The following is a 72,089-nucleotide window of genomic DNA, read 5'->3' on the forward strand; positions in this document are numbered from 1 at the left end:
AATAGATAACTGGTGGGTAAATTTTTAATCATACGATTAGAAATAGAGTCCATACCAGGGGCTTTTTTGGGTTTGAGCTTGGTAATGTATTCACTTACCTCGCTCATGGATGTGTATTGTATTTCTCTCGCAAAAGGCGAGGAGAAGAAACGTTCAACATCTTGTGGGAAAGAATTTGCGTTGTTCGCAAAAATTCCTTCATTATGTGGTGTAAATTGAGTTTGAAGAGAATCTGCAAATAATTCGGATTTCTCAGCGTCTGTGTGAGCCACCGCTGCGTCCGTAGCTAAGGACGGAATGTGAGATTTGTGTTTGCGTATGCGGGCTGATGCGCGCCAAAGACTGTTATCATTGGTCGTTAGGGACTGAATGTAATTCGTGTATTGTGATTGGAAGAACTGGTCACATGATACCTTGATCTCATTTTGGAGAGTACGGAGTTGAATTTTTAAGCCAGGATTTCTATTTCTTTGCCAAAGTCTCCGTACTTTATTCTTTTCTTTAATTTTGAGTTTAATTTCTTGAGGTATTTTACGAAAATTGGGTCTGAGGGTGGGTTTTGATACTTCCTTATAAGTATCAGTTAGGGTGTTCGTTAATTGATCTACTGCCTTGTCTATATCATGGCTGGATTTAATTTCGAGGGAGGGTAAGCTTTTAGAATTTAGTTTAAAACGAAAATTGTCCCAATTTGTTGAGACGAGTGCCGGAAAATTTTGAGTAAAAATAGTACAGCTAAGGTCGATGATCACGGGGTTGTGATCTGATGATAAACAATTTTCAACAGTCACTTGGTATCCAAAAGGGATGTTTCTAAAAAATGCCAAGTCAATAAAAGAGGGGGCACCCCGTGAACCATATCTAGTGGGGGAATACGGCGCAATAATTTTAATTTGGGCGCACTGAGCCCATTTTAGGAGGCCACGACCAGCAGGGTTTGATCTATGACAACGCCAATGCTGATGGTGACAATTTAAATCACCAGCTATGATAAGATTATTTGAAAAATTGAGCAGTTTATTAAAATCTACCACAGGAAAATTTCCACCTGGTGGGAGATAGGCAGAGATCATAACTAGGGATGGCGAATTTTGAATAAAAATTTCGATAATTGTTGCTTCAAGTTTGCTCATATTTGGTGTGTCAATTCTGCGATGTGGGATTGAATTTTTTATGTAAATACAAGTGCCACCATGATAAACATCACGTGTATTTGAAGCTTGTCTGTCATTTTTATATAGTGCATAATTTACAAGCTTGGGAGCTCTCCCTGGCTGGAGTTTGGTCTCTTGGACAAAAATGATATCAAAATCCTTCTCTTCTACATAGTCTCGAAACTCATGAAACTTGGAAAGAATGCCAATTGCATTCCAGGTGCATAGTTTAAGATTTTTCAACCCTTTCAAAGTATTGAATTTTAATGAATGTGGGAATCAGAGAATTGGAGAGTAATATAACTCTCAAAGATGTAGTAAGCCGCGTTAGCACCAGATGGAGCCACTCTGAGCTGCGGTAAGGCGTTTTTGAATGCCAAAAGTAATTTGCTTTGGTCAATACCAGGCTGATTAGAAATTTGGATTATAGCCAAAAGAATTTCGGTACAATTTAGTGTCGAATTAGCTCCTAAGGGGACCGATAAATTTGGAATAATTTGTGGTGCTGCCTGTTGCATACCCGTAAGGGCAGCAGAGTATGAAACTCCAGGGCGAGTATTATTTGCACTGGGAGTGTGTGCAGCCGGCAGTGTTGGGGATGTATTTTGTTGTAAATTAAATTTGTTTCTGTTGTCAACGGTCTGACTGGGCTTGGTACTTAGTTTAGGTGGCTGACGATTCTTCGATCCTGGAAATCTCGGGCAGGATCTCCAGTTGGCTGCATGGCTCCCGGAACAGTTGGCACATTTATTTGGTTCTTCGAAGGGCTTGGTGCAGTCTTTCGCCTGATGCGGACCAGCGCATCTTACACATCGTTGGGGTAGAGTACAAACTTCGGAAGAATGGAAGAATCCCTGGCAACGCCAGCATTGAGAGGGACCTTTCTGGCCTTTGAAATGTTCCATTGCCACTTCTGTTCCTAGGAGTTCAGTAACTAAGTAGATATCTGAAGCTTTTAGACTGTTGTGAATTTGCAGATAGAATAGAGCCATAGGCATCTTGGTCTTGAATTTTTTAAGTTGAGAGATCTTGTGGATTTTATAACCAAGTACTTCAATCGCAGTCTGCACAACGTTGATGGGTGTGTTGGAGGGTAATCCCCTAATGACCACTTTGAGTGGTCTGTCCGATTTTAGTGTATGTGATTTAAATTGTATGTTGTTTTCAGTGAGAAATCTAACGACTGTCCTATAATCTGATTCGTTAGTGGTGGTGAGGCGTAGAAATTCAATGTATTGTTTGGATTCATTCGGAGCGGGGATTAGGTGGATGAAGGTTCACCGTCGGAGATTGTTCCTGCCTCTTAGATCCGGTTAGCAAGTACTCCCGTCTCGTGTGGTTTCACTGTGAGACCGCGTGCTAGTACGAATCTGATTGCATCAGCATTTTTCAATGCTATTTTGCGGTTTGTATTTTTTGTGAATGCTTATATGCTTTCACGATTTTATTTGAGTATTTTATTTTAGAATTATTTCGCAAAATTTTGATTTTCACCACCACGTGTCTTGCCAAAATTGCCTGATTGCTGGTTTCACATGCCATATTGCTTATCGTTAAGACTATTTGCGCGTTTTATATTTAATCGGATTATTTAATTTTGCGCGTTTGATTTTGGATTTTTGGATCGGATAACACACGTAGTTACCCCCAAGCTCTCGCTTCAGGTGATTGTCAGGGGCCTCGTGTGTTCTTCGCCTGCACATCCGTCTGTGGAGAAGGCTATCGGGCCAGGCTCAATCCCGGGGTGCAGGACTCCATTATATGGGCGCTGGATTTTGGATTTTTGCGTTTATTTCTGCGTAGCGGACCATGGAGAGGCTCGTGGAAATTTACACAAACCAGATTAAGGAGTTGGACAAAATCAGAGACAAAAATGATGGAAAATTATCAGATATTGAAAACACATTTTACAATTTTCTGCTTAGCTCACTTGAGATTGTAAATGCATTGAAAGAACAAAATAACAGTGTCAATGATAAAACACCTACACCTAGCGTCGCTAAAAACTTAGATGAAAATAGCAGGGCCAGAAGTCCTATAACACTTCATGATGATTCAATCAACAGTACTGAGGAAAAAGCACTTGATCAAGACACAAGTTCAGATGAGGAACCAATTAAACGCCGCAGAGGCGACCAGACCGTAAGAACAAAAATTCACAAACCCATTGCTAAAAAAGTGAAACTCAGCACACACACACAAATAATCTCTCCGATCATTACAGCTAATCAAGTTAGTAATAGCATAAATGATCATGCGCCGATTAATAGTATGCAAACACCTGTTGAATAAAATCAAGATAACGAAACTGATAATAATATGGATACTAATGTTAACGAAACAGAAAATCAGGATGACATAAATAATCAGACGATAACTAATAATGACCGCACTGAAAGTAATACACAAAATTCAGAGACTAATACGCAAAGAAAACTCCCACCACTTATTCTTAAGGAAAATGTCATGACTTGGGGAAATATCAAGAAAATATTTCACACCAAAAAATTCTCATTTATCGGACAAAATCTGAGGAATGATGGCATAAAGGTCATTGCTGGAGATGCTGAAAGTTATAGGGGCATGGTTAAAGTGCTCAAAGAGCTCAAAGTTGAGCATCACTCCTACATACTGCCTCAAGATAAAAATTTAAAAGTGGTCATAAATGGACTTACTACTACTTCTGATATTGAGAAAATTAAAACTGAATTAGAGGAACTGAACTACAAAATTATCGAAATTAAACAAATGTCACGACGACGAGGGGGGGAAGTCATCTCACTCCCATTATTTCTTCTTACCTTACCAAAAACTGATGATTCGAAACGAATCTATAATGAATACAAACTCTGCGATATGAAAATCAAAGTAGTGGAGTATAGAGGCAGACAGGGGCCCATACAGTGTTTTCGCTGTCAGGGCTTCAATCATACCCAAGCCGGATGCAACTATGCACCGAAATGTGTCCGATGCGGCGGAGGCCATTCAATTAAAGAATGCCCTGACAGAAAAAACCCTGATAAGCCCCTAGTCTGTGCGAACTGCGGGGGACCTCACACATCCAGTTTTAAGGGTTGTGAAAAGTATGATGAAATTACGAATGTTGCAATTAAAAATATGCCACTTAATACTGTCACACGATATGTCAGCATTCTCAATGCCTGCCTGGAAAATAACTACTTTCCCGAAAAATGGAAAAAGGCCAAAGTCATTCTTCTACCAAAGCCGGGAAAAGATGCCACCAAACCGGAAGGATACCGTCCGATAAGTCTACTCCCAGGACTTGGTAAGATTTTCGAACGGGTCATTTATAAAAGAATTGAACCGCATATGGATAAGCTCCCAATGGAACAATTTGGCTTCCGTAAAAATCTCTCAACGACAAAACAACTTGTTCGTCTGTGTGAATTTATTGGATCCGCTTTATTTAGACATCAAAGTGTCGCCTTACTCATGCTAGACGTGGCGAAAGCTTTCGACCGCGTCTGGCATGAGGGGCTCATTTTCAAGCTCATCACACTTGATTTCAGTAGAGACCTCATCTTACTGATTAACTCTTTCATACGAAACCGCAAATTCTTTGTAAACTTTGGATATGAACACTCTGAGACCAAATATCTGAAAGCCGGGGTAGCTCAAGGATCTATTCTTGGCCCAATTTTGTATCTCTTTTATGTTTATGATTTACCCAATAGTTCTGATCTCAATACGTAGCTCGGATGTTATGCAGATGACACCGCCCTTGCCGTGAAGTCACATGATCAAGATCATGCACTGATAAAACTTCAAGAAAAAATTCCAGCCATAGAAGAATGGTGCACTAAATGGAGAATTGCGATTAACGGACAAAAATCCCAATTGATTATCATCGGTAAGAAACATTCCAGAATCCCTTTGGACAAAAAAATTAATATCTTTAATGAGGAAGTGCCACTTGTTAAAAAGGCTACTTATCTTGGTATAGTTTTGAATCACAGATTTACCTGGAAAGACCATATTCACAGTATTAAATGGAAGACCTCCTATACTATCAATAATCTCCTCCCTCTAATAGGGAAAAACTCTAGACTTGATCTCAAAAGGAAACGACACATCTATACTGCAATTATCAGACCAATTTTCTGTTACGCATCATCTGCCTGGACGACCTACACTCAAAGTGACATGAAAAAACTCCAAATTACGCAAAACAAACTTCTCAGAATAATTACTAATGCGCACTTTTACGTTTCAAATGAGACCTTACATAGAGACCGACATATTGACAGAGTTGAAGAGTTTCTTCATAAAATTAATAGAAAATTCTTTGAAAAAGCAAAAAATTGTCCTCATATGAAACACTTCAAAGTATTTGATTATCAGATTTTTGCAGAAGACGCACGTATTCGACCGCTTGCGGCCTTCACCGCTCGAGATTCGAACTTTCCTACATGACTTTATCACGAGTGCAACGTCGCTGTATATATGTATATAGACTTTTGCCGTATTTTATTTTACTCTTTTCTTTTATTTGTATGTATTTTTCATTATAATAAATTGTATATGCTTCAGCTTATTTGTATTACCTTATTATGACATGTACCTATCATGAACAACAGAACAAGTCTGATTTTCACCCTGTTTTGCCTCTCCTGGTTCTGAGCTTCGTCTGTGTGTCTAATTAGACTTGTGATGTCATGCTGTCACCCCCTCTTCGCACTACTGATGCCTCCTTTCAATTGTCATTGCTTCCTACTGTCATGCGCCCTTTGGGCCTAAGTATCATGAGCCGGAAACATTGCGTAAAAGCAGCAATATGCCGGCAATATCGATAATGATGATGATGATGATGTTGTTTGGATTGGACAGTCGGTGCGTGTCTGCGTAACTGATTTAGTAAAAAGAACCAATCAGCACGCGGTTTAATGAAGATGGGTGGTGGTGTTTGAATTTTAGGTGTTGTATTTTCAGCCGGCTGCTGCGTTAGATTTTCTGTGTTTTCTGAAACGTTTTGTATGTTTGTGTAAGAATTTGTGATTGGAATGTTGTTAGTATTATCGTTAGTGCTGGGTAGTTTCTTTGCAATCAAGTGTTGGGGGGGGGACTGCAAAGCCGTCACTGTCGACAAGTCTGGTTCTCTTTTTGGTGTCAGGCTTAGAATTTTCTTTGTGTGGGTCTGAGGATGAGGGTGAGTTAGATTTAGGCTTTTTGGTTTCAGGGTCAGATGCTATTGTGGTTTTTTGAAATTCTCTAATGAATTCTTCCTCTGTTGCAGGTAGGGCGAAAAGATTAATATTGAGTCTGGTGCAAAGTGTGTGTAAAGAAAATAAAATTTTCTCACCCTCATCCTGTAGTTGCTTCATCATCAATTCTTTGTTGGGAGTTTCTGATCATTGTAATCGTTGTATGTCAAACAGTAGATCCGTGTGTCTGGTCTTCAGAGCGTAAATCTGTAGAGCGCTTTTCGAGAGTTCGAGAGCAGAAGGAGAGGCTGGAGGAGTTGAGTGCGTGTCCATGTCCGTTTGAACTTGAAGTGGTTGAGAAGTCGAGAGATTGCCAGCTGGCGGCGCCGTATTCGAGGTTTCCGTTTTTGCATTGCGGAGCTCAGAGCTCGCACGTCTGTCGCTCTTGGCGTCCATGACGCGAATATCATGTCAGCGCCAAATCTTGACCTCGCGGAAAAATTTACGGGAAAAAAATAACGCCAAATGCTCGCCAATCTTTGTTGCCAACGGAGATATCAAAGGTACATATCCGGTGATGACGTAGAACACACTTCCGGGTTCCGATTTGCGGAATTCTGTAAAACTCTTCAAAACATCGGGGGTCAACATCGGGTAAGCCCATGGAGGTAAGGAAGTAAGATGGAGTCGCCCTAAACAAGTTTCTCCCGTACCCTGCTCTGAAGCACCGGCGATCCCTACGTGGTGAACAAAACATTGGGTCATTTACCATTGAGTTCTATGGGATTTGACGCGTTCGGATGTAAATATTTTGTAATTACGTCGTAAATATACATATAAATGTATATATTTTCTTTTTCTACAAGACTTCAGAGTCCTAAGTATGTGAAAACAACATATTTTTAAACAACATTTCATTCTGAACGGAATTAAATGCTATACTTTTCACAGGACAGTTTTCTCAGAATGGTTTAATTTGAATGAAATATTTTCACAAGCTTTCGTTAATTACATTAGAAAAAAAAAATTAAGGTAATTCGATTTTATTCGGTTAAGGTACAAAAATTAAGATCAAAGTTTATTGTATTATTAATATTAAAATTATGCATTATTTCTTTTCTATTTATAGAGCTTCTTCCTAAAATACTTTCTTAAATATGACATGATTTTTTGGCTTCTTTTAAATCGAAAAATGTAAGTCAATTTATAATTAATGCTCTATTCAGTTCATTTTAAATTAGAGAATTATTAGGAATTAAATAGCACTTGACTTTCTCTGAACATTTCTGAAAGGGAATAAAATAAGTTTTTTTTTTTTTTTTAAGTATTATTTAAAACTTGTGACTGAGTTATTATAAAATGTAAGGAGAATAATTCTTTTAATTATACTTATTAGATTTTTTTTTTACCCTTCATTTCAACAATACATATTCCAAAACTCTTTATTACGTTCTTAAGTGCGCATCTCATAGCATTTGCTTTACAATACCTTTTAACAGATTGCTTTCCAATACGAACAATTCTTGCTTAAATAGTTTTACAACGTATTTGTCAACAGGATTTCAATTTATGTTTACAATTCAATATTTAGGTTATTATATATTAAATAACATTTATAATCATTATAAATTAGATACATTTAATCATTAGATTTCTTCACAGTACTTTCACAGTTGTTTATAAGTGAATAAATTCTTCATTTCAAATACATTTATAAATAATTTAATGAATATTTAAGTATTTTGTCAAAGGCAGATACATGATTTTTGCAAGCACATGCATAAATACTCATACATATTTCCTATTATTCATTTCTGGCATGTGCAAATCTTTAATTTCTGTACATTCACTATATTTTTCGTGTAAAGTAATTTACACTAATTTAGCATACACCCGAAAGTTTTACATGAAAATATATATGAATATAATTTGAATGAAAATTATAAGTATTATTTTTAATACCCACTCAAAGGTCAGTTTTTCTTCAGAATTCCTCCACGATGGCATCTCTCTCTTTAGGCAGATAGCCCTTGGATGCGTTACTCTATTTAATAAAAACTTAATCTGACCTATGTGAATAATTACAAATATTTTAACATACATAATTTTATATTTATAAAACGTGTAAGCCCAAAGTGATTATTTTTCAGATATATAAAATTAAAACGATAAGTTTAAAATGAGCAGCAGTAAAGCCTCTCCTCTAAAAATTTTTAAAAGGTACATGTTACAATAATATATGGATGTGAAAAAAATTTGTTTTATTTAAAACATTTTGACGTTTGGAAAATAAAATAAAAGTATCGAATACTCTGTCAAGGGTATCGAAAGACGTATACAATTTTAAATGTACCGTAAGGTATTTTTCATTCTTTAAGCATAACATTTTTCTTAAAATCTATATTTTTGTAGTGCAACAGCTTATAATTTTATAAAACAAATTCATAATCAAAATCGCTGTTGTTAGTTATCGAAAAATAACCAAGATGTGATTTTTGCGTAAATGTCACTAAACTATACAAATTTCTATTATCCATCACACTATGAATGTTTCTTTCATGCGAAAGTGTCCCTTTTTCGATTTCTATGGAACTGTCGTGTGTCGAAATTAAGGCTCCTCTAAACCAGGCTGAATCACCAACTTTTCTCTCTTGGCGAGGGAGTGAACGCGCTGCCAATTTTGGCGCGTTTATCGCACACGCTGGCTGAATGTCTGCTGTTTTTTTAAAGATTTATTTTATAGACGCGCGGCATTCAGCGCATATAAACTTTTCGGATAATTTATTAATTCTCGAATAGTATATAGACGTTTTCACTTAAATAAAAATTTCGTGTATATTTTGTAAACATATTCAAAATAACTTATTCTTTAGATGTTTCAGTTTCGTTAGCAGACTAAAATTGAATAAAAACTTTCAATAGTGTCAAATGGGGAAATAGTTAAAGCGTAGAGTGTGCAAATAAATTTATCTAAATGACATTTTAACAAAAATTTCCTTAAAAACACTGTAAATTCATACTAAAAAAATAACTTAAGAATATGTTGTCATTTAAGTCTGAGGTATATGGAAATAATTGTGCAAGATTCTGAAGAAACACTTTCTTTTAAATGTGTGAAATATTTCATAACATATATGGAAGAAGAAAGTACAGCATTCTGTGTTTTGGATGCTTTTCATCAAATGTAATATAAATACGAACTAGAAACCGTAATAAAAAGTCCTTCCTCTTCAATCAGATCACCTTTGTGTTGCATTGTATTTGTAATACTTCTAAAAATCCAATTTTTACCTAAATTAAAAAACAGTTATTCCATAAAAGATAATAACTTTGAACATATATAGAATGAATTTTGTAATTTGAGTTATGTTACAAAATAATTCATAGTTTATATATTTTATACTAATAATTTAGATAAAACCTGTCCAATTTAAGAATGTGTGTTAACCACATTCTTAAATTGTAAAAAGACGACTTAACCACATGTAATTCATTTCAAAGCATAAAAGAAAGCTTATTTTTTATTTTACACAGCAACAGCATTTTCATGCAGTCAAGTTTTTTTAACTGCTAGTTATTATACATAATACTTAATTTTAAACCCATTCTTATTAGAAAGCATAACTAAGAAACTTTTTTTTAAAGCACCACAGTGATTGCAAAGAATGTCGTTAAATTTACAAAAGTATTGAAGATATATTGAACAGCATTATAACAAGAAAGTACTGTACAAAATATGTAAATTGCATAACTTCTTTTTTAGTATTTGCATAGTTTCCTCCAAATGAACCTTAATGGGAAGTTATCTTGCGAAAATTTAAAAGTATTAAAATGGCTTCTATTTAAGATGTAACTGCATTTATAATTATTTTGTAATTGCGAATAGATTATATTATTGCAATTAGATTATGCACTTACAACATAATTGCATAAAGTAATGAAATTAAGAGTTCACAGATACAATGTAATATAATTACAATGCAATTACCTAAATTGTAATTATAATCACTTATTTAATACCACAATATTATTACAATCACAATGTAATTTAAATTGGGTACTATATTTGCATACCCTCCACTCAAAAAGAGGTACTGATAAGCCTGGAAGTTATTATCAACAAAAAGCCTGTTCAGGACAGTTTGATGACAATTTCCACCGGGCGAAAAGTACATTCTTAAGCCCAGGCAAATCATGACAATAAAAATCATTTAGTCTTATAATTCACTATATTTTAAACCCTAAATTTGAATTCTGCACCAAATTATTTACCTATATTTTAACATACTTTATGAATTATTAGAAGCGATATATCCATTAATTGATTCAGATACACACTTTTATTATTTAAGTATATCAAAATAACAGTTTCATGTTCCTGAAATACAAAAATTATGGAAAAAGTTAAAGTAATATTCTTAGAAGCATATGATATTAGTCACCAGATGCAAAATTATAGTTAATTTTTTTCCCTAAATACAATTTTATTACACAGTAGTCAAATGTGTAACTTAATAACATGTTACATAAAAAATTAATGATAATAAGTTTATCAGAAATGAATTAATTCTGCAAATAAACTTTCTGCACTTGAAAATTTTCTACACCTGAGGGGAGGGAGAGATCTAGTAAAATTAGATTTATTATAACTTCAGTTGGACCAAACACCTTCTCTCTCTATATATGCATCACTAAAGAAATAAATAAAATTATCATGCTTAAAAAACAGATATACCATACCAGTTTTTTTTTCCCCTTGTTACCTTTTACATTGAGAAATAACAAACACTGAAAAACACTATCCTTGAAATTTTGTTTAAATGAAGAAACACACACCATCTTTTTATTTAAGCATTACACTTCAAAAACAGATACACATACCAATTTATTTTCACTAGCCTTTATACTGATAACATGCCATATAAAAATGAAAAGAATTATCCTTGAAATTTAGATAAAATGAAGTAACACAATGGGAAAATTTATGCACACGGACATCTTTTTTCTATTGCATGTTGTCTGACATGATCCACAAGTGCCTAAAAATGTACCCAAAGAAACGCATTTCAATATTAACAAAAAATTGTTTACAGATTAAAATTCATTCATTTCATACCAGTATTATAAAGATCATGCATGAAACAAATCTGCTTTCCCATACTTTTAAGTAAAACTTTTATACTGGAAAATAGACTATATTTCTATAATTAGAAACAAGAAAATACTAATTTGAATGTTCTGCATTCATTCTAAATCTTTACTCCACTGCCAAATTGTATAATACTGTGATTATAAATAAACTTGCACAATCCTTGCAATTATTGAAGTCAGATTATATATATTTTGTCTCACACTATTCAATTTATTCTCCTATTGACTTTAGATGTCAATGTCAAAATTCTGGAAGTTATTTTAACCAAGAAACAGTAGTGGGCACCGTGCATAAACAACTCATCTAACTTTTTAACAATATTGATTATAAAATAAAAAAATTATATATCATTCCAACGATATTGCAACTATAGTATAATGTTACATATATCTTTAGCAAACATTCAGATTTTATCTTGACTTTCCAAATTATTATTTATTTTTTAATAAATTTCAATATGCTTATGATTTTCATGTTACATTAGTATAAATTCCACAATTAGCACAGGAAAATAAAATCCGCGCTTTATATTAGAAGAGAAATTTCTTTTCCACATTCAAAACATCTACATTGGCGATGTTTGGCGACGGGTACATTAACCCTAGACTAATTTAATTATAGCTATTATTACAGAAATTAGCAGATACTCAGGTTATTGTACACAAGAATTTCACTTTACTTGCACATTATAAACATCAGAGAAGATATAAACTCTAAATGAAGGCGTAATTAACATTATACTTACTAAGCAAAGTTCAGCGCCTGGACCAGGTTTCCAATTGTCTCTTCGGCAATTATTTACCCATATTTTTCTCCTTTCTTCATTTTTAGGAAATTTTACCAATGTATGACCTTTCCGTGAATGATTTGAACAATTAATAGCTGCACATCCGCCCATTTTACACAAAAAAACACAAAAAATTGTTGCACCGTAACTACACAGCCGCCATTAAATCTCCCACTTGGGATCGCGAATGCCTGATGATTCAGCCTGGTATATAGGAGCCTTAGTCGAAATACTATCAGAATCTTGTCAAGCGAGCTTGTGAATGTAAACAAAGAACACCCCATCTGGTGACCCAAGCTTCAAAGCAGTGCTTCACTTTTAGCGCGGGTTGGCCCCTCTTCCCTTTCCTACCTCCATGGGTTAGCCATGTTGGCGTGTTTATTGCCCATTGAGAAACAATCGCCAAGCAGTGGGCTAAACCGCATTTTAACCAGATGTTGTGATGATGCACATATAGCATTGTTGTGCATACTTAATTAATGAAGGAAAATATTTTGTGGATTTAAATAATACTAAATGAAAACAGATTGAGTGTTGCCCATATGGTCGTATAACCCTGATTCATGCCGTAAATATTTAAAACGCTGTGACATGAAGAATTAATTGAAATAATTCCTAAACAATGATGTACTGAAGCATGAATATCGTAAACATGAAACGAAACATATCAACGTAATGCATATAAGAACGCCTTTCCTTGGCAACATCATAGAGTCAGATACATTTAGGAGCATGGATCAATTGCTACATAAATGTGATATATGTTCAAAAACATTTGTGAAAAAAGGGTACTTAAAGGGGCATATGCTGAACCATGCAGATGAAAAAAAACATGAATGTGTGGTATGTGGTAAGCAGTATGCATATGCACGTCTTTTGAAGGAACATGTCCTCATACACAGTGATGACAAAGCTCATCAGTGTTGTAAATGTGGAAAATCATTTATGCTTAAGACTGATTTAAGTGAACATAAGCTTATTCATACTTCAGAGGAACCTATATGTAATAAGGCACGGAAAAGTTCGCTAGAGATGCATCTGTTAAGTCATACTGGTAAGAAACCTCATACATGCAATATTTGTAAGAAGTCATTTGCATATAAAAGAAGGTTAAACACACACGTGCTTATTCACACTGATGAGAAAGTACATGTATGTAGTATGTGTGATAAGTCATTTCCACACAGAAGTTACTTAAAAAAGCATATGATTGTTCACACCAATGAGAAACATGCATGTGATATATGTAATAAATCATTTACATTCAAATGTAATTTAAAGATGCATATGCGTACACACAGTGGGGAGAAACATCATATATGTGATATGTGTAACAAGTCATTTGCTGGCAAAAGTAACTTGAACACACATATGCTTAAACACACTGGGGAGAAACCATATCAGTGTGATGAATGTTATAAACCATTTGCATATAAACACGTGTTAGACAGACATATGCTTACACATACTGGGGAGAAACCATACAAATGTGAAGTATGTTGCAAATTATTTGCATTGAAACATGCATTAGACAGACACATGCTTACACACACTGCAAAGAAAGTGCACATATGTAGTATATGTGATAAATCATTTTTACGTATAAGTCATTTAAAACAGCATATGGATATGCATACTGGTCGGAAACATTTTCCATGTAATGAATGTAATAAGTCATTTAGGCGTAGGTGTGACTTAAACAACCATCTGCTTATTCATATTGATGTGAGACGATATGCATGCCAGTTATGTAATAAGGTATTTCCACGAAAATATGACTTTAATGTACATTTGGTTACCCACACTGGTAAGAAGAGATATCCGTGCCATGCATGTAATAAGTCATTCGGGCGAAAACACGACTTAAATGTACATTTGCTGATTCATACTGGTGGAAAAGAATATGCATGTGGTATATGTAATAAATCATTTACACGCAAAAGTAATTTAAACAGACATATGCTTATGCATACTAATTAGAAGCTGTATATTCGTGTTATTGAAAACTAGTGATGTGTTTGGAGGGATTTATTTGCAAATGTAATTTCAAAAGATGTATGTTGTCGAGTCTATTATAAAGCTTATTCAAGTACTGCCATGGTCGAAGATGACAGCCCTGCCAATCTGCAAAATCTTATCATCATAGAGGTTTGGTCTCTTAAACAAGACCCAATTTTTACCATTTGAGGCCAGACACTCAACAGTGTGTGCAATTGTCAGTTCTGTGTCCAGGCAGTTATCACAGTTTCTGTAGGTTTTCTTATCCTCTTTGTCATTTTTCAATCCTCTGTGAGGGCCAGTTTCACGAAGTCTCACGATGGTTTTAAGTTGATCTGCATTGATGTTATGGAGCTGGTGCTTTATTGGAATTGAAAGTTCCTTTAATGTGTATTTGACTGTGGCATTTACATCGAAAAGGGTGACATTTAAATTATTATTATTGTTGAGATTTCAAGCCTTTTCTGCCAATTTATGAACATTCTTGTTACCTGTGATGTTGACGTGCGTTGGCAGAATGTATACATTATTTAACTTATGAAGAATGTTGAGGCTAAAGTGGATCCCATTTGTGATCTGAGAGCTTCCATCCCAGATTGCATGTAGAGCTGTCTTTGAATCATGGATGATGACAATTTTTTTTCCTTGCTCAGAAGTCAGAAGGGATGTATACATGTCAAGTGCCTTCGCTATTGCCAGAAGCTCGCTAGGGAAATTAGAGACTGTGGCTCCAGTGTGAGTTTTTGTGTTTATAAGTCGTGTCACCTTGGGTAGTCAGAAATACTCCAGAACCTCCATTACTGATTGTCTTATCTGATGAATCGTCTGTATGAATGTGCAAAAAGTCCTCTTTTGTTCAACTGTCCTGATCCCTTTTGCTTTAATGATGCGGAAAATTTGTTGTAATCAAGGCAGAAATCTACTGCAATATCTTTGTTAAATTTCACTTTTTCAGTCTAATGCTGCCATTATAATTTTCAAAGGTTTTCCTTGTGATTGTTCTAGTAAATGGCTTCTTGCCTTGTTTGTAAATTTTATTACCTTATATTGTCTCCTTTTTCCAAGGCTTTCGAGGCCACATTCCCGAATTTCAAAAGATATGTGCATTACGAGTATAGTGGGACATTGTGCATGTGTAATATTTTTATCAGTTTTACATGCAAATATGTTATTAATATACATTTGCCTATTTAGAGAGGTAAAAGGCCACAGGGATGTGCATGTTGTTGACTTAGGTCATAATAATGTGAAATTTTACAGGAACAAAAGATGTAAGTACAAAGCTTCATATAAAGCAAATGAAAATATTTAAAAAAGAAAATATTACTTCTGAATTGAATAAATAAATTGTATTTATCTAATAAAATAGTGAATTCTTAAACCTTCGTATTTTTCTTCTGGAGAGTTACCAAAATCGTGCTTTTTACAGTCATTAGTAAAAGCAGACCAACAAATAATCTCAAGGTAACAGACTTCACATGAAGTACAAGACAAATTATTTCTATTGTTTGCTAAATTTATATCTAAAAATTTTCAATTGATTCTTTTTATATTTTAAAAATTAGAAATATATTTATAGTCATTTTTATATGATGCATTGCTCAAATTAAACATTGAATATTAATTTATCTTGAATTTTCTTTCCTTTCTTCTGGGACAATATATGTAACAAGAATTTGAAATATTTTAACAGAAGGGCATATTTATATTTTGTCTGCTTTATAAAAGAAATAAATTTTATTATAGAGGTTCAGAGTCGTAGCTAGGGTTTTCAGCACCCAGGGACAACTGAAGATTTCGCCTCCCCTACAGCTTGCCAAGGATGGAAAACATTTAATTCTAAAATGTCGTAACATCAGTTTGGCACCCCTTGGATTCTGCACCCGGGGACATATCCCCCCTCTAGCTGTGCCCCTGTAGAGGTTGTTTAGCAGCACTCGGTAAAAGTGTAGATTACGAGCCAGTATGTCATGTTTTGGAAAAATTATCAATTCATCAAATGTTATTTTTTTACAAAAATACAATTACAAATAAAAAATTTTATAGTTTTGCATGTTCTTTAAAAATCAGTAGCTCATCAAATTGTCATTTTAGTTGGTTTCAATTTTGAATGAAACCTGTAACCATGCAAAGAACTAAAGCAAAGTCCCCCCCCCCAAAAAAAAAACGAAGAAGTATTTTTAAGTTAATAGTATGTGTACTATGAAATCAACAGTATTGCCAATTTTCATAATAGCTATTCCACATTTTTAGGACATTTTAAAATTAACATTTTTACTACAAAATTAAGAAATTGTAATAAGCTGTGAACGAGCAATACATAATAGATAAACATGTTGATTCATATGTAAGCTAAAAGTTTTAACAAAATGCGGGGGGGGGGAACGAAGATAAAATTAAAAATCGATCATCTGAACTATGAGTCATATTAATAGCAAAGAAAAAGTAGTTTAAATTTTAACTATGGGATTTATATTCTTACATTTTGATTTATAATAAATACAGTCAAAAGTCTTTAATCCGGACTCGTCGGGACTTTGGCGATTCCGGATTATAGATCGTCAGTTTAAATCTTTTACGCATGCACGTTTAATGTATAATGGACGGTATAAGCTAAGCTAAAGTTATCTAATTATCTATTTCAGTTAATGTTGCTGATTGCAGTTAATGTAGCCTTAATCTTCAAATTGGATCCGGCTTATTATTTTTTGCAGACTGTTAGAGCGACTTTATAAAAGTAAGCTTGAACTTTTGATTATCTCAAATAGAATTTCCGATATATATTTACTAATATGTAAAGGATAAAGATTACTGTACATAACTATGAATATGATATGAAAGCACACATTGACTTATTTTATTGCACTACGATATGAAAGCACACATTGCAAGAAAGAAAGTACGAGAAAATTTTCATAGATTACTTGCAATCAATTCACATAAAATAAATACTAAAAACCTATAAAATAAACCATGTTTGAACATTGATGAGTACAGGGAATCATAACAAAGCAAATGAAAACAGAAAATAAAGCATTAAATAAGTATTTATAGGTGCAAGACACTTTTTTTTACATATATTATCAATATTTTATATTTTATTCAATTATGTGCTATTTCTAATTTAATACTTTTTGCTTGATAAGCAAACAGCAAACATAATACAGTTAAAAGTCGTTAATTCAGACACCCATAATCCGGACCTCAAAACTACAAACTTTCTGCGCATGCGTGACGCATGTGCGTAAGACCTTTACGACTGCGCATATGAGTGTGTGCATGCACATAATACATTTACGCGTGTGCGTTTAATGTATAACTGACGGTATAAGCTAAAATTATCTATTTCAGTTAATGTTGCAGATTGCGTTGTTCCTTAATCTTCGAATTGGATCCGGTGTATTATTATCTGCAGACTGTTAGAGCAATTATATAAAAGTAAGCTTGAACTTTCGATTATGTCAAAAAGAATTTCTGACTCTGGAGCTCCCAAAGGATCTAGAAAGCGAAAGCATGTTTCGATGTCCATCAAATAAAAAGTGAAATTGCTGCAAAAAATGGGTAAAGGCATATCCTTTTTTTCTAACCATTCCGAAATCTGTTTATCAATTTCGCGCTGCTCTGCGGGGGTGGGAGGAAACGTCGCGGCTCGCAATGAACTGGAAGTTAATCTGTCACCACTGTTCTTATCTTCAGAGCAGATGTTTTTATTTAATTCGTTCTTTACTAAATGTAGTATTTCATCTTGATGTACTCCGTCTTTGATATGATTTAAATCAAATTCCTCGTCATTATAAATATCACGAATACACATTAAATAGTTTTCTGGTTGCAATTTTCTAATTTCGACTATGCGTAATGTATGCTTTACGCATGCGCACGTTGACAGAAATGTTTAATAAAGTAAACAAATAAATATTAAGCTTTTTTTCTTTGTAAATTTTGATACCCTTTAGATCATAATTGCTCTTTATTTCATAAATTACAGTTTCATATTTTAAATTTTATAATTTGTGCATGTCATCTTACAGATTTAAATTGATGATCTATAACCCGGAAAAACCGATAATCCGGAATTGCCGAAGTCCCGACGAGTCCGGATTAAAACTTTTGACTGTAGTACAGTACAAAATCCGTAATTCGAACTCGTCGGGGCTTTGGCGATTCCAGATTATAGATCATCAATTTAAATCTGGTAAGATGGCATGCAAAAATTATACAATTAAAATATGAAACTGTAATTTATGAAATAAAGAGCAATTATGATCTAAAGGGTATCAAAATTTACAAAAAAAACTTAATATTTATTTCTTTACTTTATTAAACATTTCTTCCAATGTAAGTTAAGTTGCTTCGTTTTTTGTGCTAATACTTTCTCTTTAATTCTACAAACAGACATAATTTCTTGTTCAGTTACAAAGTTTCACTGTTCAAGTTCTGTAATTGCTGTGTCGAGAATACCGACTAACTTGTCAATCGAAATTTGTTTCTCTTTCACTATTGGAAGTGCGCATGGGTAAACGCTTTACGTGCATGCGTAAGTCTGGATTATAGATCATTCTGGATAATGGACTTCCGGATTACAGACTTTATACTGTACTATTAGTTTATTTGGATATGTGTGAAAAGCAGTGGATGTAACTGCATGAGAATTTATTTGAATTAAAAAACCTTTCAATAAATAGTGAAATTCATTTTCTCCCTCATTTAAAAACTTAAAAATTACTTTGAAGGTAATTTTACTGATAGATTTAGGGTTAATTTATGTATTTATTTTTGTTATAAAATCCTTTGATGCATTTTTCAAAAGTCTTCTCTTATTCCTCAGAAAATTTGCTTATCCATTATGGTCTTGCATCTGATCTATTTTTCGTACCTGTTAAACATCATATTCTTTATATGCAATGGTATTTTTTAAATGTAATAATTTTGTATTGATCATTTTAACATAAAAATATTTTTTAGTTATGCAATAACTATAGGAATTTAACAAAAAAATTAGAAAAGGCAAAATTTAAACAAAGCTTATAAAGTACTATGCCGTATAATTCGTAAATTCTACACTCTAGAAACCTTACCGTCAGGACCACAACACAATGTTTTTTGCCATTTTAAGTCTCTGACACCAAATGTAGTCAAACTAGTTGTGCCTGTTGTTCATGAAACGAAGAGTTATGGAGGTTAGATAATTGTACACAATAGGAATAATTACACAATAGGAATAATTGTACACAATAGGAATAATTGTACACAATAGGAATAATTGTACACAAATATAGGAAACTTATATTTCAGGGTACCACTTGGTGAAAATTGCCAATTTTGTGACTTAATTCCTGTTTACGTGCAATGCCCTTCCCAGTTAAATGTTGTCTGAAACATAATGCAATAAAATATGATTAAAACAAAAATATATAATTGCAATAAACTGCATTTTAAATCAAACAAGGAAGTAACATGAGAATGGAAATACATATTATCTAATCTACGCAGTACAAAAATGAAATATCGACTTATCTTAGAAATTTCTGTGTCTTTGGCGTGCAGCAAACAGAATTCCTTAATCCTTTGTGGGCATACCTAAAAATTTCCTTCTGTATGCAAGAAAAATTGAATGAAAAAGGATATAAAGGTTACTATAGGTTACTCTGAACCTTCTTTATCTATAGTAGATGGTAGCTCAACGCAAACCAGTCCATATATTTTAACTATGTTTAGTTTTTTATGACCCTTATTTTTGAAAGAAATCTTCCAGATTTTTTTAGGGTGTAAAAGGAATTGTTTGAAAAGAAATTTATATGTTATTTTTTGGCTGTATGCTAATCTATATTATTCTATATTAGTTTTAAATTTTTATCTTGAAATCTTGCTTAAAATAGAACAGGTGTGCCCAGACCGGACACACCAAGACTCTAGGACAACTGAGAGACTGTATTCTTTGTTTCTCCGCATGTCATCTGTTAGTTCATTGTTAGTTCAGAAAGGTGGGTCTACATCTGTGTTTCATTTCCTGTTTATTCTTTCTCTCTCTCTCTCTTTCTTTCTTTTTTTTTTCTTTTTGAGGGGGACGTTTGGTTATTAACTAACAAATTGTTGGGGTGATTTTCTGAAGGTCAAGAGTAATTTTATCAGTTAGCTGTTTGGTTTTTCACTAGAGCAGTTTTCTCTTTCGCTTTCGTTCAAAGTTTCGCTAGCGCTACGTGTAGTAGTTTTGAGTTGTAGGCGTTTATTTAATTTTATTTTACAGCTTACAATTTTTTAAATTGTAGATAGAATATTAGTTTGTTTTTTCGGATTTTTAATTATTTTCCAAACAGATCGGAGAGGGCTTACCATTTTTGAAGCACTGAAAGTGCTACATGAATTGCTTCAGATAGTGAATCATCTGATACAGATTCTGGTACATGTGCAAAACATACAATATTGGGTAGTGCTTTTTCAAAGGTGGTGAAAAAAGGTACCACCATGCAAAAAATAGACTAAAGTGTAAATATGAAATGTAAATAATGTAGATATCATATACCGAAGTTACGTTTTTTCCCATTCATACGCATGTAATCATCATATAACCAAAAAAGAGCTTTTTAGGGGGGTGTAAAGCATGGACCTTATAAGAAATAGACTAACCCAAACGGGTTTTCTCCCTCGTCTGAGGAGTTGCCGGCTGTCACCTTGATCACATCCGGAGACTAGCGTCTACGGAGAGAAGGCAACTTTTGGGATCGTGATCTGATCCTCCTGTGCGCATCTCAATTTGCGCATATGCTGCCGTGCACTTCGTGAAATTTTGTTTATTTACGTGAAGTACTTTGTGGTTTTGAAATTTGCGTCATGTGTTGAGAATGGATGAAATTGTATTACATCTGTATTTGATCTACAGTGAAATACAGTTCAATTAATAAATCGGTGTTTGTTAAAAAAATTAATTTATGCTTGGAGATAAAAAAATAAAATTTTTGCTAATGAAAGTTATTAAGTAGTGCACTTTTCATTAAAAAAGTTTATTTCTTTTTATACATTAAACATTAAATTAATTATATACATTAAATAATAATGAAATATTATTGATTGTTGTTAATTAAGCATGCCTATCTTCTGTAAATTATTGCTAAAACATGTGCAAATAATGAGGAAATATACGTTATGCTAGTTTATTTCTTAGCAGGTAATCACAGGACCATGATGGAGAGTGTCTATTATTTGTTCCTGAAATTTCTTTATTGCTTATACTAAGCTTATGCGTTAAAGTGTATTAAAAAGCTTATTTACGACACATATGAGCACATTCTGTTGCATCAGCTATGTGATAAGTTGGTGTTACATCTGGCATTTCAACTATGAATTAAACTATTGACATTTCATCTGTACAAGAGCAATGAAGTGCACTGTTTTTCCATATATCCTGACTGTACTGTATTTTAATTATATCATTAAGTCGTGCATGTGAGACAAATGCATTAAATTGTTATTACAATAGTGTGAAAACAAGAAAATTAAAGTCAATTTCTTTGAAAAAACTGTTACTTTTTGGAAAAAATAAATACTTTAGACATTGATATTCATCATGTTATTCTCAATATATTTACAATGTCAAGCTAATAATACCTAAGTATTATTTGTGATAATTTACCATTTTAAAAGAGGTATATTATATGTCAAGGACAAGGTTGACAAAGAAAGTATAAGAATTCTTTCTGTAACTAAACATGATTCACTACTCAGTACTAAAATAAAGAGGTTTATCAATCCATGAATAACGTGTTTTTATGTACATCATCTTACTGGATGGTTGCTGCCAATGAATCGACTGTCTGTGTAACAGCTGGAGAACGAGGTGCTCAGAATTATCATTGATGCTCTGTGTTTTGTCTTAAAAAACATACATCAACCTGGATTTTAAAATGAACTTAATAGACATGAAGCTTAAATAGAAGTATCTAATTTTAAAATAACTGTAAGAGCCATAGCTGCAGTTTACTTAATAATTCAGATATTCGTGATTTTATCATTGAGGAGCCTTTCAATGGCTAAGGATTATGTAACATAACAGTATAGTAGTAGACTACAGTTAGTAAATTTGCAACATTTTTATTGCTAGTTCATAGTTGAGATATTAGTAAAGACCATTTCAGGTTGAATGTTAGCTATAACATTCTACCTGAACTGCCTACAGTACTTCGATCTTGCATGTATTTTCACTTACTGTCTCCAGAGGCAGTATTTTTTGTTTTTACATCCAGAGCTCTTTGATAGTGTTTTTTCCACACATGACAGTTCAACACAAATCGAAAACGGGGGACACTTCTACATAAAAGAAACATTCAATTGTTGGATGGATGATAGTACTTTGTACAGTTTGGTGGCATTTATGTAAAAATTATGTGTTGGTTATTTTTCAATAACTTGCAACAGTGATTTTGATTATAAATTTGTTTTAGGAAATTCTAAGCTACTGGATAACAAAAATATAGATTTTAGCAAAATGTTCATGTTATGCGTAAAAAATGAAAAATACCTTAAGATACATTTAAAATGTCAAAATTTCGGAAAAATATAACACTCTTTAAACCTCAGTTTCCTTACATCTAAATAGTATTAAGTGTGAAAAATTTGTATAATTTATATATTTTTAATTACTTGTATAATGTATGCACTTGTGAATTCAGATCAATTAGTTGTTTTAACTGTTTTAAAAAATGAAGCAATATTATGCAGAGTAAGGAAATCAAGATTGTGATCCGATGACAATGAGATTAATGTTTAAATGTGAAATGGAAAGTTGTTATTTATTATATTATCAGAGAATTATTAAACTGGGCATAATCGCCAAGGAAGGTATTGAATGCTACGTGAAAATATGTTTACTAAAAAATTTGAGTTTCATAATGAATGTATCCAAACACATGTTTTGAGTCAAAAGTTTGAAACTTGATGGCTGAGTGTAAATATAAAATTATGGATGTTTAAATACTTTGTAATTAGGCACATAGGTCAGGTTAATCTTTTTAAATAAGGTAAGGAATGCAAGAGCTATATGCCTAAAGGAAAATATGCCTTCATGGAGGAATTTCAAGGCAAAACTGATGTTTGAGTGCATATTAAAAAATAATACATCTAATTTTCATTCAATTTATACATATTTCATATGTAAAAAATTCTGATATATGCTACATTACTGTTAATTACTTTACTTGAAAAATATAGTAAATACACAGAAATTTAAGATTTGCACATTTCGAAAAATATTAAATATATGAGTATACATTATCCTTGTTAAAAGCATAAAATACATAAATATTTATTAAATTATTATAAATGTATTTGGAAATGAAGGATTTATTCTTTCATAAACCCCTGTTAACGTTATTGTGAAGAAATCTAGTTATTAAATATATCTAAATTTATAATGATTATAAATATTATTTAAATATATAATAACCTTAACATTTAATTGTAAACATAAATTGAAATTTTTTAGCAGGAATTTTTTATTTGCTATTTCAGCAACAATTATTCATACTGGAAAGCAATCTGTTAAAAAGTGCTGTAAAGCACAGTCTACAAGATGTGTACTTAATTTTATCTATCAAATGCCTGGCTATTGACCATTAAAGTGCAGAGCACATGTCCAGATGAGCAGTGTCCATGACTTGTCCAGAAACACACAAAGTACATAAAAGTGAGGTAGACAGATGTGTACTTAAGGAATTAGTAAAAAATAATTTTTAGAATATGCATTGTTGAAATTAAGGATATAAAAAAATATAATACAGTTAAAAGTCTTTAATCCGGACTCGTCGGGACTTCAGTGATTCCGGATTAGGGGTTTTTCCAGATTATAGATCATAAATTTAAATCTGGTAAGATGGCATGCAGAAATTAGACAATTAAAAATATGAAACCATAATTTCTGTGTTGACGCATGCGCAGAAAGTTTGTAGCTTTGAGGTCCGGATTATAGATCATTCCGGATTATGGACGTCCAGATTAAAGACTTTTGACTGTAAGTATCAAAAGAATTCTTTCCTTACATTTTGTAATAAATCAGTTACAAGTTTTAAACAATATTAAAAATAAACTTTTTTAATCCATTTCAAAAATACTCATAGAAAGTTAAGTACATGGAAATCAGTAGCAATATTTAACGTATTTTACTATGGAAATAACAGCTGCTCTAATTTGAAATTAACCGAACTGAGCATTAATTATAAAGTAACTCTGATTTTTAAAGGATGCCTCAGAAGCTAAAAAATCATTCTGCATTTGAGAAGGTATTTCAGGAAGAAGCTCTGTAAATAGGAAAGAAATAATGCATAATTTTGATTTTAGTATTATAATAAACTTTGATCTTAATTTTTGTAATCATTAACCAAATAAAATCAAATTAACTTAAAATTTCTTTGTAATGTAATTAACAAGAACTTGTGAAAATATTTCATTCAAATTAAACTTTTCTGGGAAAGTATAGCATTTAATTCCGCTCAGAATAAAACATTGTTTTAAAATATTTTCTTTTTACATACTTATGACTTTAAAGTATTACGGAAAAAGAAAAAATATATATTTATATGTATATTTACGATGTAATTACAAAATGTTTACCGCCGATTATGTTAAAACCTATTGATCTTAATGGATAGTCACTGAATAGTTTGGTTTCCACGAGAGGTGCACTACTGCTTCAGGGCAGTACACGAGGAAAACCAGTTACGACCTCTCCTCTTATTTCTACCTCCATTATTTAAATTGAGGATTTTGGATCTTTAGAGAGTGTTTCTGGCATCTGTGTTGGATGGTCAGATTCTTCCAGCTCTAGTATAATTAAAAGTATCAGCTTTGTGTTCTCATGCCACCGATACTTTAATCTGATGTGCCAGTAAATTAGTGGCTAGCTTAATAATTAACTATGTAGTCTTAGACTACTGATCAACATTTTTCATTTATTTGATTGTTCGCATTTATTTGCATCGCCACTAGCCGTGGTTATGCTTTAAGTTCAGGCCATGCTCTGTTTTGTTAAAAGTTCAGTTTAAATAAAAAGGTTGTTTTAAAATCTTTCATAAAGCTTTGTCATAATATCTCAAGTGATAATTATATTAGGGTTATAAGACTAAAATTCCATTATTAGACCAAGAATAACCTTATAACTTAATGGAAGTTTAAGATATTCATAATGACTAAATGTGTAAGTTTATTAAAAAGTTAATAGAGACAGAGCTTAAATTGCACCGGAGCCTGGCTCCGGTACTTCTTAGTTTTTGGAATAAATCATAAATATAGCCTAAATAAGAAGGCTCCGGCACTTCTTTTATGCAACTGAACAAAAATTTGATCTCAAACATTTAATTTTTTGCAGTAAAACTGTATTACAAATCGCTTATTAAATTTTAATTTATCTCTTTACATTTTACTTAATTTTAATTACTTTAATAATTTATTTAATTAAATAACAATCATTAATTAAAAATAATTGATACTTATTAATATTAATTAAATAATAATGAATTAATTTGGTATTAATTAACTATTTAATTTTTAAATTATTAATGATTGTAACAGTCATTTTATTTATTTATTTACTTTTCTTCCCCTTTGCTGACAGTTTAGCATAGGGTTCTGGCACTTCTAAGTTTAGAAATTAAGTCCTGAATAAGGATATTTATTAATTATAGGAACTTGATAAGTAACCTTCACCAGCAATTTAATAGCCAGTTGATTGTGTTGTTGCCAAAGTAATTTTGTCATGATTTGAACATGGTTATCTTCCACTGTCGGGGCCGTTCCTAGCACGGTTAAGCTGTAAAATTATGCAACACCTGAACACTCGCGATGCCACGACTAAATATTTTTAATTCATTGTACTTGTCACATGTAAATACTTTTTATACAATTTGTCACATATAAGTACTTAGTGAGTATGAAATAAAAATTCAACTAATCATTAAGAATTTTTTTTTTAAATTTGGGCACTGTATTCTTAGGAAAGTACACAGGCAGCCAATGGCCTAGGGACGGCCCTGTCCACTGGTGTAAATCTGTGGTGTTAGTCCAGCTGACAAGTATTTCATATTTCTGGTGTATAACTCTCAAGCTACATTCTGCAGTAGAATTGCTTAAAAGTAAGAATGAAACAGGGATAACACATATGTCATTCATTTGCTGCACAAAGTCTAACTCAAGATATTTGAAGTTAAAGCTCAGTTATATTCACTGCATTGCAACATGTCGAGAGAAAGGCAATTTTTATCCTTACCGTCCTACACCAGGGATGGCCAACACACGGCTTTTACTTTTTATGCAGCAACTACAGAAAAGTATATCATTTTTAATAAAATTCCCAGCAAGTCTGTAAATTACTTCCAGAGAACAGGCTCTAAACAATAATGATATTGCTAATATGAGCTCTAAACAATCATGCATACTGCTTTATTTCAAGCCTTTCACATTAACTATTACAGACTTTGATTTAACCCCTTAACTGCCGCGGGCGTATATATACGCCTTGCTCAGCCGATGCGTTAACTGCCCCAGGCGTATATATACGTCCTTCCAAACTGCTATCATTTGCTTTGCGCTGCTACACCTAAAATTATTCGCAAAGTTAACGCATCGGCTGCGCATCTGGGGCAGTTAACGCATCGGCTGAGCAAGGCGTATATATACGCCCACGGCAGTTAAGGGGTTAATATTGAAGCAAATAGACATAGAAGATATGCAAATTCTAGTGATCTGTTTGCTCTAATGCGTACCAATGATGGTGATATGTTACTTAGGGTTATCATGTTTTAGGTTTGACTATGCTAGACTGTAGGAATCTGCGGGAAACGGGAAAATGAACACTTGCCCCCTCCTCCAGAATTGAGTAAAAAATATATTTTTGCATCAATATAATATTGTATATTTCATAATCTGCTATAAAATCTTCAAAATGTGTGCGTGTGATTATGGCAAAGCCTCGAGGGCTATCTGCCTAAGAGGAGGGATGCCTTCGTGGAGGACTTTCTACGGAAAACTGGCTCCTATACACGTTACACATGGGGAAAACCACGAAAACGCCCATGCAGCCAGCCCGTTCACGGGATTCGAACTTCAGACCAAACTACTAGTGTTCAGCGACTTTATCGCTCGCTCGGCCGCTGGTGGGCCCAAAAATCTTCAAATTAAGTAGTTAAATAACAATGTGTTGATTTGATTGTTGGAACTGGAATATGGCAAAGATCATGTGGGGGAGGAAATACCTTCATGGAAGACTTTTTAATCAAAACTAGTTTGTTGGTTTGGTTTATTTTATTATGGCAAAGCACTTGATGGCCATCTGCCTAAGGGGAGGGATGCCTTTGTGGAGGACATTCTAAGGGAAACTGGCTCGTATACACATTGGGAAAAACATGGAAATGCCCATGCAGACAGCCCGTTTGAGGGACTTGAACCTCGGACCAAACTACCAGCATTCAGTGACTTTACCGTTCGGCTGCTGGTGAGCCAAAACTAGCTTGTATTCATATTCATAAATACTTCAGGTGTTAACTGACATACTTTATCTTTCAGATGTGCAAAGAAAACAGACAAAACTTCCTGCTCACTTCTGTTTGTAATAATAAATGCACAGGGAAAGCCGTGAAGCAAAGCATCAAGTAAAAGCAGTGTGATTAATTCAATTCTGTAACCGTTCAACCTATGTGTACCATTTATACATATATAGTCTGATCCCAACTTTTGAAGAAAGTGCCTCTGGGAGTCATTCATTTTCATTAATGTGAAATCATCATTTTAAAATTCAGGATAACTTTCTAAAATTCTATTTTAAGGCTTATAAAATAAAATAGAGTTGTTATCCTCACTAGTAATTTCATTAACCCCAGGCATTTCATTAACATTTATACAATCATTTTTATGCCTTACAGCATTTGATTGTGGATTATAAGAATTTTCGGTACACTTCTGTTACTGGGACCAGATTCAGAAATGTATACATTCATATGTACACATATATATGCATACATGAACACATCCATCCAGCCATACATGCATACATTTCTGATTCTGATAACGGAAGAGTACCGAATTTTCAATATTCCATAAATCATTCTTTGTCAAAAGATGCAGTATCATATACAGAATCTTGAATTTTATCTAAAATTTCATCAAAAGATACTTTTCCAGCAATTTAAGTTACATAAATTAACATTAGAATGGTATAACTGCCGTTCTAATTTTGTAAGAGACAGATGCCCTATACCCTTTCTATGACTTACAATGGGTTTTTCTATATAAGCAGTACATTTTCCATTATTAAACTGGCTTACTGGGCAATAAGCATTAATTTTGTTACTCCCTTATATTTTTAAATGTCCCATGCCTTGCACTTTAGATATAAAATAATGTCCTGAATGATGGCATACAAAATAAATATCTTTTACATGTAATGGGTCATGTTTCTTTGTAAGTTAAAAAAATTTAGATTGTTTCCATTTCAAAATTCTCCTTTCACAACATGAAATCATTAAACACAGAGAAATCTCTCTCTTCTTTTTCAATGACTATTTCATGTTTCATTTGCAAATGTAATGAAAAGTTTTCCTTTGGAAAACCTTCATTACATAATGTGCATTTATATAATTTTTTAATGATGAACACTCAAGGGCAGTAAATGCACTATCTGATTGTGAAAATAATAAATTTTTATTATTGTTGAACTGACGACTATATAAACTGCATTTAAATTGGAAAACTTTATTTTTACTTGCTTTGAGTAATGTTGTTTGTTGTGATATATGCAATTTCATGCAGTGACATTTTAGATTGCTGTTACTTGAGAAACATTTTTTTAGAATCAGGGCAGTTAAAACTTTTTTGAAGTTATACTGGATTTTGAAGCAAAAGTATATGAAATCGAATTACCATTGACGACTTTATAAAATGCATGATCTGAATTGGAATTAAATATTTCAGCAGTAGAAATATGCTTTTTATTGGAATGTATGTTCTTCAAATGATGCTATAAATTGCTGGCATTTGAAAAACACTTTTTGCAAATAGAACAGTTGTAAGATTTTGAAATTACAGTTTTCTGAAAGATGTTACCAATCGTAATCAAAGCGGAAATGTGAATTTCAGATCTATTGTCTTGAATGATCATTGATATCACCACCCAGCTCATTTAAATTGGTGCTATATATTCTAATATTCTGAAGCAGAATCCTCACAATATTCCTAAGTATTTGGCCGTGAGAAGGGTCTTTTATTGAGAGATTCTTCAGTTCATTATAAATAAGGATATGCTTTAAATTAGTATCATATAATTTTCAAACTTTTTTGCGGGAAAAATTTAAATAAATAAGAGCATAAATAAAACAATATATTTAATGTATATAATAATAGAAATTAATTATAAAACACGAATATAGATCAAATTGGAATAAAAAGGTAAGAAAGTTGCAGACAGGGTGCAAAAAGCGTATGGGATTCAAACTCACAACTCAAAAAAAAAAAAAAAAAAAAAAAAAAAATGAACATCCTTACCATCAACTTTACCACTAAGCTAGGATTGCATGTGAGTCTCATGCATATTTTGGCCTATATACATCATCAACTAAATCAATTCTTAAAACTTCAGTTTTTTGGTCCTATTTCAGTGTGCTATCGTCTGAAAAATTTACCAGAGTTTGTTCTTCAGCTTCTAGTACAATTTTTACAAAAATCATTATCTTTTAAAGTGGCGTTCAGATTGAAGTTAAACGGGCTGCTAAAAATATATTTCATGTGCTTACAAATATACGTTATCCAAAAAGATATATTTATAAAGGGAAATACAAATTTAACATACTCTTCAATGAACTGGAGTATTTAAAAGGCTATCAAATTTAATTTATAATCAACGTTTTTAGTTTTTACCTGTTTCAAAAGAAAAAATAGCAAATCTTTTAATGATATCTAATTTGCTATAGCAGTTTGATATAGTCAGACATTCATTTTCATTAAAGCTAAATAAGTATGCAGAACTAAAATATGATTATCAGAACAAATTTTGCTATTTAATGGACTTGGAATTATAATTTTTGGCGCTAATTTCCTTGAACTGAATTTCTTGAACGAACAAGTACTGTAGTTGCAGTTATCTTGTTTTTCTTATCTTTTTTTAACTAAATTCAGCTGATTGCTGTCTTTTTCAGCACGCATATTTCTCGCTATAATGTTAATTCAGAAATAAGTATTTTTTAGCAAAACATTCTTTCCTTATTAGCGAGCGTTCATCGCTACTTCTGCCGCCATTAATTTTTAGTGACTGCAACTGATTGCTCCTTTTTCACCACGTGACCCCAACGCATCCGCAGACATACGGATAGAAGTTGAACATTGTTGAACTCCATCCGTATGTCATCCGTCACCGCACACCGACCGGATTGCAGATGTCAATCAAAGTGAATTCGCTCGCTGATTGGAGAAACGCATACTCACTGCAACGCATACGCAGCAGTGGAAACGGGCCTTAACTGGGAAAATTTCAAGTCTGCGTTACTAAAAGTATTTCCAGTTGTTAAAGATCGTGCGAAGCTTGAAACAAAATTGTATAGTAAATACCAAGGCAGTTTCGAGGATTTGACGGAGTTCGTTTTAAGAAAAGTTCATATTTTAAATCTATTATACGGCAAAAAGCCCGATAAAGAAATTATCGAAATAATTCTACCGCATCTTCTACCGTCAGCGCAAGATTTTCTCGAAGTGCGTAATCCGCAAACATCAGAAGTTCTATTTCAGCTGGCAGTGAAATTCCAAAGTAGAAGAAACTCGGAGAAAGCGAGTGCAAGTCCGTTTGGCTAGTACTCAAGATTTACTCCCCAAAAGAAACCACAAGTTCAGTACAAGGCGTATCGGTAAACGGGAAAAGTTGAAAAGTTCACTGTAAAAAAAAACTGTAAGGTTACTAAGAAAACTCATGGAAACTGGAATGCCATGGGTTATTTGAGTAACAGAAACAGGTGTTTTCTTTGTAACATTACAAGAGTTTTGCCTGTAATGGTTGCAGATCTTTTTCTTGTAATACCACAGCATATAGTTATGTAAGTAGAACATATTTTTCTCATGTAAATTCCCAAACCATATATCTGTAATGGTTACAGATTATTTGCGTGTAATATTACAGCAAATAATTATGTAAAAAGAACATGTTTTTCTCATGTAAAATCCCAAATGATATATCTGTAATGGTTACAGATTATTTGCGTGTAATATTACAGCAAATAATTATGTAAAAAGAACATGTTTTTCTCATGTAAAATCTCAACAGATATATCTGTAACCGTTACAGGTTATTTGCTTGTATTATTATAGCAAGTTATTATGGGAGTAGAAGATACTTTTCTTACGTAAAATTCCAATGGTTGTATCTGTAAAGGTTTCAGATTATTTCCTTCTAATATCCCATTAAGTAATTATGTATGTAGAATATATTTTTCATAGATGAAATACTAAATTATATGTCTATAAAAGTAATAGATTTTTTGTCTAAAATGATGCTTTTTATAATAAAATATATTGAAATCAAGATGTTTTGAGTAAAACAATATCTGCATGTGTATATCATTATACAGATATATGCAAGTGAAGCATAATAGTTTGACTTTTTAAATTTGACCTAAGAATAGCATTAATTTAAAAGATGTGCTTTCAACAGCAATTTTCTTTTTCAAAAAGTAGCATTAGTCTGTTGCAGAGTATTTTTGTTTTATGAAGAGAAACTTATGTCTGATATTATTGAAAGGTCTTTCATATTATCATTTTGATAAATTTAAAAGTTCAAATTGATATGCTACTCCTTATATTTGCCCTGTAAAAGAGCTGAAAAAAAATAGTATGTTTTATTTGCATGTTTTAGTGTCAATTAATAAGATATGTTCTAGAACTTTCTTTTTAGTAATTTTAGCTAAAATAGACACATGCTGCTTTAGATTTAACTTATATGAGTAAACGTGTTGCATGTTGATATGATCATATTATTACAGTAAAAGACATTTTGTGAAATATTTCTATGAAGAACTCAGAACAGCTGTTCTTCATGTTTCAAAAATATATTCTCTCTTTCTAAAAAATGACATTTTCAGTAAATTAAAGAATTCAAAATAGCAATGAACTTCATTTTGTTACTACAAGGAATTCAAAATTTTGTTCATATGCTTGAATTACAACGTCTAACTAATCTTTTTATTCTTATCTGCACTCAGTGTTTGCCAACAGTCTGCTATCGTTTGAAATAATGCATAACTTTTGTACTTACCTTCAAATAATTTCCTTTGAATTAACAGGTAGAAGTCTTTCATTAAAAACCAACCTAATGTCATGCTTTTTGAATAAGCATAAAACTTCGCCAACTGACCTTAATTTTTAAAGCCTTGTTTCCCTTAAAATTCTTAATACAATTATGCCTTTAACAAATTTATTTCTAAAATTAATACTTCAGTTTAGCTTAAAATTTAATGCATTTTAATTTTACCTATAATTTTTACAAACATAATATGCAATAAATCTAAGCTTAATATTTACCATTTCGAAAGTGATACTAAAACGTATTCCTAGTTATTATGAATTTCGAGATTCGCATACAAAATTGTGAAAAATACATGTGACAACAGAAACAAACTTTATGCTCTCTCTATATTACAGCATGTTAACTAAGAAGTTTATTGAATTTATAATTTTATTGTGAAACACTATGAAGCAAATAATATGCTAATTAAAATACAGAAGTAAAAATAATTTATTACTTAATTCATAAACTTTACATAAAACCTGAAAAAAAGAATTAATTAAAAAATAACATAATATAATTTAATAAACATTTCATAAAAATTCGTTTCGACTGCTTGGAAAAAATGAATGGTTTTTCCCCTCTTTGTAAACCATGTCTCCTAAATAAAGAAAAAAACATTTCTTTTAAAATCATAATCATGCTCTTTAAAAGCTTATAAAATAATTTATTGCTTAATTCATAAACTTTACATAAAACCTGAAAAAAAGAATTAATTAAAAAATAAAATAATATAATTTAATAAACATTTCATAAAAATTCGTTTCGACTGCTTGGAAAAAATTAACGGTTTTTCCCCTCTTTGTAAACCATGTCTCCTAAATAAAGAAAAAAACATTTCTTTTAAAATCATAATCATGCTCTTTAAAAGCTTATAAAAATTATTTTAATAGATGTTTTAAACATGTGCTTATATAGCAATTTTAATCATATTTCTTTATAATATCTTAATTAATTAAGAACAGCTTAAATTCTTTAAAAAATTGGATTACAGTGAACCGTCTCATTCCGACAAGCTACCTCAGTCAATCACTTTTTAAATTTAACCAGCATTCCTCATAAAATAACTAATTAGTAAACATAACTTCTCTAGGATGCCCACTATAATTTAAAGATCAAAATTTTCAGGAATCACGTATAGCTAGCTTAGAGAAGGTTCATTGTACAAAAACAGCCAATATTCAAATATTTTCATAAATGAAACCACCATAGTTATTAAATATAATATACAGTATACTTATATTCAGAATCCATAACTTAAATAAATTTCTCGAACTGTTTTAGCATTCGAAAAATATTATATTTATTACCTTAAATTTCTAAAACAATATTACATATTGGTCCAAATGAATCACTGGGACTCAGACAACATCCCCCCCCCAGCTTTCTTTTAGCAACAGGATTCTGAAATTGTTTTAATGATTTAGGTAATGTTTGTCTTCCTTAAGGCGCTCACAAAACAAGTTACCCTAAATTTTTTGTCCGCATAGTGGTCATTTTCATCTTACTAACTGATTTGCAAGTGGATTTTGAGTGCATGGCCTATCATTGATGAAACAATGATAGTGAACAGCTTCAAGAAAATGGGGATATCTAATGCTCTTGATGCCATATTCCCACTTATTTTTACTAATTTTATCTTCCGAAAATTAAGAGGGAAAAATTAAACGAATAATTTAATTTCCAAAGGACACAGTCGCAGTAGGAATATAACAAATGAAAAGTAATCATGGATAAACTACTACTATCACAATATTATTTATTTAAAAGAAACCTCTATTTCAATAAGAATACACATAATTGCAACATCTAATAAGTTATCTCATTTCTTCTTTATAATTTGAACTTCTGTCATTCTCATTGTTGTTCTTGCAACTCCTTAGGCCTCAGATCATACATAAATAATTAGAGAAGGTTGTGGTCCGATGCTTGCTAGGGTGAAAATTCAGCTGATATGGAAAAATTGCACAGTGAATGGCAGTTGGTATTTGCTTTCACTATCATAGAACATTTTTTGTATCAGGCTGACATAATATTCAACAGTTAGAAGAGAAAGATTCAACGGGGCCCTAAGTGTGCAAAAGTTTGCCTTTGTTAGTATGACGAAAACAATCATTATGTTGATAAATCCATTTTAAAATCTTGGGTTTCCATTTTCTGAATGCATTAAAAGGGGGACTGGTTGAAAAGCTGTGTGGGGTGGAATATGCAAGGAAGATCATTGCTCGTGGCAGTACAAACTAAACGGTGATAACTTGCATGCTGTAGAAGAAGACACAAATTGCAGTTTCAGATGCATTAAATGCTTTGAGGTCTAGGGAGTAGCAGTGGGCAATACTAAGAGTGAAATTCAAGGTATAGGGAAGTAGGAATGGAAATTACTTTTATCAGATAACTTAAATGTTAATGTTACCAAGCGTTCTTATTGGAATGTAGGTTTCTTTTAAATAATAATACTATGATAGTTACCAGTATTTCATTCATGAATATTTTTGATTGGTTATGATCTTATTGTAATCACATCCTTCAAAATTAAATTGATTGCTTAATTTCCCCCTTGATTTTCATACTATAATATAAAAGGAGGAAAAAAGTCTGCAAGTAAACATAACTCCTCTTCCTCTCTCTATATATAAGACATGTATCTCGTGTGCAACTAAGCAAAACAAATGTGACATTTTCTTCTTTAAAAAAATTGTGTAAATAAATAGGATGAGAATTAAGTTCATTTCAAAGACTTATGACACATGAAATATACATGATCAAAATAAATTAGAAAATTAAGTGCAAATAAATTTTAAGCTAAATTACGTGTTGCAATGTAAGTTGCAATAATTCAGTTGTAATAATTAATATTAACAAAACCAAACATCATATTCCCATTCTGCAAAGTATAAAAATTCTTCTGCAAAACTGAAAAAATGACCAACACTTTGGCTTATTTGATAAATTTCAAATTCACTCCCTTGTTTGCATTTAGAATTTATAACTTTAATTTTCCACAGAAATTTGTTTTTGATTTTAAAAAATTTCACTGGCATAATTTCATTCACTTCAGCATATATTAATAGATGCAGAAGGTTTTTGTACCTTACATAATTTAAATCTTATGTAAACTAACGTAATTAATAACAAAATCAAAACATAGATCAGAAACTGCATAAAATTTAATTAATAATTACTACTAGTGTCAAACGAAATGCTATGAAATTAATTAATAAAATAAGAATGAGATAAAATATATAGAATTAATATTCCACATGGGTGAAATTTGGAATTTTTACGTTAAATATATTTTTTTAATTAAGTATTTTTAAAAATGATCCCTTAAAGCATGGGACCTTTCGTAATTAGAACTTGCAAATCCACTTCGCTAGTCTTTCATAACATTGCTTTTCTTTTATTAACAAGAAATATTGCATTCAGTTATTTAATTTAAGATTTCAAAAATAATGCTACTGAAAGGCATGAATACTTACTTAAATTTGAAATTAATTTGGTTGACTTAAAATAATATTAAAAATAATAAATCTTCATATATACGTCTAAAATCAGATCTTATTAATTTTCTTTTATTTGAACGATATCTGAATTCTGCATTAGTTTGGACTAGTAAATCATTGGGCAAGTAAATGCCAAGCTATAAGAGAACTAATGTAGTTTACAAATGCACTGAATTTTATTTCCGGTATTAACTTTCAAAGTAAGTAAAATTTTCTGCATATTTGCATCATTTGGATTGATAGAATATGGCAAAGCATGCAAAGGCTATCAGCCTAAAGGGAAGTATATATTCATGAGTGGTTTTGTAAGGAAAAGTAGCTTGCATTTCCATTTATTCATGTGTGTATATATATATATTTATATTGTTAATGCTAAAATCAATGCTTCATTAAAAATTCATTATTATTTATTTTTAATACAACATACAGATACAGAATTGTTTTAAATTCCAGTAAACAATAATAATTTATTTTTAAGAAAACTTATTTTATGATTTATATATTATATTACATGAACAAGAGAAACATTTGTCAAGAAATGTATTAAACTTGTATTAGCAGATTCATGCTATCCTAGTAACAAGACTATCATACTTAAAAACTGTATTAAAACTGGGCAAAATAAAATCAACATAAATTCTACATTAAATGTTTAAAAACTTATAAGTATGCAATGGTAGTTATATATACAATATAATAAATGTTATCATTTATAAAATATTAATCAAATGATATTTTTGGAAATAATGCACAAAATTTTAGTTTTGTTTTATAATTCGTTTAACGAATTGTTAGAAAAATATTTTAGGTCATTTCCATTTTTCCCCTGTTGATATTGGTATATTAAAATATATGGAATAATTAAGTTGCATCTAGTTAGTAAAACAAAACATTACGAAAAGTATGATACGACATATTTTTAATCAATATAATTACTTCATTTTGGAATTATAATATTTTCGTAAGAAATTAATACCACGGAAAAAAAATATTATTACACTAAAGGAATAAAAGAGATTCTCGACCGCGTTGTTCAAGTTTTTGTAATATTACTTCATAACACACTCGTACATAAACATATTAGACTGAGTTACAAACCAAGTATAACTAATTAGGTAATCCTAGAAAAAGAATAAACTAAACCTAGTAAGCAAAACATATATACATTACATTCAGAATTCTAAATGTTTATACAAACGTTTCTCGCAAGGCCTGCCGGGAAAAAGATGTCAAACGTTCTTTGGTCAGACGATTGCAAACGAACGCTAACATGATTAGTTTTGTTTTCAACAACCACATTACCATTTCAATTAAATACCACAAACAGTGATTAAATTTTGGAATAATTAGTTTTAAATAATAATACGGGCAATTTAAGGCGTAATTTATCGGATGCACAATGACAAAATACTACTATTAGATCTGCATTTGGAATAAATATTTTCACTCTTTCAACTCATTAGACATTACGAACACTGATATTAATTAATCGCAAAGCTTAAGCGTTTAAATACTTACTCACTCCATATAACAGTGCAAAGTGCATGAGAATAATCTGCATAAAATGAACAAAAAATATTTCAAGCAGTAATTGTAAACATTTTCTTACTTACCTGCGCTATACAAGCAACATGCATTCAGCCATGTTTTTTTCTGCAACTAGCTTTCAAACACTTTTCTCCTGATTGGCTAATTTTCAGTCAGTCACGTGATTCTTCCGCGCGGCTTCTGAAACATTATCTGTAATGCTACAAGCAAATCAACTGTTACCGCTACAGTTAAGCTTACAACCTGTTACCATTACAGGAAATTCTTGTGTAACTTTTTGATTTCTGTAACTTTACAAAACTTTTGCCTGTAAAGAGCGAACTTTTTTTTGACCGTGTTCAAGAATAAGAGCGCAGAAAAATCTAAGGGCGGTGGATATCAAAATCAGCGAAAAGAGGCGGCAGGTAACCAGAATTTAAACGCAAACCGGTGATCGAAAAGGGGCAACGGTCACCGAGTGGGAAAGAAAAACCCTCAGAAATTTGTTTAAATACAGTGGTGGTACAAAATCTAGCTATGCCGGAGGTACAGATTCTGGTAAATAATGTACCAACCACTGCACTCCTGGACACAGGGGCACAATGTTCATTCCTATCGGAGAATTTTTTTAAAAAGCATTTTCGTCGTTACAGACTGTTTAAAGCCACGGGACAGAAAGTAATTGCCGCCCAAGGCAAACAGTGTGTATGTTTGGGGAAAACCGCACTGCATGTTCAGATTAAAAACGAGGTCCTAAAAGTTAAATTTTTAGTCGTGAAAAATTTACTCACATGAGTTATATTGGGGGTCGATTTTTTACGCGCATCCGGCGCAAACCTTAATTTTCAGAATTCTACGTTTCAGGTGCACATGGACCCGGTAGAAGAAGATGAAGTTTCCATGCCGTAATTACATTTTGAACATTTGAAGCTCGAAGAGAAAAAGAAGATTGAAGGACTGGTAAGGAAATTTAATTCTTTGTTTAACGACAAACTTGGTTTTTGTCAGGTAGTTAATCATTCCATAGACACTGGGAATGCCCCTCCAGTCCGGTCGAATCCCTATAGATATGATAAAACGAAAGAAAAAATTATTGAGAAGCATATTGAAAAAATGCTAGAAAACAAAATAATCGTGCCTAGCACGAGTTCGTACGCAAGTCCGGTGATCCTTTGTAGAAAAAAAGAACGGACTACCGCCTGAACACCCGGACGCGTATAGGTTTGTAGTTGATTATCGAAAGTTGAACAGTATAACAAAATATCCCACGTATCCCCTACCAATAATTGACGAAATAATTAGAAAAATTCGCTCGACTAAATTCATGACAACCCTAGACCTCACTTCGGGTTTTCCAAATCGCTGTTAAGCCGGAGGATGTCCAGAAGACCGCGTTCATAACAAAATCAGGCGTCTATGCCTTTTTAAGAATGCCCTTTGGTTTAAGCGGAACGCCAGCTACGTTCCAAAAAGCTATGGACATAGTCTTGAAGCCAGTTTTAGGTAAAAGTACAATTATTTATCTTGACGATATCATAGTTACTATCGAAACATTAGCGGAACATTTGAAACATTTGGAAGAAGTTTTTGCCTTACTTAACGAGGCCGGTTTCAAAATAAATGCAAGAAAATGCAAGTTCGCGGCAAAGGAGTTGCGATACCTCGGGTACAAAATCTCTAATAAGGGCATAGAGACTGATGATTCAAAAATTAAGTCATTTAAAAGTTATCCTTCCCCAAATACGGCTAAGGAATTGTCTTCATTTTTGGGCTTATGTTCCTATTATAGACTATTCATAAAGGACTTTGCGAAAATAGTTGAGCCTCTTCTAGTGCTAAAAAGAAAGAAAAGTAGATTTTCCGGGACAGCCGAGGCGAACACCGCGTTTGAACAACTAAAGAATGCCCTAATCAATGCCCCAGTCCTTAAATTCCCAGAAGGCGAGCAAGGTCTAGAAATTTCAGCGGATGCATCCGATTATGCAGTTGGAGCGGTGCTCTCCCAAAATGGGCAACCTATAGCTTTTTTTTTTTTCGAAAACCTTGAATGTTACTCAGAGGAACTATTCCGCTACGGAGCGAGAAACGTTCGCTGTGTTATTAGCAGTTCAGAAGTTTCGTGTCTACGTCGGAAGTTCACCGATAACGGTCTACTCAGATCATGCGGCAGTGGGTCGCTTGTATTCAGGAAAAATTTATCGCCTCGCTTGATGCGGTGGACTTTAAAATTACAAGAGTTCAACATAATCATAAAACACACTCCAGGAAAAGAAAACTTAGTAGCCGATGCTCTTTCGCGAATAAAAATTGATGAAGAGGGAAACACAATCAAGTGTGCTATGCTCACCTCAAGAGTTATTGAGTCCCGTGAAACAATAGTCGAAGAATTGAGAAAGGACCCTGAATTTAAAGATATTTACGCATACCTGGAAGACCCTGAAAAATTTGAACATATAGATTTAACGGCTATTCGCAATTAGGGCACAGCATTACGAAATAATCGACAAATTGTTATTTTATACAAAGGTAACGAATGAAAATCAGGAATACCGACCAGTAATCCCAGCGAGTCTACGTTTAAGTAATGGAGTTGCACGATCTACCATCTGCCGAACATTTTGGAATACGAAAAACACTAAAGAGGGTACGCGAAGCGGTTTATTTTCCGCAGTTACAGAAAGTTGTTACGGCGTATGTTAAGTCGTGCCATATGTGCCAATTAATAAACGATGTTAATTACAGCCCGGCCGGGTATTTAAAAAACATAAAGACCACTTTTCCAAATGAAATAGTTGGCATAGATTTGCTCGGACCCTACCCTAGGACAAAAATAAATAAAAACAGATATCTTTTAACAATCGTTGAGCATTTTTCAAAATGGGTAGAAATAGTCCCTCTTAAACGAGCTTCAGCTAAAATAGTCACAGATTCGTTCTTAAATAAATATATATTAAAATACGGGGCCCCACTAAAAGTAATATCAGATAACGGAAAACAGTTTATTAGTAGTATATTTAAAAATTTGTGCACAGGACTTGGCATACGCCATCTAAAAATGGTACCATATAGACCGCAGTCGAATATAGCGGAACGCGTAAATAAGAATATTGTAAAAATTATCAGGGGATATGTGAAAAATTTTAATGACCGCTGGGACAGCTGTGCCAATGAGTTAGGTTTTGCCTTGAGAACCGCAAAGCAAGACACTACGCAGAAGACCCATACGGAGTTATTTTTAGGAAGAAAAATCATAACGCCTTTGGATAAGCTGTTCTTTGTACAACAGAGACAAGAAGAATTCAAGTTAAAAGACATACAAAAAATTATAGGCGAAGCATATCTGATATAGCAAGACAAAAACAAAAAAGTTTATTACGATAGAAATAGGAGGGAATTTGAATATAAAGTGGGACAGAAAGTTCTTAAGTTGAAATATTCGTTATCATCGGCACCAGAAAACAGAGTTGCGAAGTTTGAGCCCAGGTTTGAAGGGCCGTACATGGTGGAAAGAATAAGAGAAGCCACGTTTTATTTAAAGGTCGAAAATGGCCAACAATTGGTTGCGAATATCGATCAGTTAAAACCTTATTACAGCTGCACGGACTTTAAAATATTGCAGGATTTATTACAGGATCCTGGAAGTAAGGAGAGAAGCCAGCCAGCTCAAGAGCACAGCTGGAGTTCCCCAACACAAAAAAGAAAGCAGAGCGAGCAAACATCGACCAGGGAAATCCATTCCAGTAATGCTACAAGCGCACAAAAAAAGGAGGAAGTTGGCACCGACAGATCAACGAGTCAGAACCGAGGATTCTGTAAAAACTAGAGTACCATCGACCACAAGAGAAAGACCTGCTGACAAGGGTCCAGGAAAGGAGAAAATTCAACGACGAATGAAAACTAGACGTAAAGCACAGTTTCCAGCATCAACAACTACAAGGGAGGCCCAAGGAGGACCAGAATGGAGACCGAAAAGCCAGAAAAGACCTATAGACACAACCGTGCCGGACCAACAAGTTAGAAGGGCCAAGAGAAGATTCAGAGACCCTGAACGACGGATATCCCCACCGGAGCAAAAAAGGAAATTGGCATTCCAGAATCCGCAACCCGCCGCAAGAGTCCCAGATTCCTAGACAAGGGAAAAAAAAAGGAAAAGAGTGGAATTAAACGGAGCGGAAAATCAAAGCTCGAGAAGAAGATTGGAGGTCATCAGGTTCCCTACATTTGAACAGTTCTGTAACATCAGAATGCAGGAATACAGAAAAAGATAAGTGAAAATTTCTTTGCTTATTTTTCTTTGAAGTTCAAATTATATCATATTGTTATAAGTTGCTAAAGATGTTTAGAAAAGTTAAATCGCAGATAGCGAAAGTTTGATTGTAAAGGTTCGTAATCATAGATTTTTATGTTAGTAAATTTGCGAGAAGCTACTAGCGTTAAATACTTTTCGAGAACTCGCAAGTTGCGAGAAGTAAATTGTGAATAAATTTAGTCGGAAGACTATTAGAATACTAAAATCTGTTAACGTAAAGTTAAGATTTCGTGTAAATATTGGTAAATTGTAATTAAGCAACTATGACTGTTGATGTAAAATGAATTCAAAAGTGATGAGTAAATATTTAAAAGTTCATGTTCATGTAGAAATGTTTAATCTTTGTGTCGAAATATCGTAAAGTTAAAATGACATAGAAATTAAATTTTAATCTCTGTGTATTGGAATATATATATATGTGTGTGTGTTTAATGTTAGGCTCTCCAGTTTACACGTTTAAAAGTCAAATATAAGCTTTCGCTTACTACATTAGGAAAGAGTTTTCGTGTAGGGAGTATTGAAAGATCTGGTGTGTCAAATTTAACGAAATTAGGTGTTGTGTAGCGGTAGTTTTGTTCGCCGTAACACAACATAGAAGACCTTAAGTACATTTCAGTACATTTGCTGGAGAGCGTGGGTGAAATAAAACTGTAGTATGAATGAAAGTGCATGAGAGCCAAAAGATGAAATAAAAGCGTAAAGTTGGGATTTATAGAAAAGCTTTGTAAAATGCATTATTAATGACATATCTGGAAGGATCAAGACCTGACATAGTTATAGCAGAATAAAGAGTCCATTCATGAAAGGGTATGTCAAGATATAATGTCAAGAAAGGATAAATTGTAAATTTTATTTTTCCTAGCTTTAGTCTAGCTTTTAGAATTGTTGTAAAGTTGGCCCTAAAAATGAAACTTTAAAGTCATTTAGTTAATTTAAAAGTTGGAAGAGTGTAGTTAACGTAAGTTTTTAGACTTTAAAGTCTTAAACAAGGTCGTTTTGAGACCTTATTTTTCGAGTATTTAAAGTCTGGTCGGAAGCTATGTATGGATTATGTTAATTTTATTAACAGTTAAATTTTAAGATAAAGTTCTTTTCCTGCCAAATTCTTAACTTCAACTTACTACTTCTGGCCAGAACGTAGTTTTGGAATTTGCTGAATATTTAATGAGGAGGAGCGGTATTTAAACCACGAAGTTACTTTCTGAGTCAGAGAGAATCAGAGTTTCTGATTTACGCGTGTCAGCCTTTTTGGCCACTCTCTCTCTCTCAAAGCTGTTATTACGCTCGGCCGTACTCAGGCCCTTGCTAAGCTTCGTAGTAAAATAAGTTAAGGGGCCAACTCAAATTGAACCTTGATAGCTTCCGCTATACTTCTTTAGTTAATCTTAGTTTTAGTTTAATTCTTAGTCTTTTTAGTTCAAGTCCAAGTGCGGGCTTTGCTTGTATACTCCCAGGCGGAGTTTGTTAAATCTTATTAGAATAATAAAGGGTTAGTTACACTTCTATCTTGTTGTTTCTTGTCACTGAACGCAAGCGATTATTCGTATATCAGTTCTTAGATTCCCCACTTCCAACATTAACTTAGAATTCCAAAGTGAGGTAGTCTACAAGGTATGATAAATTAAATTTCGTTCTCGAAAGGCTGTAAGAGTTCAGTGCTAAATAAATTATTGACAATGAGAAATATGGGTATTTTTCAGTTAAGTTACAATTAATGCGTTAAAAATGTTCCAAGTTGGGAAAAATGGCGATAAAAATTCATTTCCATGGCTGAATATTAATTCCATGTGTATTATAGACTTTAAGTTCTCCTTCACAAAATGTGACTATAATTCAAATTTAAAATAATACGTTACAATGTGGATATTCTTCTCTGTAGTTAAAATATAATTCAATCTTCTGTACCTTGTTAAGAGAGTAAAGCTGTGATAAGTTCAAATAGAGTAGTGTTTATAAAGTTCTGCGGTAAATGGTGGAATCATATTAATAATCCAAGTGACGTTTTCACATGAAGGAAAAATCAAGGTTCAGTGTATGTTTGGTGATTTAAGTAGGATGTGTGCAAGAAAATACAAGATATTTTTGTAAAATATTTCAAAGAGTTAACAAAATGTTGTGTTAGTAGTATAAATGAATCTTACTGAATAAAAGGGAGTGTTCTGAATATATATGTATAAATGTCTGTAGAGTAAAATAAGAAGAAATGAAGTACTATTGGTACGTATCTAAACTGGGTAGAAATGCTCCATGCATTGGTTTGAGTGGGCTTCATACCATGAAAATTTATTGCTCCTTATAAGATTTGTTTAAAGTCAGTAGGTCTTACAATAAAGAAACATGTGTAAGTCTGTATTTATTATGGGAAAAAGGAATCAGAAATACAGCATGAATATGTTTTCTAAGTTAAATATAAGGGTAAATGTGTAAATGAAAAGTGTAAAAATTGCATTTGTCAGACATAGTTTGGTGAATCCTTTGAATAAAAGTAAGACGTGTAAAAGGGAATCAACAAAGTTTTGTATAGTTAGCCAAAAATTTAATACAGTCATTAATAGTTAGTACAATACATTAGAAGGAAAGGTTTTGAGTATCTCCAACTTAGTAGTAAAAAAGTAAGAAATGTAGTATTCCACTTAAACTATATAGAATGAACATTGTGTATATTGGTTTAAAGTTACAGAAAATATTATCTAGTGAAGTTATATGCATGTAAATTCCAGCTTAAAATTTCAAAGACAGAGAAATGTAGGTAAGTTTACATTTGGAGAAATGGAAATGTAACATAATATTGTATTTAAAACAAGGGGGAAAAGTTAAGGGTAAAATAAAAATGTAACAAATATAAATAAAGGAAAGGAAAAAAATGAAATTTACTTTTGGAAGTAAAATGCATAAGGGAAAAAACAAAAAACTGCATTTGTGTAAACAAAAAACTCAAAAAATTAAAATTATGAAACTAAATATTACTTTTGTAAAAAAATAAAGTTAAAAATGTAGTAACTCCTTTTTTTTTAAATAAAAAGCGGAAAGGAAAATTTAAATTTGTAAAAATAAATATTACTTTTGTAAAACCAAAAAAAGTTTAAACAAAAAATTAAAATAAAGTAAAGTAAAATACGAAAAGGAATAAATTTTGGAAAGAAAACTTTTGCAAAATAAAAAAGTGAAAAGGAAAAATTCAATTCGTAAAAATAAATGTTACTTTTGTAAAACCAAAAAGAAAGTTAAATATAAAAAAACGGTAAAAATACGAAAAGGAACAAATTTGAAAAAAAAAAAAAATTTTTTTTTTGCAAAGAAAAAAAGTAAAAAGAAAATGTAGATTCACTTTTCTAGAAATAAACGTCAATTTGCGAAAGTTAAAAATAAAATTTATGTTTGGGAAAGGAAAAACATATTAAATCAAAAATTAATAAATTAACTAATAACTTAAAAATAGTAAGAATAAGATGAAAAATGAAAACAATTAAAAATATCTTAATAATAAAAATATTAAACTGTGGGAAAATCTTACATTTAAAACAGCAATGAATAAAGTAATGATTAAGAAGCCAAAAAGAAATCCTAGCCGTCGTGTAAAAACAAATGTGCGACGCAGTTTTCATGTCAAAGCGCATGCGCAGACTTTCAGCCTAATGACATCAATGGTGCAAATAAGTCAAAGGGACAAAGAGGGTTTCAAATAACAAGTCTGATAAAACGACCGGGTAGCCGTGTGGTAACGCTCAGGTCATTTCAGAGATGGCGGGTTCGAATCCCGCTCGTGGAGTTATTTTTAAGATTCAGGGAAAATAATATTAAATTCAATAAAATTTAATTAAAGGTAATAATTAAAATAATGACGTACTAAATAATTAAGATACTTATTAAAAAGAGTAAATAATTAAAAATTAATGACGTATTAAATACTTAATCACGTATTAAATAATTAAAAAAAAATTAATTAAAAGTGATGTCATGCCAAACACGTGCTCGTTGCCACAAAAATTAAAAAACTTTCAAAAGGTAGTATCGTTGCCACACCACAAAAACGAAACTCAGCACGATTACGTCATCCTACCCGACAACGTCACTTCCGGATAAATCCAAGATGGCGGCGACCACGCCCCTTTTCTGTGACGTCACTTCCGTCCGCCGAGGACCTTCGGTTACTACTATGGCATGACTAAAATTGTGATGGATGATAAATCGTCACCATCCAGATTTAGTTAACTGGGTCTCATTCCTTTCTTCCCTTTCATCCGTAAAGTGTAGAAAATATAATGAATTATTACTTGGCCTGTGCATGCTCTCATGCTATAACTGGTAGCAGGTCTGGTGAGAAATCAGAAGATCTGTAGTTAAGATCTCAGTAAGAATAGAATATGGTTGATTCTTCACATTTCCTGCTCTGAAATAAACTTTGTATATGTATAATGATGTTCAATTAAAATGTGGTGGATGATAATTTATCTCTATTTGGATATGGCTAACTGGATATTGTTTTTGTGTCCTCAGTCATTCTTCAAGTGGAGTAAAACATAAGAAATGATTGCTTTTCTCTGTATGTGTTCTCATGGTGTAACTGGCAACACATTTACCTATAGTCTGTTACTATAGAACAGACGCTTTTAAGTCATTTTTCTGTTGGCTCATAACCATGGTAATGACAGCTGGTGCAGATAGTTGAGCTTCTAATGGTTTCTTTCCCACTTTGTTTCTGTTTAGCATATTTCATTTCATGAAAAACCCATGAATGAAGATGATGGAGAAAGGAAATGTTTGCCTATTTTAAAATAACAGATTATAGTAGTCAGAAGATCTGTGGTTTGAATCTTGGTGAAGGAATGGATGACTTAATAAGTTTTCTCTGCAATAGTAAACCTGTATAGAATTACTTTATTTTGCTAGGGATTCTCAGTAGTCTGATAACAGAATAGAAGTGTAATAAAAAGATTGTGTATTAAATTTTATGACTTTACATATTACTTAAGTCTTCAGTAAAACAGTAGCACATCACTTTCTGAATTATTAAGACTGTTCGAGCCGAAGAGAACAAGCTGGCTGCATGGTTTTGTCCTATGTGTAATGTGAATGCAGTTTCCCATAAAAAGTCCCCTTAGGCAAATAGCCCTTATGTGCTTTGCCATACTGAAGTAACCTAACCACTTCCATTTTAAAAAGTAAATTAAGATAATGTATATTTAGTTTCATAATTTTGTTGTGTTTTTATTTAAAAAAAATATTGTAATGATTGTGTGCATTTTGCAGAAATTGCTACAAGGGGTATCTGAGAAAAGAATTCTTCAAGATGTAAGATTATCTTTAACCGATACTCCTCAGCGTAAACATCTTGTGACACGAAAAGACATCTTTAATGTAAAACAATCTTTTGGAGTGCAACTTGCTTCCAAAGGATCTGTTATGAAAACTGATGAGGAAAGTGTAAGTGCATGGGTACAGGAAATGAGTCAAAAAGATTTTAATCCTGTGCTCATGTATAACAACCAAGGCCAAGAATTCTTGGAACTAAAGAAGCAGGACTTTTTTCTTGTGCTGATGACACCATTTCAAAGGCACATTTTACAAAATTTAGGCTTCACTGTAAAAAAAAAGGTCGTTCATTACAGGCAAAAGTTTTGTAAAGTTACAGAAATCAAAAAGTTACACAAAAATTTCCTGTAATGTGAACAATTGGAAAGCGATCTGTGGCGAGTACAGATGAATTGCGTGTAGTATTACAGATAATGTTTCAGAAGCCGCGAGGAAGAATCACGTGACTGACTGAAGAGCAGCCAATCAGGAGAAAGGTGTTTGAAAGCTAGTTGCAGAAAAAAACATGGCTGAACGCCTTTTGGTTGTATAACGGAGGTAAGTAAGTTACAATTATTGTTTGAAATATTTTTTATTCATTTTCTGCAGATTATTCTTATGCACTTTGCACTGTTATATGTATTGAGTAAGTATTTTAACGTTTAAGCTTTGCTATTAAGTAATATCAGTGTTCGTAATGTCTAATGAGTAGAAAGAGTATAAAATATTTATTCCAAATGCAGATCTAATACTATTATTTTGTCATTATGCTATTGTGCATCCGATAAATTACGCCTTAAATTGACCGTATTATTTATAACTAATTATTACAAAATTTAATCACTATTGTGGTATTTAATTGAAACAATAATGTGGTTGTTGAAAACAAAATTAATCATGTTAGCGTTCGTTTGCAATCGTCTGACCACAGAACGTTTGACATCTTTTTCCCAGCAGGCCTTACGAGAAAAGTTTATGTAAACATTTAGAATTCTGAATGTAATGTATATATTTTTTGCTTACTAGGTTTAGTTTATTCTTTTTCTAGGATTACCTGATTAATTATACTTGGTTTATAATTCAGTCTGATATGTTTATGTACGATATGTGTTATGAACTGTGTGTGTGTGTGTAATTATGGCAAAGCCTCGAGGGCTATCTGATTAAGAGGAGGGATGCCTTCGTGGAGGACTTTCTAAGGGAAACTGGCTCGTATACACGTTACACATAGGGAAAACCACAAAAACGCCCATGCAGCCAGCCCGTTCGCGGGATTCGAACCTCGGACCGAACTACCAGTGTTCAGCGACTTTACCGCTCGGCCGCTGGTGGGCCCGATATGTGTTATGAATTAAAATTACAAAAACTTAACACGGTCTTGAGAGAATTTCGTGTATTCTTTAGTGTAATAATATTTCAGTGGTATTAATTTTTTACGATAATGTTATAATTCCAAAATGAAGTAATTATATTGATTAAAAATATGTCGCATCATACTTTTCGTAGTGTTTTGTTTTACTAATTAGATGAAGCTTAATTATTTAATATATTTTAATATACCAATATCAACAGCGGAAAGATGGAAATGACCTAAAATATTGTTCTAAAAATTCGTTAAACTAGTTATAAACGAAAACTAAAATTTTCTACATTAATTCCAAAAATAATTCATTAATATTTTATAAATGACAAAATTTATTATATTGTATATATAACTACCATTGCATACTTATAAGTTTTTAAACATTTTAATGTAGAATTTATATTTATGTTTATTTTACTTTGCCCAGTTTTAATACAGTTTTGAAGTATGATAGTCTTGTTACTAGGATAGCATAAATCTGCTAATACAAGTTTAATAGATTTCTTGACAAATGTTTCTCTTATTCATGTAGTATAATATATAAATCATAAAATAAGTTTTCTTAAAAATAAATTATGATTGTTTGTTGGAATTTAAAACAGTTCTGTATGTTAGTATTAAAAATAGAATAATAATAAAATTTTAATGAAGCATTGATTTTAGCATTAACAATGTATATACACATGAATACAGTAGAAGTGCAAGCTACTTTTCCTTACAAAGCCGTCCATGGATATATACTTCCCTTTTTAGGCTGATAGCCTTTGCATGCTTTGCCATATTCTATGAATCCAAATGATGCAAATATGCAAAAAACTTTAATTTCTTTGAAAGTTAATGCAGAAAATAAAATTCAGTGCTTTTGTAAACTACATTAGTTCACGTATAGCTTGGCATTTAATTGCCCAATGATTTACTCTTCCAAATTAATGCAGAATTCAGATATTTTTCAAATAAAAGAAAATTATGAAGGTCTTATTTTTAGACATATATATGAAGATTTATTTTTTAATATTATTTTAAGTTAACCAAATTAAGATACTATTCGGTTTTCAGGGCCGTAAAAAATCGCCAAACTACTGTTGATGCCAGTGCTGCCAAAAATAATTGCGGCAACCCTAATGCAAGAAAGGAAGTATAATAGTAAATAACTATTTGAGATTGATGTTTTAATTTAGATGAAAGGTTAAATTCATATCATACTTTTTATTATTATATTTTATATAAAAAGGCTAAACATGACTGAATGAAAGCATGAGTAAATAACAATTTCAGATCATTATTATAATTTATATAAAAATTGCTAAACATAACTGAATGGATGCCTGCATCGTTATTTCGCTACGGAGTTATCGCTAAAGCATAATTTCATCTCGTTGGTTGTTCAAACATAATTTTCTATAATGAATGATGCCTTTTCTTCTTTGAAAAAATTCTCGGTAAAGTACAGAATCGTCCGCTTATTTGTTCGCCGCTTTTTACAAGAGTAAAAACAATTGGATTTTTGTCAATTTTCTTTTAAAGTGAAAATAGGTCGATGTGTACATAGATAAAGTCAAAAGTGTGCAAAGTGCCATTTTTGTGCAATTCTGGGATTTTTTTTTAAAGTGAAAATAGGTCAATGTGTACATGGATACCGAGTATGCGCAATTCTTAAAAACGCGCCAAGCAGTGGGTGATTCTACAACTTTACCCAAAATTCTATTGCAGACTTTTCGTCATGGGCAATTCCCAAGTTGTTAAATCCATAGGATATCAAAAAAGGATTTAAAAATTAAACTAGTATTTCAATGGCGTCTTAATATATAATAAAGACTTAATATGTATAAGAAATATAGAACTATATAAACTTACGCAATCTGAAATCAGCGCGTACGCTAGATTTGGCGCTTTTGCGCAGACATTTTCGCTGCAATTTTTTTACGATCCTCAAAACGGAATACTACCCAAATTAATTTCAAATTTAAGTAAGTATTCATGCCTTTCAGTAGCATTAATTTTGGAAATCTTATATTCAATAACTGAATGCAATATTTCTTGTTAATAAAAGAAAAGCAATGTTATGAAAGACTAGCGAAGCGGATTTGCAAGTTCTAATTACGAAAGGTCCCATGCTCTAAGGGGACATTTTAAAAAATACTTAATTTAAAAAAAGTATTTAACGTAAAACTTCCAAACTTCACACATGTAGAATATTAATTCTATATATTTTATCTCATTCTTGTTTTATTGATTAATTTCATAGTATTTCGTGTGACACTAGTGGTAATTAATAATTAAATTTTATGCAGTTTCTGATATATGTTTTGATTTTGTTATTAATTAGTAAGGTTACATAAGGTTTAAAATTATGTAAAGTACAAAAACCTTCTGCATCTATTAATAGATGCAGAAGTGAATGAAATTATGCCAGGAAAATTAAAGTTATAAATTCTAAATGCAAACAAAGGAGTGAATTTGAAAGTTACCAAATAAGCCCAAGTGTTGGTAATTTTTGCAGTTTTGCAGAAGAATTAAGAATTTTTATAATATGCAGAATGGGAATATGACGTTTGAGAGTGAGTGGGGAAATGCTGTCCGAGTCCCAGTGATTCATTTGGACCAATATGTAATATTGTTTTAGAAATTTAAGGTAATAAATATAATATTTTTCGAATGCTAGAACAGTTCGAGAAATTTATTCAAGTTATGAATTCTGAATATAAGTATACTATTTAATATCTATGATGGCTTCATTTATGAAAATATTTGCATATTCGCTGTTTTTGTACAATGAACTCAGCTTGCTATACGTGATTCCTGAAGATTTTGATCTTCAATAATAGTGGGCATCCTAGAGAAGTTATGTTTACTAATTAGTTATTTTATGAGAAATGCTGGTTAAATGTAAAAAGTGATTGACTGAGGTAGATTTTCGTACTGAGACGGATCATTGTAATCCAATTTTTTAAAGAATTTAAGCTGTTCTTAATTACTTAAGATATTATAAAGAAATATTATAAGTACATGTTTAAAACATCTGTTAACATTAATTTTATAAGCTTTTTTTAAGAGCAGGATTATGATTTTAAAAGAAATGTTTTTTCTTTATTTAGGAGATATGGTTTACATGTGCAAAGAGGAAAAACCATTCATTTTTAACAAGCAGTTGAAACGAATTTTTATGAAATGTTATATTGTGTTATTTTTTAATTAATTCTTTTTTCAGGTTTTCATATAAAGTTTATGAATTAAGTAATAAATTATTTTTACTTCTGTATTTTAATTAGCATATTATTTGCTTCATAGTGTTTCACAATAAAATTATAAATTCAATAAACTTTCTTAATTAACATGCTGTACTATAGTAATGGGGATAATATGTTTTCACATGTATATTTCACAATTTTGTACGCAAATCTCTAAATTTATAAAATCTAGGAATACTTTTCTACTTTATACTAAATGGTCAATATTAAGCTTAGATTTATTACATATCATGTTTGTAAAAAATTACAGGTAAAATTAAAATGCATTAAATTTTAAGCCAAACTGAAGAATTAATTTTTTAAACAAATCTGTTAAAGGCATAAATAATTGTATTAAGTATTAAGAATTTTAATGGAAGCAAGGCTTTGCGAATTAAGGTTAGTTGGTGAAGTTTTAAGCTTATTCAAAAAGTATGACATTAGGTTTTTAATGAAAGACTTCTATCTATTAATTCAAAGGAAATTATTTGAAGGTAAGGTAAAAAAGTTATACATTTACCATCTATTATTTCAAACAATAGCAGACTGTTGACAAACCCTGAGAGCAGATAAGAATAAAAAGATTAGTTGGGCGTTGTAATTCAAGCGTATGAACACAATCTTGAATTCCTAGTAACAAAAGGAGTTCATTGCTATGTTGAATTCTTTAATTTACTGAAAATGTCATTTTTTAGAAGGAGAGAATATAATATTTTTTAAACATGAAGAACAGCTGTTCTGAGTTCTTAATAGAAATATTTCACAAAGTTTCTTTTACTGTAATAATATGATCATATCAACATGCAACACGTTTACTCATATAAGTTAAATCTAAAGCAACATGTTTCTATTTTAGATAAAATTACCAGAAAGGAAGTTCTAGAACATATCTTATTAATTTATACTAAAACATACAAATAAAACATACTGTTTTTGTTTTTCAGCTATTTTACAGGGCAAATATAAATTCCAGATGCCTTTCCATTATTTTGTGTAAAGGTATTATTTTATGTATGTTTTAACATGTGATTTAATGTAAGGAGTAGCATATCAATTTGAACTTTTAAATTAATCAAAATGATAATATGAAAGGCCTTTCAATCATATCAGACATAAGTTTCTCTTCGTAAAACAAAAATACTCTGAAACAGAATAATATTTCCTTTTGAAAAAGAATATTGAATGCTGTTGAAAGCACATCTTTTAAATTAATGCTATTCTGAGGTCATATTGGCTAATTTAAAAAGCCAAACTATTATGATTCACTTGCATATATCTGCATGTATATATATATATACATACAGATATCAGTCTTTTACTCAAAACATATTGATTTCAATATATTTTATTATAATAAGCATCATTTTAGACAAAACATGTATTACTTCTATAGACATATACTTTAGTATTTCACCTATGAAAAATATATTCTACATGTATAATTACTTAATGGGATATTAGAAGGAAATGATCTGTAACCTTTACAGATACAACCATTGGAATTTTACGTAAGAAAAGTATCTTCTACTCGCATAATAACTTGCTATAATAATACAAGCAAATAACCTGTAACAGCTACAGATATATCTGTTGAGATTTTACATGAGAAAAACATGTTCTTTTTACATAATTACTTGCTGTAATATTACACGCAAATAATCTGTAACCATTACATATATATCGTTTGGGATTTTACATGAGAAAAACATGTTCTTTTTACATAATTATTTTCTGTAATATTACACGCAAATAATCTGTAACCATTACAGATATATCGTTTGGGATTTTACATGAGAAAAATATGTTCTACTACATAACTATATGCTATGATATTACAAGAAAAAGATCTGTAACCATTACAGGCAAAATTCTTGTAAAGTTACAAAGAATACATCTGTTGTTGTTACTCAAATAACCCATGGCATCCCAGTTTCCATGAGTTTTCTTAGTAACCTTACAGATTTTTTTACAGTGTTTGACAGACTATGCATCGATTCAACTCATAATATATCAAGCTATGCGTTTGAACCAATTACTTTGATAGGCATAGATGAATATGAGGAGGGCATACCAGTTGCGTTTTGTGTATCATCAAGTGTAAGTACACAAACATTATGTACTTTTTTTCAATGCATAAAGAGTGTACTGCCAAATGTGAAGCCCAGTACTTTCATGAGCGATGATGCACCTATTGTTGCATCAGGTTCTTCTATTTACAATAAAATTAATGTAAAATTCCTTACCTGCTGCATCTTCAGTGTTCACGACGCCAGGCTTCTAATAATCACGTTTTCCAGTAAGAGTTTCTATTAGAATTAACAGGCCATCTTGTCTTTTACTTATTTATTGAAATAAAACACTGACATACACTATTTGGAAATCTCAGAAACAGAGAGTGTTCTACTAAAAGAATAATTTTATCTTCTATTTCGAAAATCTTTGATCCACTTGGTTGGTTAGCACCTTTTATAGTTGCAGCAAAAATCTTGCTTCAAGACATATGGAAATTACAAATCTCGTGGGATGATCCCTTGCCAGATGAAATCAATCAAAGATGGAAAATCTATTGTGAAGATATCGCAAATCTTGAATGCATTCATACTCCTAGGAGAGTATTATTGCCCAAATTTACAAATGTAGAACTTCATTGTTTCTGTGATGCATTAGAGAAAGCTTACGCCGCAGTGATTTATTTAAAGTCTTCAAATCATTCTTCAATTTCGGTGCAGCTACTAACATCAAAAACTCGCGTAGCTCCCCTGAAAGTAATCTCTATTCCCCGTTTAGAACTCTGCTCTGCAGTTCTATTAGTGCATTTGGTTCAAGCTGTGCGGAATTCATTGAAAATTCATGTTGACGATATTTACGCATGGAGTGATTCAATGATAGTTTTGTCCTGGATACAATCAGAACCAACACGTTGGCAAACCTTCGTAGCCAACCGCGTTTCAGAAATTCAATCAGTTTTACCTTCATCGCATTGGAATCACATAAAAGGAAAGGAGAATCCAGCTGATTGCGCATCACGAGGCCTTCAGATCTTTCTACTCATGACTTGTGGTGGACAGGTCCTCAGTGGCTTAATTCAAATAATATTCCGTTCTCTATCAACTTACCATTTTCAGAAGAGTCTTTAAGGGAACAACGGAAAAATATTTCTTGTTCAATTGGAACAGTCGCTTCGCAAATTCCAGTCCTTAATGAAGTTTCATCATTCTTGAAACTTAAAAGGATCATCGCATGGTGTTTTCGGTTTGCGAATAATTCAGCTAAATCTACCGCAACAAGGATTAAGGGTTACCTTAAAACCGAAGAATTTCAATACGCTAGAAATGCAATTGTTAGAGTAGTTCAAATGGATGAGTTTTTTAATGAATATAATCTTCTGAAAAAGAATCAACCGTTAAACTCAAATAGTAAGATCCTTTCTTTGAACCCGTTTATCGATAAGAATGGACTTATACGCGTTGGAGGAAGATTAAGACAATCCAACATCGCGCAGGACAGGTGACAGGTGAATGCAGGGCCCGGACGGCTTAATATGACAAATCGGGTGTCGTCCGGTACCCGCACCTATTTAGAACAACACAACCCTGGCGACTTCCTGAAAGGGCTGCATCAGGAATATATTAATGGAGAATATGTGGTATTGACGTGGCCAAACAAGGGCGTGTGCATATATATGCTTCAGTATACAATTAATAAAAAGTTTCATACATAGGTACATTGGTGGTATAGGTACATTAGATAGGACAAAAAATATCCTATTTTGTTGCCCAAGAAACATCACATAACACAGATTATAGTGAATCATTTTCATATATCCCATCTTCATGCTGGCCCCCTGCTATTGCTATCAGTAATTAGAAGAGAATATTGGATAATCCACGCTAGGTCAGTTGTAAGACAACAGATTTGGAAATGTGTGAAATGTCATCGTGTACGAGCTAAAACATCTACCCAAATAATGTCTGATTTACATCGTCTAGAGTCGTTCCGTCAAAGGTTTTCTCCAAAGTTGGAATTGACTACGCCGGGCCATTTCAAGTGAAGCCCAGGCAAGGTCGAGGAGTAAAACCAATGAAATGCTACATTTGTGTATTCGTGTGTTTTACTACAAGAGCTATACATATTGAATTAGTAGGTAATCTTACATCAGAATCATTTATTGCCGCTTTGAAGCGCTTTGTATCTCGAAGAGGAAAACCAATAGAAGAGCACAGCGATTGTGGCACAAATTTTATTGCTGCAGATAAGGAATTGAAAAGAGTAATAAACTCCTTGAATGAAAATGAATTGGTTAATAAATATTGCTCTACTGAAGTTATTAAGTGGATATTTAATCCTCTCGCAGCGCCACGTTTTGGAGGATTATGGGAAGTTGCAGTCAAATCTACAAAATTACATCTCAAGCGAACCATAGGTTAACAACTTCTAACGCAAGAAGAATTTATGACATTGCTAGCTCAAATTGAAGCTTGTTTAAATTCGCGACCGTTGTGTCCACTGTCCATCAGAATTTTCTGCACTTACGCCAGACCATTTTTTAATTGGTACCCCGCTAACTGCCTTACAAGAAGAAAGTTTACACGATCAAAAAATTCCTATATTGCAACGTGTGAAGCTTGTTGAGAAAATGTTTCAAAGCTTTTGGAGAAGATGGTCCAATGAATACATTTCTAATTTGCAACGACGTTCAAAATGGTTGAAAGTGCAACCTAATTTAAAGGTTAATGATTTAGTTATCATAAAGGAAGACAATTTACCCCCGCTACGATGGAAATTAGGAAGAGTGTTGGAAGTTTTTCCTAGCTCAGATAATATTGTGCGTATCGTGAAGATAAAAACTGCTAACGGAGTTTTCAAAAGGCCAATTCACAAACTTAGTGTTTTGCCTATCAATGATTAAGTTTTTTTCCTAAAGCATTATAACTTTGTACTTTGCTTTAGCTATAATTAAGTTCCTGAATTGTATCAAGGCTTCTGTGCATCTGTTTTGAGAACAGTTTTAGTTTAATTTATAATTTAGTTTCATTGCATAATTTCATATTATGTTTCCTTGTGAATATTTTAATGATACATTTTTGCATAATTTAATATTTTTATGATAATTTCATTTTGTAAAAGCTATTTAGTTTGAAACGATGTTTCAACGCCGGGCGGAATGTTTCGGCCACCAGAGCTCTCTGCCTGCCTGTGAGATACTATTTCGCAAATGCGCAGATTGTATGCGTAGCTCGCATTTTGTTCTTGCATTCTTAAAACCGCTCATTGTAACTCTGTCGTTTTACATTTGCGCTGTGTTGTGTTCGAAAGTTCAAACCGCCGAATAAAGGTTAATTTACAGTCCACTCACAGTGATCTATTCTTAGGTTTATTGATTTAAAGTTAGATACCGCTTCGCTACAGCTGGAAAACACGTTTTCTCATCCTTAGACCTCATTAGAGCGTACCAACAAACTACAGTTCGCGAAGAAGATATACCGAAAACGGCCATTCTCACTCTTTTTGGCTTATTCGAGTTCCCATTCATGACGTCATGAAATGATTCCATCATGAAAGGACTAGAATTCGTCTTTTGCTATTTGGATGACATTCTAATTGCCTTTAAAGATGAAGAAACTCATCGACAACATATACGAGACTAAACGAATATGACCTGTGTATTAATGCGGCAAAGTGTAAATTTGGTCAAACAAAACTTGCATTCCTGGGATACGAAGTGTCAGCTGAAGGACTTACACCTCTTTCAACGAAAGTTGATGCCATCAAACATTTCCCAGAAGCAAAGTCATTTACTAGTTTAAGACGTTTTTTATGTATGGTAAATTTTTATCAGTAATTCATACCAAATTGTGCGAAATTGCAACAACCTTTAACAACATTGCTCAGTGGTATTAAAACGAACTGCCGAAAAGAAATAACCTGGACGGCAGAAACAAGAAACGTCTTCCAGATCTTAAAAGATGCACTTATTCATTCCACAAACTTAATTCACCCATCCGAAAAGGCTGAAATATCGCTAACAACTGATCCTTCTGATACTGCCATTGGAGCCGTTTTACATCAGATTGTGAACAATGAAGAACAACCCTTAAGTTTCTTTTCCCGAAATTTGACATCAACAGAACAAAAATATAGTGCCTACGACACAGAACTCTTAGCCATCTATACAGCAGTAAAACATTTCAAATACATCTTAGAAAGGCGACCTTTTGCAATAAACACGGATCACAAACCACTAACATTTGCCTTTCAACAAAATTTGGAAAAAGCTTCGTCACGACAAGCTAGACAACTATCATATATAGGGCAGTTCCCAACCGATACCCGATTCATACAAGGGCATGAAAATACCGTCGCTTACGCTCTCTCTCGCATAGACACTATTTCTGTACCATCTGCAATAGACTTACAAACTATTGTAGACTGTCAAGAAGATGAAGACTTGGAAATACTTAAAAACAACCCAAAATTAAAATTTCTGCAGATCCCTTTACCGGACAGTGACAAGAAAATTTACTGTGATACTTCTACAAATTATAATCGACCATACTTGCCTGCAAAGTTTCGGCAGAAAATATTTTCTTCAATCCATAATTTATCTCATACTGTTGGGTCCGCTACCTCCTTGTAAAGGATGGAAATATCTTCTAACCATCATCGATCGTTATACACCATGGATCGAAGCGGTACCGCTAGAAGATCAATCAGCAGAATCTATTGCTAAAGCTTTGATTTATACTTGGTTTTCACGCTTTGGAATTCTGAATCGCATAACATCTGACCAAGGTTGGCAATTTGATAGCCAACTTTTTCAAGCTTTAGGAAAATATCTTGTTTTTCATAAAAACACTACAACTGCCTACCATCCACAGGCAAATGGCCTGATCGAAAGACAACACCGAACTTTAAAAGCAAATCTCAAATGTCATCTACTCGAATCGAAATCATGGCTGGAAGCATTGCCTTTCGTTCTTTCAAGAATAAGATCTGCCATCAAGGAAGACTTAGGTTGCTCATCCACAGAACTTGTATACGGAACCCCTTTAGCATTACCTGGTGAAATCCTTTCAACAGTACCTCATATGAAACGGTCTGAATTTTCTCAAAACCTTCAAAAATAATAAGAGATATGAAGCCATGTTCTACCACCACCCATGGAAATAGGACAGTCTTTTTTTCTAAACATCTTTCCAACTGTTCTCACGTATTCCTATACAACAACATTAATAATTCTTCACTAAAGCCTGTCTATCTCGGACCGTATCCTGCAAGAGCAAGGAAGAATAAGTATTTCGATATTGAAATCCAAGGAAGTGTTAAAAGAGTTTCAATAGCAGACTAAAGCCATGTTTCCTAGTGCAAGATTCTGATATTCCTCTCCAAAACACCCATTTCAAGAAAGCGGAACTTAGGGAAACACCTGCACTCAAGAACAATGAAGAAAATTCAGAAACTCATCATGAAACCAAGACTACTAGAACCGGTAGACATGTGAAGTTTCCCAGTCACTTTAAAGACTATCTTCCATAATCGCTGTCACTAGGAAGGGGGTGTGTAGTCTCGCTTTAGTTCCGTCAAGTTTCTAATTTAGTTAAAGCGGTATGGCAACACTTTCTAGTCTCTGCGAAGAACGAAGTAAACAAAGTTCGGTTTTCTGTCACGCGATTTGATGTGTATGTAAAATGTAAATGCATTTCATGAATAAGAATCTATAACTTCGCAAGGAAAAAAATATTGGTTCTATTGGAGTCAGAGAGGTGTTATTTTCCTATATTTGCATTCCAGACACTTCACGCATCATAAAGTTTTATCGATTCCAATTAACATGATTTAACAATTCTTATAAAAAGTGGCCACATATTTTCTTACAACTGTTATGTTTGTTTTAATTGCGAATATTATGTTATATTACACAAATTCACATTAATACAGGACATAAGCAAATCCAAAGCAATATAAGCAAAGAATGTCACTCGACGTAACTCAAATGAAACACATAATGGAATCTTTTAAGCCTGACGTCATAAACGGCAACCAATAAAGACAGGGCTGGTGGCTGGGGCCAAGCGCTTGTGGAGTTAGTCTCTGGTTTTCTTCTGTACATTCAAGTCCTCTCCGGGGTCAACTAGGATGTAACTCCCGGCGTTCTATCAAGGACCTGTATTTCCACAGTAACTAGAACTATCGTTTATTTGGTGGTAGGGATCAGGCTCGGTAGGGACCGCACTGGTACTGTCTTGTCTCGCCCTTGTTTGTGGGGCGGTACATGGTTTGATATCGAAGGTTCTCTTTGGGGGTTTGGCTCTCCTTAGTCAATATTGAGGGACGGACTACGATGTTCTGTATTCTGTTTGTTGGTGGCTGCTGGCCCGTCGCTATTGAATTGCGTTTTTATTCCAGACTATGCGAACTTTTGTTCTCCCAGGTTTACCGAAGGGTTATGCCTCATTAAATCACCTCTAGAGGTTGTGGCATTATAACCGTGTAAGACATCTAATAAGCCGAGTCTGAGAGCCCCTTCTTTCTAGAGTACTGTACATTCAAGTTGATATATATCACTAAATTTTTTCTCTATTCCAATTTATCGTCGTCTAGTCACTGTGGACCTTGTGTCCAAATATGTTCGTTTATTCATTCCGAGATCTTCCTTCCTTGAGATACGATATCTGCAGGGTTGTCGACACCTGGGCAGTAATGTCAATCTTGAGATGAACTCAATTTTTGGATATCTTCAACACAGTGTTTGACAAAGGGTTTCAAATTTTCACACTGTGTTTAGATCCAAAATTAAATAATTGCTGAGTCTGTTCGAAAATAGCGCGGGATTTTCAGTTTCAATGCTTTCAAAATGTATTCGCCTAACTTGGCTGATAACAGTGCTCCCATTAATTCTAACCTCGTCAAAGTAAGAGATTTTAGTGAGATCGCTTTATTTTTTGAAGTAAAGGCAGTTTTAATTTCTTCATCATTCATTTGGAAACTTAAATAACGATTTTACCATAAATTTTTATACTTAAGTCTGAGAAGCAATATAATTCGAGATTTTTAATGCTAAAGTTCGAGAGCATGAAAAAATAACAAAGGATGGAGAATCGAGCCATTTTAGGCAGCTCTTCTAACCATTTTAGGCAGGAGTGGACAAATCTTTAGGCAGCAGTTCATCCCAGTCTGTTTGTGATGACCAAATCTTCTGTATTAAACGCTTTATTCAACAGTTACATCACGAAGGCATGCGGAAAGGAGATAGTACCTTATAACATCATTAGAGTAATTCACAAGATTAGAAGCAATTCATTGCATGACAGATTATTTGGCCAACGTTGTAGGGAAACTGAAGAGATTACAATCACTTGCTGCTGAACTCAAAAGTTTTTATTTCTAATTGATTTTGTGTTTATTTTTAAATTTTTAATTAACATTCTTTACTGCATCTGATATTGTTGTTGTTGCAGTGTCTATGATGAAGTTTATTCAAATAGTGCCATGGGCGAAGATGACAATCTACAAAACGTTATCATCGTAGAGGTTCGGTATCTTAAACAAGACCCAATTTTTAATCATTCAGCAAGGATGGCTGGATAGTCAAAAATGTATGCAGTGGTCAATTCTGTGTCCAGGAAAATATCACAGTTTCCTCTCTGTCGATTTTCAGTTCTCCGTGATGGACATTTCTAATCCTGATTATGGTTTTAGTTATGAGTCGATCTTCATTAATGTTATGGAGACTATATTGACTATTAATATAACTATTAATGTTATAGAGCTATATTGAGACTAATTGTTCCTTCAATCTGTTTTTGGCTATGGCATTTGCGTCCGAGAGGGTAACGTTTACCTTATTATTTTTTGTTCAGATTTGGAGCCTCTTCTGCCAGTTTATCTGCGTTCTAGCTACCTGTTATTTTGATGTGCGGTGGCAACCATTGAAGAATGCAAACCTTATCTAAATTTTGAAACTCGTTTATGCGAAAGTAGATCCTGTTAGTGATCAGGGAGCATCCATCTAGGATTGCCTGGGAAGGGATTATTTATACATGCCAAGTGCTTCCGCTACTACCAGAAGCTAGAAGAAGTGAAGTGTCTCGTATCCAAAAGTAGGAAAATAACACTTCTCTGACTCCAATAAAACCAATATTTTATTCCTCACGAAGATACAGATACTTATTTATGAATTTTATTTACATTTTACATACGCTTTGAATCGCGTAATAGAAAACCGAACTTTGTTTACTTCGTTCTTCGCGGAGACTATAAAATGTTGCCATACCGCTTTAACTAAATTAGAAACTTGACGGAACTAAAGCGAGACTACACACCCCCTTCCTAGTGACAGCGATTATGGAAGATAGTCTTTAAAGTGACTGGGAAACTTCACATGTCTACCGGTTCTAGTAGTCTTGGTTTCATGATGAGTTTCTGAATTTTCTTCATTGTTCTTGAGTGCAGGTGTTTCCCAAGTTCTTGAAATGGGTGTTTTGGAAAGGAATATCAGAATCTTGCACTAGGAAACATGGCTTTAGTCTGTCTATTGAAACTCTTTTAACATTTCCTTGGATTTGAATATCGAAATACTTATTCTCCCTAGCTCTTACAGGATACGGTCCGAGATAGACAGGCTGTAGTGAAGAATTATTAATGTTGTTGTATAGGAATACGTGAGAACAGTTGGAAAGATGTTTAGAAACAAAGACTGTCCTATTTCCATGGGTGGTGGTAGAACTTGGCTTCATATCTCTTATTATTTTCTGAAGGTTTTGAGAAAATTCAGACTGTTTCATATGAGGTACTCTTGAAAATGATTCTCCAGGTAATGCTAAAAGTGTTCCGTATACAAGTCTTCCTTGATGACAGATCTTATGCCTAAAAGAATGAAAGGCAACGCTTCCAGCCATGATTTTGATTCGAGTAGATGACATTTGAGACTTGCTTTTAAAGTTCGGTGTTGTCTTTTGATCAGGCCATTTGCCTGTGGATGGTACGTAGTTGTAGTGTTTCTATGAAAACCAAGATATTTTCGTAAAGCTTGAAAAAGTTGGATATCAAGTGGCCGACCTTGGTCAGATGTTATGCGATTCGGAATTCCAAAGCGTGAAAACCAAGTATAAATCAAAGCTTTAGCAATAGATTCTGCTGATTCATCTTCTAACGGTACCGCTTCGATCCATCGTGTATAACGATCGATGATGGTTAGAAGATATTTGAATTCTTTACAAGGCGGTAGCGGACCAACCAGATCTTTGTTTAAATGCTTGAATCTGTGTGGAGGTACTTTGAATTCTCTCAAGGATAACTGTGTATGTCTGTGAATTTTAGATCTTTGGCAAGATAAACATGCTCTAGTCCATAGTTGGCAGTCTTTATTCATATTGGACCATATTAAACGATGTGTTATCAAGTTTTTCGTGGATCTTATTCCAGGATGAGATAAATTATGGATTGACGAAAATATTTTCTGCCGAAACTTTGCAGGAATGTATGGTCGATTATAATTTGTAGAAATATCACAGTAAATTTTCTTGTCGCTGTCTGGTATAGGGATCTTTAGGATTTTTAAGTTTGGGTTGTTTTTAAGTATCTCCATATCTTCATCTTCTTGGCAGTCTACTATAGCAGATGGTATTAAAATAGTGTCTGTGCGAGAGAAATCGTCAGCGACGGTATTTTCATGCCCTTGTATGAATCGGGTATCGGTTGAGAACTGCCCTATATATGATAGTTGTCTAGCTTGTCGTGGCGAAGCCTTTTCCAAATTTTGTTGGAAGGCAAATGTTAGTGGTTTTCCCTTTCTAAGATGTATTTAAAATGTTTCACTGCTGTATAGATGGCTAAGAGTTCTCTGTCGTAGGCACTATATTGTTGTTGTGCTGGTGTCAAATTTCGGGAACAGAAACTTAAGGGTTGTTTTTCATTGTTCACAATCTGATGTAAAACGGCTCCAATGGCAGTATCGGAAGCATCAGTTGTTAGTGATATTTCAGCCTTTTCAGATGGGTGAGTTAAGTTTGTGGCCCGAATAAGTGAATCTTTTAAAATCTGGAAGGCGTTTCTTGTTTCTGCCGTCCAGGTTATTTCCTTTCCGCAGTTCATTTTAATACCAGTAAGCAATGTTGTTAAAGGTTGTTGCAGTTTCGCACAATTTGGTATGAATCTATGATAAAAATTCACCATACCTAAAAATCGTCTTAAACTAGTAAATGACTTTAGTTCTGGGAAATTTTTGATGGCATCAACTTTCTTTGAAAGAGATTTAAGTCCTTCAGCTGACACTTTGTATCCCAGGAATACAAGTTTTGTTTGACGGAATTTACACTTTCTCGCATTAATACACAGGCCATATTCATTTAGTCTCTCGAGGACTGCTCGTATATGTTGTCGACGATTTTCTTCATCAGGAGAGGCTATTAGAATGTCATCCAAATAGCAAAACACGAATTCTAGTCCTTTCAACACACTGTTCATGAAACGTTGGAACGTTAGGGCCGCATTTCGTAGGCCGAACGTCATGAATGGGAACTCGAATAAGCCAAAGGGAGTGAGAATGGCCGTTTTCGGTATATCTTCTTCGCGAACTGTAGTTTGTTGGTACGCTCTAATGAGGTCTATGGATGAGAAAACGTGTTCCATGAATGGGAACTCGAATAAGCCATAGGGAGTGAGAATGGCCGTTTTCGGTATATTTTCTTCGCGAACCGGAATTTCTTGGTACAATCTAATGAGGTCTATTGATGAGAAAACTCTTTCTCCAGCTAAAATGGAACTGCAATCTGTTAAAAATGGGAGAGGGTATCTATCAGGAATCGTGACGTTGTTTAACGCTCGATAGTCTCCACAAGGTCTCCAATCACCTGATTTCTTCATAGCGAGATGTAGTGGGCTCGACCAGTAACTTTTGGATGGCCTGCATAAACCCATTTGGAGCATAAATTCAAACTCCTTTTTAGCCGCTTTGAGTTTCTCAGCTGATAGTCTCCTAGCTTTATCGAAAACTGGTGGACCTCTGGTTTTGATATAATGCTCGATGTTATGATTTTCAACTTTATTATTAACTACATTCAGTTTTAAAAAATCCGGAAAATCGTTAATAATATGTTTATATGGATCATTTACGGCATTTAAAATTGGAATATTACTATTGTTATCTTGAAAACAAGGAGTTCCATTGGTTGTTAACAATGTAGTACCATCAATTAACTTGCTATTTTTGGAATCTACCAAAAGGTTAAAATTTGCAAGAAAATCAATGCCTATTATCGGTTTGTTTACGTCCGCAATTACAGAAGGCCATGTGAATGATCGTCTGAGTCCAAGATCAAGCTTGAGTAATTTTTGGCCATATGTTTTGGTTTTCGTACCATTTGCAGCAAAGATTTCTAATTTTGAGATGGTTTTTTTATCTGCAGGTAAGGGTGGTCTGACATAAATTTCTGCCCCGGTATCTATTAAAAATTGGGTAGCCGATTCTTTTTCGCTAATGAAAAGACGACTCAGCTGCACCCCTTATTCCTCCGTCGTCAATGAGAGACGAGGAGCAGGTTTTCCGGATTATTTGTCTGTGATTCTGATGAGTAGTTGCAGGGTTGTTTACACCTAAATGACTTATCACCGAATTTTTTATGATAGTAACAAATGTCACTAGATCTGTTGCCACAGTAATGAATCTACCAAAAGGTTAAAATTTGCAAGAAAATCAATGCCTATTATCGGTTTGTTTACGTCCGCAATTACAGAAGGCCATGTGAATGATCGTCTGAGTCCAAGATCAAGCTTGAGTAATTTTTGGCCATATGTTTTGGTGTTTGGTTCCTATCTCTTGATTTGGATCGGTTACGACAATAGGGACGACTGTGGCGTTGCTTGTTTAAAGTAGAAACTTATAAGCTAAGTTCACTAACCTGTTTCTGTAAATTTTCAATCACTTCCCTTTTTACCGTTATGGATGAAGCAGCAGCTATTTGGGGAGTAACAGGGTTTAATTCCCAAATCTTATTGACCTTTGTAGCCACTTTTGACAAATCTTCACCACTAACAGATATAATGCTACACATATTAACGGCTAAACGTTGTAGCCACAATGTTTTTAGGAAAGTATCTGTTACTCTATCGCCCGCCAAATTACGCATCTCACACAGCAATTGAGATGGCTTTTTGTCACCCAGTTTTAATTCACTCAGTTGTTTTGGGGGTTTTTTCGAGTCTCTTAATATGCATATAATGAAATTATTGCTGATTCAGAGACAATTGCAATATTTTTAATTGCCTGATATTTATTATCTTGTGGTGGACTTAGCAAAATATCAGATACCTGTGAGAAAATATCGGGTTCAATGGAACTTATAACATAATCATATTTTGTTTGATCTGCATTAATTTTTGCGTTTCTATATTGTGCTTCTAGTTGAATAAACCCTATTTTAGGATCTGCCTTCCAAAAAGGAGGAACTTTAACGCTTACCTTCGCGACAGACGCAATTGTTGTATTAATTTCGGTTTCCTCTTCATCAGCCATTGCAGAATTCGATTATGCCGGGATACACCACTGAAGTGTATGGTATGCAAAGTTAGGAAAATAACACTTCTCTGACTCTAATAGAACCAATATTTTATTCCTTACGAAGGTATAGATACTTATTTATGAATTTTATTTACCTTTTACATGCACGTTGAATCGCGTAATTAAAAACCGAACTTTGTTTACTTCGTTCTTCGCGGAGACTAGAAAGTGTTGCCATACCGCTTTAACTAAATTAGAAACTTGACAGAACTGAAGCGACACTACAGAGACTTTAGTTCCAGCGCTAATAGAAACATGAAAAGGGTGTAAAAGACCCTTTTATTAACTTAGATAAATTAACAGAAAGCATAGGTTGTGCTTACAGAACCAGCCAACATTAATGCGTATATCAAAACCTTCCTTTAACTATACTATCTTTTTCTACCTCATTTTGAAAACTCGCGGGCTAGAAATTAGCATTCCGACAGCAAAATGGAAAGCGAGAAAGAAAAGCTAATTAATTTAAAGTAATCGGTTAATAAATTACTATTCTACAATATATATACACCCACTCCCCTTACCCGGCTTTCGTTTTTATAATCGTTAGTTGTGGTCATATGCTTCTAAATACAGAAGTATTTTAAATGCCGAAAGTACTCACGCTTTCGCAATGTTAGATTTTTAAAAAAAATAGACAAATAATGAAGTCTAACATTTAATACGGTCTCTCGGTTCCTATACTTATATTTAGGAAATTTTTATACCCGTTATGAAAAAATAAAATTAGAAGAAAAATTAATCTAATTTCAAAATTTGCAATTTTTGTTGTCATTTTTGACTTGCCTTGAAGAATCGGTTAATTAAATTAGAATAATTCGAGAAAATAAGTTTAAATGAAGTGCAGCAAATAATGCGTATAATTTAATAGGCCTTACAAAAAAATTCCGCGATGTCCACATCAGATTATTTGATTGGAAAATAATAGCTTCTCTACAGCATTACCGCTAAAAGATTGAGCACCACCTGAAAGTAAATGAAATCGGGAATATTCTATCGGAAGTTGGAGAAAAGGATGTCTTAACTGCTAAGAGGGATTAATTTTACAAGCAAAGGGATTTTCAGTTCTTTCAATCTAGTAATACCAGACGCTTTTCTATGATCCCCTCATTCTCTTCGGAATCTTAGGTAGGGAAACTGTGTTGCTGAGGGTATCGAAAAACAATTTCGTTACCTGTTCATTCACAGAAATGCAGGGTTGAAGCTATCACGGTATAGAGCAGCGATGAGAAACTGTACATTGTAGCAACTCTATTTCAAATACAGCTTGATTTGGAGAGTTATATTTGTGATTTCATTTTTCAGATACTGTAAATATGAAACGGAAATCTAAATAGGAATTGGCTTTCAACTAGGCTGGAGAGAAGCATGCATACGGATGTACTTGTAAAACCAAGTAAAGAAGTTGAATATTGCCTACTATCTGAACTAAATGATGACTTAAAAATGGCTGAAGAGAATATGTTATTTGAGAATTTACTAGTATGTAATGTATGTTCGGAGTCATCCACAGATGAAAATTGTTTCAAAGCGCATATGCATACTCATGCTGGTAAGAAAACATATAAGTGTGATTTATGTTTAAAATCATTTGAAATTAAGTCTGAATTAAACAGTCATATGTATACGCATACTAGAGAGAAACCATATGTCTGTAATGTATGTTCAAAGGCGTATGGACGCCAGTGTAACTTAAAGACGCATATTCGTAGTCATTCAGGCACAAAAAAGAAGACATATTTATGTGATGTTTATTCTAAGACTTTTGTGAGCGAAACAAATCTTAACAGACATGTTGGTAACCATGAATGGAGGGAATTGCACGAATGCTGTACTTGTTTGAAGACATTCATAACTTCAGCAGCTTACCGAAAACATTTAGATAAACATATAGAGGATAAACAATTCCCTTGTTCTATATGTGGCAACAGATTTAATACCAGGAGTAATATGGTAAGACATTCACGTATTCACACTCGTGATACACCCCACAGATAAATAAAAAAATACTTGCATGTTCATAATCCTGCTGGAAAATTATATGAGTATTGTATTCTTTCTTTTCATCTTTCAATCAAGTCTTTTGCACATGTAAGCGTTTTAAAGACATCAGTGAGAAAGGGCGCCTATGTGTATTGTCAATAAATAATGTTTCAACAGAAATTTCATAAACAAATGCGTATGTTCACAGTAAGAAATACTATGTAAGCGCAATGTTTCATGTGTGGGCCTAAACGTATTGGTGCTCAAGCCTTGAACGCCAATAAAACTCATATACAGTTACTTACGTATTCATGTGGCTGAGAAAATAATTAAGCTTTTACGTAAAACTCATTCGTGAACTTGATTTTAATTGTATAATACGTATTAATGAATTTTGCCGAATATTCTAGTAAGCGTCATTTAGTTTTTTCTCTAGTATGTTTCCTCTCATTGATTTTGCTTTTAATATACTCATGTACTCTTCTAATAATACATATATACTGCTTTTAAGATACTGTTATTTATTTCTTTATTAATATGTGAGTTATAAGCAATGTTATTATTACGCTTTATTGAGTTATTAGCAATGTTATTATTACTTTATTTAGTGTGTTATTAGCAATGTTATTATTACTTAATTTAGTGTGTTACCAATGTTATTATTACTTAATTTAGGTAATTAATATTTTGATCACTAGAGGGAGATGTTTATTATTGCCAGTGCTATTAATCAATCTTCTATTTATATGTGAATCATGAGCAGTATTAATTACTTGATTTATGAGCTAAATTAAATTGGTATTACTCTATTAATTTCGTTATATTGCCAGAATTGAAAATACACTTTTTGAAATGGGCTGCAAAACTGCCTACTCGATATTTAGAGATTACTTCTGGAATATTATATATTCTTATTAGGATTAATATATTTATTAAACATATTGAAGAAAAAACTCTTTGAAGCGTGTATTGTTTTCGTTTTTTATAAAATCCTTACATGAAAGAAATAGATACTTTTGACAATCAAAGCTGCAAAAAATCTTTCACGTCGTTATGACTTATTATTTAAACGTCGTTATGACTTATTTTCTGATTAGTTTAGTCTAGTTTTCGAGAAACACAGAAATTTTTATATATACAAACACTTAGATTTAAGTTTAGGTAATTTCAGTGAAGCATGTGTGTTAATAAATGAGTATATTGTCTGTTAATACTGTGAATACTGCATATTAATACTAAGAATATTGTTCGGTTCAAATGCTTTTATATACTAGATTGCAGAGCTGAGTGTTTATAATCATTATAATAGATTGTAATGTTAGATTTTTATTTTGAAATGACTGTTATCATAAATTTGTTCTGCAGTGGTAGATTTGTATTTGGTAGATTATAATAATTGCTGTAGTAAATTTCTCTTGCAGTAGTAGATTTGTATTTTTTAATAATTGCAATGATAAATTTGTATTTTTTAATAATTGCAATGATAAATTTGTATTTTGTGATGATTATAAGCGTAATATTATAATGATTATAAGGGTAATGCATATTATACAAAAAATTTGGAATGCAAGTATTAACTGTTAGGTAGGAATTTTGTTTCTTCTTTATTTTACTTTTTAATGTTCAGTATTTGTAATACATTAAATATTATTAAATTTGCACCTGATTGTATTCATTAGTACTTGATGAACGCTTTTGTAAATTTTGCTAATATCACGTGTAAAGTCATATGCAGCATTTTCAGCGTTACAAATTTAATTAAATATATATATATATATGTAAGATAAAAATGTATGAATCAGAATTATAATATAACTATAAACATTAATTCTTCCTCTCTATTCTAAAATCGTAATAACTTATCTGCATTGCGTCACTCAGATTAATCATGCGATCTTACGTAACCGTTAATACCAGATGCCTCTTGACAACCAATCACTGACCTTGTAAACCAAAACTTTTCTCTTCGCGTGCTTCCATCTTTCATAACTACGCACTTCAGCTTTGCTCTTTACTCTGCTAAGATGTAATTTCGCTGGCTTGCTTGCTATCCCAACAATATCAAAAATGTAAATCTTCTGTGGAAAGGCACGACTAGAGTGCCAAGTGATTGTGGCCACAAATATCAATTGGAAATAAAAATGGAATTAAAACTGCCTCGACTGCCAAGTTCTTTAAATACTACGCAATCAAAATTCTTCTTCAATATGAATCTAAGCACAGATCGACACTGCTCCGTCTTTTTTCTTTGTGCTCTTATTATGACATATATATATATATATATATATATATATATAATTTAAGATTATATATATATATATATATATATATATATATATAATTTATCAAGCAAAGTAGTAATTATAATTTTTAAAAAAACCAATTTTGGTCTAGAAAACATCTTGCGCAATATGCTGCAAAATAAGTAAAATATATAAATTGTAGTAAGCTCGCCTAAAAGTTACCAAGAGCTGCTGCTCCAAAAGGTTCAACACGTTTTAAAAAAATTGATACATATGAAAATCAAACCATTAGACATATAAAACATTAAAAAAACAGAAAAAGATAAAAAGTAAGCGGAAAATGGTAAATTAGCCCAATTCGACTTCCAAACTGGCTTTTCAAGGGAAATTTTATTTATTTGAACGTCGAATCAAGCTAACCCCATTACGCGTTTCGCCGAAACAGACAATTGAAACTTTTTCGCTAAAATTTTTTTAAAATTTAGACAAAGTGTTTTGGAAATTTTAATAGTCTCAATTCTCTGTTCCAATTTCCCGACGCGTCCGCACAGAATGACACATTAAGGTGTTAAAATATGTTAAACAATACCTAAGCTTCCTAAATCTAGACTAAAATCAAAATTAAAATAAAAATAAAAACGAAAATAAATAGCGATGAGCTATTAGTCCTAAAAATACAAAAACATACGGGCTGGGCCTGCAAGCTTAAAGATTAACAATTTAATTTTTAAATTATAGACTTTAGAAATCTGTAATGAAAACCTGTAATTAAAATAAAATGAAACAAAAATTAAGAAGAGAACAAACTAAGTGGGTCTTGCTAAGACCAAGAAAAAGTTGTAACAAAAGAAACAAAAACTGACCTTTGGCGATGCAAAGCTGTCCCTATTAATGGCGATGCAAAGCTGTCCCTTCGTATTGACTAAATGCCCACAGAACTTCGCTCCCCCCTACATACGTCATCCGAATGAAAGACACAGAAGAATTGCAACCATTTTTCAACAAGTTTTAAGAGGGACAGCTTTGCATCGCCAAAGGTCAGTTTTTGTTTCTTTTGTTACAACTTTTTCTTGGTCTTAGCAAGACCCACTTAGTTTGTTCTCTTCTTAATTTTTGTTTTATTTTATTTTAATTACAGGTTTTTCATTAACATGTCTAATGGTTTGATTTTCATATGTATCAATTTTTTTAAAACGTGTTGAACCTTTTGGAGCAGCAGCTCTTGGTAACTTTCAGGCGAGCTTACTACAATTTATATATATATATGATATATATATATATATATATATATAAATATATCATCTTAAATTCACTTAGTGCGAAATCAAGTTATTCTACTACTTGGGCAATAGCTGCAAAGTAAGTTAATAATAATTTATTTACTAAAGAAATATTGTATATATATATTTAAAAGAATTTATTTATTTAAAAGAAAGAAATATATATATATATATATATATATATTTAACAAAGCATTTACTTACGAGTGCTTTCGTGGCGTAAGTGGTTAGGATATACAACTAACAGTTCG

At 32.7% G+C, this 72,089-nt stretch overlaps 1 protein-coding gene and 1 long non-coding RNA gene across 2 annotated transcripts; one reads left to right on the forward strand and one right to left on the reverse strand.

The window, feature by feature from the left end:
• The first annotated feature begins 6,566 nt into the window (after window positions 1–6,566).
• LOC146999361 (uncharacterized) lies at window positions 6,567–18,174 on the forward strand. Its single transcript, XM_085822552.1, has 2 exons — window positions 6,567–13,309; window positions 16,899–18,174. Exons 1-2 carry the CDS (start codon window positions 12,931–12,933, stop codon window positions 16,919–16,921), a joined length of 402 nt encoding a protein of 133 aa, XP_085678678.1. The 5' UTR covers window positions 6,567–12,930; the 3' UTR covers window positions 16,922–18,174.
• A 14,815-nt stretch (window positions 18,175–32,989) lies between these two features.
• Window positions 32,990–37,712, reverse strand: LOC146999362 (uncharacterized). The gene is made up of 2 exons (XR_015042768.1): window positions 37,674–37,712; window positions 32,990–33,375 (listed from the first exon to the last, which is right to left on the reverse strand). It is a non-coding gene; the product is annotated as an uncharacterized LOC146999362 (long non-coding RNA).
• Between the last annotated feature and the right edge of the window lie 34,377 nt (window positions 37,713–72,089).

Source organism: Stegodyphus dumicola, chromosome 1, assembly GCF_044657685.1.
Source record: "Stegodyphus dumicola isolate Sdum_Otavi_A_Nest chromosome 1, ASM4465768v1".
Taxonomy (NCBI): domain Eukaryota; kingdom Metazoa; phylum Arthropoda; class Arachnida; order Araneae; family Eresidae; genus Stegodyphus; species Stegodyphus dumicola.

What these genes read in the sequence shown, in the direction of transcription:
- LOC146999361 (XM_085822552.1), top strand. Translation starts at nt 12,931, where the DNA reads ATGCATATAAGAACGCCTTTCCTTGGCAACATCATAGAGTCAGATACA. An exon ending in GCATCTGTTAAGTCATACTG is followed by an intron (nt 13,310 to 16,898) that starts GTAAGAAACCTC and finishes TATCTATTTCAG; the next exon opens with TTAATGTTGCTGATTGCAGT.